Source organism: Echeneis naucrates, chromosome 10 (genome assembly GCF_900963305.1).
Source record: "Echeneis naucrates chromosome 10, fEcheNa1.1, whole genome shotgun sequence".
Classification (NCBI taxonomy): domain Eukaryota; kingdom Metazoa; phylum Chordata; class Actinopteri; order Carangiformes; family Echeneidae; genus Echeneis; species Echeneis naucrates.
Genome location: NC_042520.1, coordinates 17,076,487 through 17,148,575, shown reverse-complemented (window position 1 = coordinate 17,148,575; position 72,089 = coordinate 17,076,487). Strand labels below are relative to the sequence as shown.

The 72,089-nt window shown below is 39.7% G+C and overlaps 3 protein-coding genes across 3 annotated transcripts; all 3 read left to right on the top strand.

The window, feature by feature from the left end:
• The first annotated feature begins 58,601 nt into the window (after positions 1 to 58,601).
• tmsb2 (thymosin beta 2) lies at positions 58,602 to 60,607 on the top strand. The gene is made up of 3 exons (XM_029512723.1): positions 58,602 to 58,725; positions 59,809 to 59,913; positions 60,162 to 60,607. Exons 2-3 carry the CDS (start codon positions 59,814 to 59,816, stop codon positions 60,197 to 60,199), a joined length of 138 nt encoding a protein of 45 aa, XP_029368583.1. The 5' UTR covers positions 58,602 to 58,725; positions 59,809 to 59,813; the 3' UTR covers positions 60,200 to 60,607.
• Positions 60,608 to 63,727: 3,120 nt separating this feature from the next.
• LOC115050481 (protein Wnt-8a-like) lies at positions 63,728 to 65,418 on the top strand. Its single transcript, XM_029513315.1, has 5 exons — positions 63,728 to 63,754; positions 63,932 to 64,070; positions 64,384 to 64,509; positions 64,597 to 64,739; positions 64,852 to 65,418. Exons 1-5 carry the CDS (start codon positions 63,740 to 63,742, stop codon positions 65,416 to 65,418), a joined length of 990 nt encoding a protein of 329 aa, XP_029369175.1. The 5' UTR covers positions 63,728 to 63,739.
• A 618-nt stretch (positions 65,419 to 66,036) lies between these two features.
• On the top strand, positions 66,037 to 67,800 carry LOC115050480 (protein Wnt-8-like). Its single transcript, XM_029513314.1, has 6 exons — positions 66,037 to 66,077; positions 66,166 to 66,199; positions 66,290 to 66,419; positions 66,772 to 66,897; positions 67,018 to 67,160; positions 67,243 to 67,800. The coding sequence occupies exons 1-6, from the start codon at positions 66,058 to 66,060 to the stop codon at positions 67,798 to 67,800; spliced, it is 1,011 nt and encodes a 336-aa protein (XP_029369174.1). The 5' UTR covers positions 66,037 to 66,057.
• Positions 67,801 to 72,089: the final 4,289 nt, after the last annotated feature.

Genomic DNA, 72,089 nt, shown 5'->3' with positions numbered 1-72,089 from the left:
AATGTGTAATTCTCCCCCAACAGACCGGCCCCCCCTTAAATACAACTCCAGATCCATCTAAGCCTGGTAGACATAAACAGCAAGGACAAATATACGCTTGCATAAATTGCAAACCACATGCCAGAGAGGCAAATGGAGCAAGGAGATACTGATATTAATTTGGTCCACAGAGTATGGTTGACTAATAGATTCATTTGTATTTTGGAGAACCATGAAATAAAGTCCGACAAGCTCCTTCAAGTTTCACCTTCACCTGCAACAAGGTCAGCTTTTACAATGAGGGTTTACTTCGACATTAATATCATAACTGTTGATGAACTAATCGTGTCTGTTGAAAGTTTTGTTTTTTTTTTTTAACCTAGCTTAATACAATACAGACATATGTAGTATTCATGAGGGAAGAAAGTGTTTCAGTTCTCAGGAAGAACACCTCATCTTCCCTGAAGCCCTGGGACAAAACAAGGACAAAGAACAAGTTTGTCCTAATCCCCTTCCCCATAAACTTTTGTTTTCCATTATCTAAAATGATTATAGTCTGGCCTTACAGTAATGGTTGGGCTATTTGAAACTGAGTTTTTTTGAGGTACTTACCTATAGCCAGTGTATTACCTGCAAGAGATTCAGATCAGTGTGCTGCCAGCTCAGAGAAGCAGCCAATGGCTCTGGCACAGGGTTAGGAACACCGTTAATGGAGCGGGACAGCTAAAACTTGGAGCTAATATCAGTGAAAGTCCAAACTTTAATTTCAATCATTTTTTCGACTATGACACTGTCAAAAGGTCCTTTCCTTTGGAAATACATTTTCAAAACCTGAACTTCCACATTCCCATGCACAAGTGTACCTCAAAGTAGCGCAGTCTAATTTAAACTGCTGATTTGTGTAGTAATATGGTTTGCTCGTGCATAATAATGGTAGCATTTCAATGGGTCACAAAATATAGTTCAGTGGAAAAGACTGTTTGACAGAAAGCTATAGAAATGAAAATATTTAAACGTCCAATATTTACCCTCCAAGGACTTTAAGGAAAGTATGTTTGTTCACCCTCTTTGTGTTGGATGAAAAAAACAGACATGAAAGGCTCCAAATGGATCCTTTAACTTCATTATCAACAGTTGCCAGAATGATTCAATGGGTCAAAGATCTTGAAGATTTTGGAGAGAAAAATAGAAAAAAATAAAAATCAATGATAAATAGGAGAGTGTTAGCCAACAACAAAATATCAGGTTGTAAGATGCCTTCATCCGTGTGTTTTCTAGCCACGGTGTACGACTGCTGTCATTTGTGATTTATGATCCTTTTTGCCTCAACAAATCACTATCAATCAATGTCAGCAAAATTACTGGCCACAGGTTTGTATGGCATGTGGCTTTTTCCCTTCAGGTCAAATCTATTTCAAATCTGTGCTTATTTCTTTAAAGTAATTTGTATACTATTCCTGGCAAATGAACATGAATGATTGCCACTGTGTGTTTCAAAAATGGCAGAATCTATGCAAAAATTAGTTTTTAGATATTTAAATTGCCCTGTGAGCCAGCACTGTATTCCAAAAGATTACCTACTATCCTGTTGTTTCTCCTGCTGTCAGGAGAAGCCAAGGCTCCTTTTGTTAAATGCTTCAGTGTTGACAAGTATTATGACCGTGAGCAAAACTGAAAAGCTAGACAAATTTCATTCAGCACACACAGATGACTTACTGCCTCAGTGACATGCATTCTGATGCTGTCCACCGAACAGAGTTCAAAGCCGCTGCAAATATAACTAAAGCACTGCTTCTACATATTAAATACATCTTCAAATGTGTGGGACAAAATAGCAGGGGGCTTCAGATAATGGTAAAAAGTGAGCAATACCTTAATAAAGCTGGAATCACCCTCTTGTGGCTGTATGCTCCCAAAGGCCAGGCAAGTTGTTCTTAAATGCATAAGTGTCCAGAAGAAAAACACTAGAAGACTTTGAAGGCATGTGGTGTAGGCCACATTTGATTCATTATTCAGCATGTACATATCAAAGAGATTGGAGTTGATTCTGTTGTTGTCCTCCTATATGTCTACTAGTGTGTAAATTAATAGAAACCAAGTGCAAGTCATAACAATAAAACAAAGCTTCTGATGTGGGTGTTGCAGCATCTTCAACTTGGCAGCATAGATTGATACAGATTGATATTTTCACCACAGTTTTATGGTGGGCTCCCAATTTTAGTTTCATCAATTCAGTATCTGACCAGCGGTGAAGTTGACAACTCCCCATCTTTTATCATCACCATTATACAACCACTACACTATTCATATTACCTTCCAGGATTTTTTCCAGGACCAAGAACCTCCCATACACACATTTAACTTCTAAGAGGTATTGAACCAAGTAATGTATGGGTATAATTAGTGTGATATATTACACCTAACAAGAAATGTTGATAAGGTCATCAATGCAACCATTGGATTAATTAACAAACTGTTTAATGACTTCGAACAGCACAACAGGTGAGTTCTATTAACTTAAACTCTGTACTGTAAAAAGCTGAAACTCATTAAAGAAAAAAACTATTTTCCACTCATTAAAATGCATATTTATTCATCAAAGTGCTACAGAATGAGATCATGCAGTCAGGAGTGGGCTATAAAGTATGCTTGAGTTAACATTCAAAAGAATGCGGCAACGGGCACAAAAACAGAAGTAGCAAGCTGTAACCTCAGAGGCAGAGACATGAAGCCAACGTGGAAGTGCCAAATAACTTCTTGAGGGTGGCTTCAAATGTGAGTCAATCCCCATCGACTGTAAATGGGTGACAACAACTCCAACCCCTAACAAGAGTCTGAGAGTCGTCTGAGGCACTGTGAACATTAAGTTAATCATCAGTATGACAACACGCTGACAAATGACAACTTTAACGTACTAATAATGTCTGTGATTAATGTATTAAGTGGGTCTTTATGGAAATGTGTGGCCCCCCAACAGCCACATATCCCCTCCACACATACGCAAGCCCTGACACGATGTCTTCACAATGCCAGCCTGAGCTCAGTCCTCCTTCCTAATGCATCACATGCCCTCCTCAATGCCACTGATCACAGCTCCCTGAATGGTTTGGATTAATGCCCTGCCAAAAACCTTATGATAAAATTGAACACACCACTTGGTACCAAGAAATGACCCTGCATCAATATGGCCACCAATTGCACACCATCTTAACTCCCAAGCTGAAAAGGAGATGGAGCTTAAGATGGAGGAGGAAAAACAGGGTGTGGGCTAACATAGTGAGGATAAAGGTAGGATGAATAGATGCTGCTGCCAAGACCTGTCAGTGGTGATAAATGGATGTTGCAAAGTTGAAGCAAGTAAGACATTAGAGAACAGTGATGTGGTGTATCACTGGTATGAGAATGTGTGTGTGTAAATGCACACGTGTGTATGTGTGTAGTTTTTCTGTGCCTGTGCTTTAGGGACTCCGTGGGTGAATATAAATGAAAGTGTGTGTGTTTGTGTATAGGTGTGTCCCAAGTTGCAAGGTGCCAACCCTGACAGCGGCCCTCCAACATGGGAGAGTGCTGGGAAATTGATTTAGGTGGTGTCTAAGGGCGACAGAGATGAATCTGTGTGGCTGATTACAGGAGGAAAATAGCAAACACCATGAGATAGAAATGGCAGATCAAAGAATACCAAGAAGAGCAGTGAAAAGCAAAGCCAGAGTTGTCGAAAGAAAGAAAGAGAAACAAAGAATTACTGTGTGACGTGTGCAGTATATGATTAATTTTTTTCCCCAGTGACAAATAGTGGGCGCAGACTGATTTATTCTCAACATTAGGGGTTAAAATGGTCCTATCATGGATAAATACAGCGTAGGTTTTGATTTATAGTTTTAACATCATGCTTCGCCCACTGATTGCGCCTCCACAGCCCCAGATGGATGCATCTGTTCAACTTTCTTAATGATGTCTTTATTAGTAAAAATCTCTAGTGGTATTAGTAGAAGCATTATATCGCTCTGATCAGTGTGCATTAGCCTTTACAGTGGCTAATACGATGCAATTTCTGATTTGATTTGAATAACTTCCAAAAGGAATGTACACAAAAGTAGCTATATTAACAGTGACCCGCAACCAACATTTCAGACAAAGATCTCAAAAATATTATTAAAGCAGTCAGTAATATATGTACCCTGATGCAATGGCTGCAGTGTGTACAAAAGGTTACAAATGGCTACACTTTAGCTGTTGCTTGCTGTTGCCTGTTGTGGAGCTGTGCTTACCATATCTCACAGGTAAACAGCTGTCGTTGCACAAGAAGACTGGTCACACAGGACAAACTATTTGAAACTTACTGAAGGAGACTGGTAAAGGCATACATTAAAATTGTGTGTTTGAATTTTATGAATCAATATAATTTTAATCAAACAAAAATGGGTTTGATGCATTTTTCAACAGCACCTTAGAAAATTCTAATCACTACATCAGACTCTAATTTGAAATCAGCCATTCATTGCATTTCTGTCAAGTAACTCTCCAAACACCGAAAATCATCTCATGGTCATACATGTCCCACGCATGGTTAATTTGTCTTTCTTCCCCAACTTCTTTTCAGTTTGAAACTTCACTGATTATTTATCAAAGCCTCATTTTCTGTCTGGCATCTTCATTGTTGAGCCAGAGAGTCAGCAGATGCTCGGTGCTTTTCCCCACACATATAAATAAATGGTTCTTTCCAGAAAAGCACACTTGTGTAAATATTAATAAAATTCCACCATGGAATAAGCCTCCTAACAAGAGGCCTGTTTGTGTGTTTGTGTGAATACCAACATGCATTAAAATGATTTATTCCATAACTTTGGGTGCTAAGGGAGGTAAAAGATACATGCCTTATTGTTATTACACTGTTAGTTCTGACAGACCATATTAGCCATCTGAGTATGCCTTTATTGTGATGTCCTGTTTGGTTAGTCAATATTCTCCTCATCCCCTTTCATCCTGTACTCTACTCATCAATTACAGTCAGTTACAGTGTTCCTCTTTCTTTCTATAGTCTCATACCTTTTAAGTTGGAGTTAACCAATTATCCCCTTGTAAAGTCACAATTTACTGAAAATCATATCTGGCTTGAGATGGATTTCTGGAATAGCACCAGTTTTTTTTTTTTTGTTTTTTTTTTTTGTCTAAAGACATTGTGTTTGTTTAATAGGCAACTCTAAATTGTCTGTCCCTGTGTGTTGGCCCTGTTATGGACTGGTGACCTGTCCAGGGTCTTTTACTCATTTTTACACCCTATACAACATCCATTCCTTTTCTGACTAAGAACAGTACCCAAACTAAAACACATACTTTATCATGAATCAAACTTACTTCCAGACAAGCCTCCATCAACCAATAATGCAGTTAATCATATTTTCATTCTCATTTCCTTTATTCTTTCCTCCTGGGGGAAGGGGTGTCGCTGCCTCACTTATCATGTTCATCACATAAACTTGATGAATCTCCTTGCTGGATTCTGCAGTCCACCTAGCCAAGGTTACATTTCTTCCCTTCCCCAGCCTCAGGCACCCCATCTGGGGGACACTTCTGTTGGCCCCAGGCTCTGTTTGGATCAGCCAGGGTTTCTCCAGCACGCACATACAAACAGAGTAGACCAGGGTGAGCAAATAACATGTCCTTATATCATATGCATTGCATGATCCTTACACATATGGGAAGTGGGAACCATCATCCCAGATTTAGCTAGTTTTGATTTTCCGTATGTATAGTGGTCAATTTATATGTCAACATTAAAAAACACCCATTTAAGGACACTATAGCACTATAGCAGTTTAATCCTGTTTGAACAAACACTTGATGTTTGTCAGGTTTCAGCTCTTATTTTCATGGGGGCTAAAACATGGGAATGAGGCTTAGAAGCGTGACATAATTTGTTTTCAGTACAGAAAGGCTCCGCAAGGCCGTGACCTTTATCGACCTTTAAATCTGTTTGCAGTTTGAGATCAAAGCTGTAGGCTGATCTGAGCAGAGCCAGCTGTTTAATGCCAGTAACACTTTCACAAAGTCACATTCACCTCCCAAGATGAGCAAAGAAACAAGTTATCATGTGAACTGAGCTGCGATGGCTGCAAGGCCGCTTCGTGATTATATCTTATGCTTGTTTATACTTGTCTCCCTATCACTAATAATACAGCTTTGACAGCTATGAAAATATATTAAAAGTTTAATTTACCACACAATACTAAATCCATGGATGGGGCCCTTGGTCATTAGTTCATATCAAGAACTCAAGTATCAGCAACTTGTGTAAAGGCCAGCACATCATAGCAAAGGTTGTAGCATCCCTCAATACATATATGATGTATATGACTCAAAAAAAATAAAAAAAGAAGCAAGAAGTTGTTACCAGCTTTTCATTAATATGAATATGGACACTGAGCAGTCCATTTGTGTTTGTTCATCTCAGAAATTAGTCTTATAAGAGTCAGAGTATGACTGTGCATCTGATTATTTTTAAGGACCTGCAGCTAGGAAAAAGATCACCTCAATCAGAAAAATAGGAGTAAAGACATTTGACTTTAAGTGAGGTTTAAAGTCATTCTAAAAAGTTTTTGCATTAAGATGTGCAGCCTGCCAAACCACAAAACACTTATTGCTGCCACACTGCTACAACGCACACATGTAGATGTGTGTTAACGTGCTCACTTCAGGTGTGATCACATGAAGCACAGGGAGGAATAAAGGAATAGAGTCAGTTACAGGCAGGAGTTTGTCTGTAACTGTGAAAGAGTGAATTTGGTGACATAGCTAAGCAATAAATGCAGTGCTCCAAAGGCCAAATTGACATTTAGGTGGTGATTTATTTCAGAGCATGGCTCTGGTCTGAGATTTTCCCCACAATTCACAGGCAGAGCTGACCTCAAACACTACCTCCTCCAAAATCGTTGGGAAGTGCTGTGTGCTTTTTTCACTCTGACAATGAAGCAGCCAAGGAGGGGTTGAAATGATGCACTAGACTATGCAATAATTCTAACTGTCACGATGACGGCAATCCTGATGACGATATTTGACCATACTTGCAAACGGAACCCTGCTGGTCACATTTATTTTCTAGCAAAGACTATGGCAGGTGACTAATACAAATAGCTCCTAGTTGGCTGAAAACATGAGCAACTGCAACAAATTAAAAACCCGTACAGGAAAAAGAGTCAACTATATAGATGAAATGGATGAAGGATGTCAACTATGACCATTATATACTTTTAGTTGTTTCGAGTCCTAAATGCATTATGTAAGAAAGGAGCTACACTGTTTTTCTAATGCACTCACTATTGACAGTATGAACAGAGTGATGTTTAGCAGGTAATGTTTATTGTTTTAATTCATTTTACTAGAATGCTAACATTTGCTAATTGATGCCAAACTGAAAATAGATCTGACGCTGCATCACCACTGGTTTTAGTCAGTGTGACTTATTGAGATTTTGACTTGATGATGGCACTGCATGAAAGAGACAAGTTCCTCAGAGTAATTATAATTCATGAATTCACAAAATTTTCATGCCAGGACATCCTGAAACCCATGCTGCTAGCATGACTAAAAAGACTTAGCGAAAGTAAGTACATCCTCCTGTATTTTTTCAACATGTACTCAGTATTAGTCCAGCCAGCCTCACTTTTCCAATGAGCTGTAAATAAAGGAAATTCATTACATGGTTCAGTAATTTAATTCTGTAACCCCTCTCAGGTGCTATGACCAAATTGTCATGAGGGATTTCTACAATGGCTATATTTGCAGTGCCGTTTCTATGTCTTGCATTCTTTATTCGCATATCTGAGTGGCTGGAGGCTCTACCTCGAGCCACAACTGCTGTGGCTCACACAGTCTCTTGTCTTGCCTCTCTCTCTGGCTTATCTTCGCTATGCTGCCAACAAGCATATGGCTTTGTGCTGACATAGTAATTATATAAATTTCCACCCCCATCTTTTATTTTCACTCTCAGCTTTTTTTTCTATGTGATGTTGTGTACGTAGTACAGCATGAAGAGTATTCATGCTGTATTACAAACATTTAGCTTTTTTGCTCACTTTCGGACAAATGACTTGAGTAATTGTTGTGGTCATTTTAATCTACTAAGTCTAGTTTTCACCTTTTGCTAATTTAAAGACAGCTGCATAAACTGGTAATTTGATAGTTATTTTGTTTTTTGCTAGTGTCAATGTCATAGTCACTGGGGTTAACATTTACATAACATAGATTTGGGATGGTCAAGGTTAATATTGCACTTCTTTTTTTTGCTCATTTATTTCTTAAATGTCATTGGCATATGACATTTATTCACTGTCTAGTGTGGAGACTTTTTTCTGTGGAGGAATAACAATATGCAATTCTTTTTCTTCTGCTATATCTTGACACCAGTGCATCAAATTAGCAGCGATTTGGTTGCAGCTGATCCAACCAGAAGGCAGTAAATTATTCACTGTTGTGTTGGCAGGAGGCCAGGGATGCCAGGCCTGGATGAAAGACCTGGCACACGCACCAGGAGGGCCAAGGGGTGGGAAGGGGAAAACAGCTTGCAGTACCTGCCTTCCTCCACTTCCAAGAGCCGAGCTAGCTTAGCATAGTAAGTGGTCTAACAGCAGTTTGTTTATTAACAGCCCCCATGCTGGGTGACAAGATCCAGTCAGTGTCAATTAGGCTGTAGCAGTTGAACAGGTTGGACAGTGTCTGCTGGGAGGAGGAGAGTCATTAGGGCGAAAGATGAATGCCAGAAAGTACAGTGGCACATCTGAGGATAGTGACTGTGATGACCTTCCATTTTAATTGATAGCAACTGTCTTCCTGTGAAATCTTATCATATTGTTTGTTTGTTTTGGCATTGGGCTCTTAATACTATGAGCTATAACTGAAGTTTTTATGCAAAAAAAAAATAATAAAAGAAGCAAAATTAGACAAAACCGTGATAGAAAATTTAGTGATTTTACATCTTGTTTCCCATTTTCTCAAAAGTGAAACATTTACCTCTCACTCCTCATGAGAAGCACATGTAACAGTATTTTATGTTCCTTGACTGGTTGGTGGAAAATTCATCTCAGGGAAATTTAGAAAACGTCACCTGGTATGGTTTATTTTCACAAGGCTTCTACTTCACATTTTTTGTAAATCAAAGAAAGCCCATATGTTCTAAACACTTTGTAATCTTTTCCAAACCTACCCACAAAGTGCTGTAATTGCCAGTGACATAACAATTTAATTTAACTCTGGTGAGCCATTCTAGCTCTTGCTGTCAAGGAGATATATAGATATTAACCTTTAAAGTTGTTCGTTACAAAAACAGTCACAATTCCCTCTGTAACTAACGAGGTGTAAAAACACCAGTAATCAATCAGTTAGCCTCATTTTTACCTGCATTGTGTTGGTAGGTTTGCTCACCAGGTTGCTAGATTTAGATATCACTTAAGTTGAGCTGATAATTTTAGACATGTAAACAAAAAGTGTCACCTATATGAGATTTCACTGTCATTGTCATATATCATTGAATCTCTCAGGCATGATAGTGTGAATGCAGGAAAGATCATCAGTGGGTGTAAAAAAAAAGAAAAAAAAAAAAGAAGAATTTCCATTATCACTCAAAGGAGCCTGTGCTATTTACATTGTCTTTTGATAATGGCTTAAAGAAAAACAAACAAACATATATATGTACATATATATATATACATATATACACTTTATGTGCAGACTTCTAAAGAGCACCCTGTACATGCCACAGAAATAAGCTTCATGATGAGAGGAGTTCATTTGCCGGGAAATAGCAACACCTGGATAAAAAAAAGTGTCTATTAGTGCGGACAGCTGTTTCTTGCTAATGACAAAAAGTGGCAAGTGCATCCAAACAGTTTGCCTGTTTACTTTTATATTATATACAATCATCTCCACATCTGTGTGAGACGAGTCGAGTGAACAGCTCCAGTGAAGTGTGAGCAAGAAAAGTTTTTTCTGATTTTTAGTTTTATCTTTTTTTTAGCATTTTATGTATTTTTTCTACCTTCTCTGTCTTTTGAACTTAGAACTTTTCAGCCTGTGAGCTTGAAAAGTTTCCTTTTAAAGGGAGAATGTTTTCAAACCACAAACTACTATCTAATGCTTCTGGAGTACGATGACAAAAACGTGGAGGCTGTTAAATTAGTTTAATATATTGTTTAAAATAATTTTTAATAAGTTTTTGGTGTAAATGTGACAAATATGTATTTTTGTGAATTCTGTGAAGATCACATAATTTCAAACTTTGGTGAGTGTGGAGTTTTTCAGTGAAAAGATATTAATTAACTTTTTTTTTTTTTTTTTATTAAATGGCGAGACTTAAGTCTAGGTCACAAATTTCTAGGTCTCAAACTTAAACGCAAAGGTAAACATGCATCCAACAACACGTTGGCCACACAAGTATCCAACAACGCGTTGGTGACACAAGCATCCATTCACACTTTCACACTTACACTGACACACCATCGAGGCTATAACCCCTACAGAGAATCTAATCGTCACCAGTTGAAACATCTAGTTCGCCTCCTTTGGGTAAGAGACAACCTCCCTAAATAAGAATGTCTCCATAATGAGATTTTTCTGATGGGTCTTCAACGTTGAAACTGACCTTGTTCAGCACCTTAGCCTCATTTAAAGCACAAATTCATCTGCACGATCAAAATGGAAGACTTTTAATTAAATGTGTGGTCGCAAAATTGGAAAACTTATCTTAGTATTTTTTCATTTTCTCCTTTGAGCTGAAATTCCATTATCTTTGCCTCAAGAACGACAACGCATCAAGATTTCACCTCATGCGACAGCACTTTAATACTCTCTTTAGAGATGCTGAGTGCTGCTCAGGTTCGGAAATTAAATGCTCAAACTGTCTTGCTGTAATCCCAAAAGTGTATTGAGTCTAATAAACTGAACCTTTGTGCCTGCAAATAAGCACTGTTTTGTTTTGGGGTTGTTTTATGACTTAAACAGAAACAAGACTGAGTATGACATTTTCTACATCGTTAACAAGCTGGGCTACATCTCATTGCCTTTGGCGGTAAATCTCCTTTGTGTTTACAGAATGCTGTCCAAATCCCATGTACATCAGCTCATAATATGACCTTAATTCAGTGCCAGAGGGGGCTAATGTTTCTGATGTCTGCATGATAATCAGCGTTTCACTCACATAAAGGAGGATTGTTTTACTTTTATGTACTGGAAATGGAGATAATGTTTAAAGTAAGTATCGCGCTCTTTGGTTAAATATGCTAAATTGAATCCCATGGTGTGCCAACTGTGTAAAGATTCAGTTAATATGTTACATACACCGGTCAGCCATAACATATGTGGCTGGTTCTTGTATTATTTCCTTATACATTTACATTATTCAGTAGTAAGCGATGATGAACAATGCTGGGCCTCCTCATGATTCATCCACCGGTTTCACCCCCATTCTCCACATCCTCTACAGACACTCGCTGCCCTTCGGAGCATGTAAATCTCACCAGTAAATATTTCATCAGGAACGTACCCCGCCCCATACTGCAAGGTTAATAGAAATCAGAGCATGTCTTCGTCATCACGATCTGTCTCATTAAAAAAGGGGAGGAATGCTTGCCGTATACGCTAGGTATACACATTTACCCACTGGCACACTTTCTAAAGATCCTGGAGGAAAGGACAAAGTGGAGCTGACATGATAATTCATCCAAAACCACTCTCTAAATGGATTTACAGCCATTTTGTCCATGAGCGGATCACTAAATTAAAGTGGCAACTAATAGCTTAAAGAAGTCATTTGGACAACAGTGTCCTTTCTTTTGTCAGTGTGTCCGAACCTATAAAACAGCTGTACTGAGGTTTGGGTACAATGGATGGCCCAAAAGGCACTCATCACTTTCACTGAGACTTTGAGAGAGAATGCTGAACTACATGTGAAAGTGCTGGGTGATAAAACAGGTTTAATCCAGCTTTGATGTAGATGTACAAGCTATTGCATAGTTCCAGAGCATAAGGACGAAGTCAGTTTTCTCAGGTAATCCCATTGATCTGTCCCAAAAATGTTCATACAAAGGTATGGCAAAGTCTGACAAAAAAAAAAAACAAAACACAGGGGCTTAGGACTGTATCCAGCAAACCACCCAGGGTTTGGTCATCTGATCACAAGGCTACTGCAAGTCAGGCAAATCTTGGGGGAACAATGAAGCTGCTTTATATTAGAAGGAATAATCCAAGAGAGACTGTTTTAATTTCCAAATTCCCCACAGCAGTGACCCAAAATAAATTGTTCCTCTTGCTACAGAAAAAAACCCCTGAGACAGACAGTGGAACATAGAAAAAAATAAATAAAATCTTGGGTAATTACACAAGGGTATAGCACCTTTCTGTGGTGTGGGAATCTTTGCAGCCATGGATTATGTTTAAATTAGTGGAAGATAGAGCTGACCGGGGGCTGAGGAGGAGAGAGTTGGAGTGTTGACATGTGAGACTACCGAGGCACAGAGTGTGCATCCAGTCACATCAAACATTAAATAGAGAACATTAGGTCAAGAAATACTTAAGTAGGCACAATGTTAAGATGGAAAGTACTGGTGCTGTTTTACATATTTCCATGAGCTAGAGGGTCAGATATACAACAAAAGGGTTTAGTTTCATAACAAGGCTCAGTTGCAACACTATCCTTAGATCTCAACCACATTGCAACTATGTAAAACTGCATTTCTAATGTAGGTGCCTGGCAGCGATATCAACCAAAACTACTCAAAAGGCTCACTGCAGGAAGTTTTCTGAGAGCCCAGGAACCATTTTAGGATCTCAGGATCTTTACCAAGTTTTTAGTGGAAAAAGTTGCATATATATTTAGATCATCAGCCTCAGCTTTTGGTGCCACAATGGTACAGACATACTGTAAACAGGAGGGAAAAAAAAATGAATAAACACTCAGGGGGCCATCACTACTTCAGACTCACACTCTCTGGAGTTTTCAGTTTCCCTTTCCATCCCTGCATGTCTCCTTTGCATGTGCTCATTACATATATACAAACATTCGAGTTGTACTACAGCAAACAACAAAGAACAACTCACATGATGCTGGTGTTGTTTCCCTGGTTGTTCAAAACTGCATTTAAAACAATGCTGTTTTACATAAATCTGGTGCTCCTAATCTTTACAGTTCCTCAGATAGGGTAGAAATAAAAACAAGGATTCAAACAGACTTTAATCCAGTTCAGTTCAGTTCCTCAGATTCTGGAACTTATTGGTCATAAAGGATGTTTAATTTCAAGAACACACATAACTCTAACAAGTAAAGAGTTCTTCATACTGTTTTGGGATCCTGGCATTCAGGTATTGCATGCAGGTATTTAAGCGTTATGCTGCTACTGATTGTGTCTTCGTGCTTTACTAGACAAAGCATTTCATAGTTGTGTAGATTTTAGAACCATGGACACTGGGTAGTCTCAGATTTTACAGCATTGATGTCTTTGTCTCATCTGAGTTGGACCAGACTGATGAGTATATAAAAGACAAAACACACAGTGTGTTATTCCCATACAGGTGAGGACAAATAGTTCATTAGTACAGTGTAGTTCATTTGCCAAGTTAATGAGAGTAACTAAATGTTTGTCCTAATCTGTACAGGGATCATTGGCTTCATCATGTGGGACTGATTCTGTTGATATTCTTGCCTATCTTAAAGTATGAAAAACTGCATATTGACTAACTCTATAGCAAACGTGCCGCAAGTAGTAGAGGAGCAATTGTTACATCTGATGTAAATGCAAAAATGTAAGAAGAGAAATCTTGGTAAAGTAACTACTTCCTTAACTACTTGTCTGATTATAAGATAATTCTTTAAAACGCATTAAAGTGATAAATTCAAAAGCATTCAAAAAGAGGAAGATAAGTACACTGAGACCTCATAGCTCTGAGAAGCATTAACTACTTGACTAATCAGTTATATGTGATATGAAGTGGAGACTTTACTGCATTTATTTCAGACAATTGCTGCCATTTCTCTTCAAAATACTCCAAAGATCATGCGTGAAGCTGAACTAGTACATAGGATTAATCTTCTCTTCCTCTTATTGCCCCAGTAATAAAATTCCCTATCACTGAAATAACAGATCACCTCCATTTCGCATAGGCACACAACCTACTTCATCTGATTTACTGGGCCAGTAGCCTCCACAGTCAGCTACTGTGGCACCATCAAGGAATGATTTTCTGCATGTTTGTGTATGTGTGTGTGTGTGTGCGTGTGCGCTAGTGCATGCATGAATGTTTGTGCGAGCCGTTTAGAGTCGACTAGGGACCCAGTGCTTACTGCCTTTGAGTATTACTCTTTTTTAGGATGCCTCCTGGAGGCTTCAACGCACTATTGATTTGTTAAGCTAATATATTCCTTCTCTTTTCTCATCTTTTTCATTTGAAGATGCTGCCACATGCCAGCCCTCTCCATGTGGAGCCACACCTGGGAGCAACCGAAACCTCTCTGACAACAAAGACATGAAACATTGGTGTAAAAAAATAAATAAATCAAGGTGCAATCTGATGAGCAGTTTTGCACTCATGGAGAATTTTGGCAGCACAGAAAAAAAAAAAAGAGACACCTTCCAACACTGAAAAATCAACTCTCAAGAAATACCATGTCACATTCCCCAAGTCTCCAGTGAGCTGTTGAAGAGAAGGAGATGGTGTTACAAGCTCACCTATCATGCCTTAGCTTCAGGCTTTTTGGGGCTTTTATTGTTATCTTCTATAAAAATCTGAGATGGAGAACATGAATCCAGAGCCGTCACCACAGCAAAATGAAACACACCCCATTCAACCTCTCTCCCCCGAGGTGAAGTGATGCTACGAAAAGGTCAAGTCTGTGTTAATAACCAACAAATCTGTCTCAAAACCTTGAAGTGAAATAAAGTCGATTAGTAAGTGTAAGAAGGGTTATGTGGAGTCTCTCTGGATTTCTTCCATGAGTTCTTTGGGGTTCTTTTCTAGGTCAGAATACGACAAAGTTGGAGAGAATAGAGTGGACACCGCCCACTTTAACAGTGATCCTCAAATTACAAGTAAGTAGTAGTGACACACCATTAATCCAATGAGAACTCCTTACTGCAGATATCTCCATTTGTATCTGCATTACACCAGTGATGAGAACAAAGCAATTCTGCCATATCCAAACCACTGCAAACGAATTAAGATCATCTGATTAGACTAAAGCGTGCGGAAATCTAAACAGTCAGCATTCCAATGAAATGAATACCGAGTAATAGCAAAGCTGTATCAGCAACAGCTCCATAATCCTGCAGTGACTATATTAGAGAGATGGTGCCCTACCAGTAGACAATACACAACGTGAAAAAAGACTATGCGGACAGGGCCCATGACAATGAATGCTCTATTATTATTTCTTTTCATCATCAAGTTTAATTGGTAAATAACATTTTCAGTGGGATTATAATCAAATAAATTTAAATTTAGTGAACTACGCTTGCCACCATTTTTTCAATGTAAACAAGTACTTTGGTGCTAATCGATTCACTCAGCTGAGACCTGGCACGTCAATGTAGTGCTCATTATTTTATTGAACTTTGAATGTGAGCCTGAAGAGCATAAAATGTGTAACTGTCTAAATACTTGGAGCCTGGACTGCATTATAAATGAGAAGTGGGTTTAGAAAATGTCCAAATTGCAAGGCTTGAAAAGGCTTACATCCGGAAGCATATAATGATTTAAAATTTTCATCCTTTTTCTTCCATTTGAGTTTTGGAATTTACTTAATTGACCCTGTGCAATTGCCATGCAATGCACAGGGTCACTGCCATGCAATGTCCTCCAAATCAAATTAACTCAAACCAAATGTTATTCATATAGCACCAAATCATAATGTTTACATATAGAGCAGGCATAGACAATCTCTTATAGAATTATTAAAATGGCCTGTCCTCAAATAATTTTAATCTGACCAGTTGCAATATTATGTTTTATTAATTCTGATTCAGTAATAGCCCTTAATTTCAGAAATGCATTTGAGTGACTTTTCACAATGTCAGTGGATGAATTTAAGGCTGTGACAATGCACCAATGCAATGTCACAGAGGAAAAATATGAGACTAAATTCATGTCAAATGATATAAGCGCATTAGTTGAATAAAGGCAATGACTGATAGGGAGGAGTTCAACAAGTTACTCTAGATAAAAACGTGCCATGAGCATAGACAATGTCAGATTAGAGTTTTACTTATTTTCCAGTACCATATTGGACCACATTTTTTGAATCAGAGAGATTTTTATTTGTACGCATGGTTCTTGTGCATAGCTCAGCACCCTCTTTAATAAATTGTAGATTTACTATGGAATAGATTTTACTACAGAATCACAGCTTAGATCTCACTCATAGTGTTTCTATCTCTAAAAGTTAAAAGTTAATAATTAACACTAAACTTCTGCTTCCGATGACTTTATACTTTTTTTTTACCATTGTGTGATATATACAGATGGGCACATTTTCCACTTTTAGATTTCGCTGTATTTTTTATTTTTAATTAACCTTCAAAAATCCAACTAAAAGATGTTTTTAGTCATTAAAACTGGGGCTGTACAATAGAACATCTCTGCTCTCAATAACTTCAAACTAAAGAAATATAAAATGAATGAATGTCATGGAGCCTTCAAAGAGGCCTCTCTGTGGGGTTGAGATGGAGTGAAGAAGGGTATCAGGTGTGTGAGAGCCCAGTGGAAGCAGCAGCAAGTATGGAGTGGCCATCTGACCTTTATTAACGTCTCAGCATGTTATGCCAAACAATGTGGTGGATAATATTGCCTGTTTGCCCGCACAGGGGGTGGGGATGGGGGGGGCAATCGAATTGAAGAAAAGGAGACAAGATAAGGTTGTTATTGGAGCTGTGAGGAGCAAAAGTGGGGAAACAAAGAGAAAAACAATAAAAGTAAAAACAAGATTAAACCCAAATTTAGGAAAACATTTCATAGAAAGAAAAAGTGACAGTGAAGAAGATGCTTTCTCATGCTTTTAATGGCATATTTGTGGATGTAACAGACCTCAATGAGAAAACAGCCTTAATTTGCTGCATTGCCAAATCTATCACTGGTAGAAGGAAACATGCAAAAGTGCCTGAAAAAGTGTGCCAATTTGCTTCTACCCTGAAAACGGCCTAAAAGCAATGCCGTTTGGGCAAAGATCAAACTTCATTACATCCACAGGCGGTGAGCCCTGAGACAAGGCATATAGGCAGTACAACAGAGTAGAATGGAGTAGTATAGAACGGGGGTAAACTGCTGAAAATCTATTCTTTTCAAAAATCATTCTTTGTTATTAAACCTGTAAAACTTCGGATTGATGATAATTACACTTTGACAATGAGCTCATCCTCAACTACTTATTCTTATCTCCACTGATGAGCGTTTTCATGTGCTTCACTGCTTGCAATCTTCTAATTAAATTCTGTCTGTCTTGTCTTACATACTATAGGCATCTGTGAATTCTCGTGTCACTTGTATTGCTTGAAAGCTTTAATTTGTTTTTTACCCCTTGCTTCCTACTTCACAGTTAATGGAGCTATAAAATCCAAATTTAGTTGAAAATGGTGGTGCCCGGTCAGTGCCCTGGCTTTAAGGCATATGCACCTCCTTTAATCCATTGAAGTGTCTTTCAGAAAAAGGAGTTGGGTCCATGAAATTGAAAAACACAAATACTGTGACTTTACATTAGAAGGAAGTGGCTTTCTCAAGACTCACTTTCTGGTGCAGTCTTGGACTCACAGCATCTATTGCTCACTACGGAAATTGCAGCTTCATGGTTCATGTCTGAGTTGACGGATGCAAGGCCGACACATTTATACTTGAAAAACACACAGGGCTAATACTTACCCACAATCAACATGCTTATCAAAAAAATTACTTTTGCACATACAATGAATTGAGTTGTTCAGCTTCATCTACTTTTTCTCTCTCTATGGGGGCATCTGTATTCAGCCATTCTGGCAAGAGCTTGAACCAAAAGCATTATATATAATGTTTATTCATCCATCTATGAATGCAGAATCTCAATAAGGTCCTTAGAGTATTTCTTCTCACTTGACACAAACATTTGCTTAGACTCTTCTCTTAGATGGGTGTGGTGATCTTGGCTGTATGCATCACACACTACTTCAGTAAATTTTGGAGTCACTGACAGGGTCTATAACATCTGTCTCTCATAATAACAAATACATTAGCAAATAAAAATTACAGAAAATCCTCAAGATGAAAAGGGTACACCAGTGGCTAATACATACAGTGAGACATCACCTGAAAGGTGTCACACAAGCCATGGCTGTGAATGACCTGTGTAAATGTTAGTGTGCAAGTGTGTTTGTGCATACAGTGCATTGTACATATGCATATGGAGCTGTAGAAGGCCTTCTCCCTGGGTAAGTGTCAAAGAGACAGGGCCATTTTCCCAGCCAACACAAGCTTTCTGATGGAACATTGCCCTCAGCCTTTCTGCCAGCACTCTGGTTTCTGCTAGAACACAGATTGTGAGAACAGTAACAACGAGATGTCTTCCACCGATTGCAGGTGCAACACTTTTTCTTTTCATACTCAACTCTCAACTAAGGTAGATTCCTTTGGGCATTAAATCTAATAAAGCAATCTCTGTTCATGACTCACAAGAATCTTACTCTCTTGACTTTGAACAAGTCACATGTGTCTTTACTTTTTAATACATACTGTACAAGTGGTGTGGTATTCTGACAAACAGCCTCATTTGCACATGTAGGGGAACACGTTTGATTTCACTTCCTAGCTGCCATTGATCTGTCAAAGGAGCCAGCATCCCATGTTAAGTATCCCTCCCCATTAAGAAATCATGAACCATCTGCCAGCTCGGCTGAAACTGTACATGATGCGAGGGATGCCCATCATGTTATGCGTAATTAATGAGGCATTGTATGCTTGCCAAGAATCTCACCACCACAAATAGATATTATTCAAATGTTCTCCTTTTCTGTGAAATGGGAACTTTAGGGCTGTTGAGAGCACCACTTCTGTTGCACAGGGTCATATTTGAGATGAAATGTTGATTTGGCAGAGCAGAAATACTATTGGTCTTCTGTGTAGATATTCCATAGAAATGTCAGTTTGACTGATGATAGACATAAATGGTGACAGTGAATGACATGGTAATTCAGCAAAAGACCTGCGAGGCTCTGTGCTTCGGCCTCCGTCAGGCCAGAGAAATTTGTCTGAATGGAAACTGTGGAGTCATTCAAACGTAAGCCATATGAGGAAGAGATTGATGGGGTTCAGTAGTTCCAGCCTTTGGTACTAACAGGATATTTGAACTGTTGACTAAACAGATCTAGGCTGTTTGCAACCTGCATATTTTTCTAACCACTGGTTCTGATGACAAGGTCTGTTTTTGCAAGCCACTTTCCATTTAGTTCAACACCAGATTAATTCAGATCAAAATAGTATTGAAGCGGCCTTACAGGCTGTAAACAAGCTAAAAGTTTGGCTGGAATAGCTAAACACAAAGAGGTAAACCAAAAGTAAGCAAACTTAACACCAAAGCCTGTAACTCCACAGGGAAATGAAGTACAAGGTTAACAAAATAAGTACTTTTATTTTCTCTCAACAGTAATTCTGACTTGCGTGGATGTTTGTTTACAGCCTGTCTTTCTGATTGCTTGTGTTTATAACTTTTTAGTCTTTTGGTGCATTTGGAGATCAACAATTATTTGTGAAGAAAACAGAATGAAACTGCCTGGCTTGAATTTGTTGCTAATGCCCCAAGCTGTGCTATAGGACACAAATAAAACTACAAAACAATGATAAATCTACAAAAAAATTGGTACATTTTCTCACTCAAAGTACATATAATTGAACAAGACTTGGAGTCTACAGCTAAGTCAGCAACACTCTGAAACGAGCATAGCAAGCTAACATGGCCAAATTTAAAATATGATGCCTATGTGCAGTAGTGGTTTAACATTAGGTAAAACAAGTTAGTTAAGACAGGAGGTCAAGATAATGGCACAAGTTCAAATCCACCACTGTCCCTGGCATCAAACTCAGAAAAATATTTTCTTCATACAAAATAATCAATATCACAGGAGACAGATTCAGCAAAGTGGGGATGTTTAGCATTTTGCATTTTACATTTTACTGCTCTCCGAAAAGAAAGTGGTATAACAAAGTTTGGAGGGCAACAGTAATAAACAAGTTCAAGGAAACAACTTCTTTTCTCTTGTGCCCGCAGCACATGCAGAGAATACACTGACAATAACAACAATCACATTTCCTCCTCCCTCCACACACACACACACACACACACACACACACACATCAGGTTAATGCAGGCTGCAATGAGCCTCTCAGGAAAGAAATAGTCAGCTCAGTGAGAAGCGATTATAGCTCCCTTTGGTCGCCATGGTGTTAGGGTTAGGGTGATTGATGTGATTAATAAAGCTGTTGTCATGGCGCCCTCTATGCTACTGAATGCAAGCCAAAAGACACAGAGGCAGAGGAATCGGTAGAGACAGAGACCGTAAAGGCACTCATGTATCTAAACACTGTGATTTATCTTTTCTCAGCACTGGGACAAACTGCACTCATCAGATTATTATTTTACACAAGACATCATCCCATCAAACAGCACTAAGATACAGCTGTCCTCACAGTGAAGCTGAGCAACACTATCACTGATGACTCCGCGGAATCAAGTCAAGCAATTTGGTTAATCAATTTATTCATTGGATATTTTGTCAAGTAATTAATTTGGAGTTCTTTAGCCTTGGGCCACAAGGATTTCCCAGGACACCACATCAATGTTCTTCACTTTTCTTCTACATAATGTCTAAGAAGCCAGGCAGTTCAGCATAACCTCACTTGAAGTTTAAGTAACACTTCACTTTGGTTTGCACTAATGCATGTCTGAGTGCAAGAAATAGGATAATGAGTTTGGTCAGGATTCCCGTTTAGGCTTGCATTAATTTTTACAGCATTTTTTCTTTTAGCCAGTGCTGGTTCTTTAAATGTTCATTTCTGTTGCACTTAGGCTAGAATATTATAAAAAGTGTTACAATAAAGACCGAAGCTGTGTTCTCACCTTAGGGGTAGGAACTGTTTTATCAAATGCTGCAAATCCGGACACTTCATATACTTGTTATGACTATATAATGTTAGGACTTTAAATATTATTATGTAAAATAAATATTTTGAACAGACTCTAGATTTTAAAATATTAAAGCCTTTAAATCAACTTGGCCAGAAATGTTATCATTACACAAATTAGATATGACTTTAAGCATATTCAAGTTCATGGGAAATAAATAAATTCTGATTTCTTTTGTTGGGTTAGATTTCTTCACTTTAATTTTCTGTACTTATGTTTGTTTAAATATTGTGGAGGATGGTTGCAGATTTTGTTTTATAATTTTAATTTTAAGTTTTTATATGCACTGGTTTTGAACCGCAACATATAATTTTAATGACTGCTTTACTAATCAATGCTAATCAAGGTACTGGTGTTGGAAATTAGCTAGTTTTTTTCGCCCACATAAGCAGTACATCAGATGCTTCTGTAACTTTCAATGTTTTCTTTACTGACAAATAAACCAAATTAACAAAGCTAAATCATAAAATTCAGCTCCATAAAGACAAACAGTACAAAGTCCCATTATATACCAGGAGGTGATTCACTGCTGATATAAAAATATGGATTCAAAGCTTCAAACAATGTTACATTTTCAGCATACAAAAAACTGAAGCTTCAATAATGTACGATGGAATGGCTAAAAAATGATTGCTGTTGCTCTGCCTGTGTGTGTGTGTGTGTGTGTGCGTGTGTGTGTGTGAGTGTGTGTGTGAAATGTGCTGACAGCTTTATTGGAAAGAGGAAGGCTTAATGCAAACAAAAGTGGCAGGAAAAAAGCAATGAGTAACACCCAGGCTGTAGCCAGGATGCCTGGCAACAATACATACATAGATAATTCCATAATATAATTTTTTCTCGTGCAGATTAAACTATGCATGTGATATCACTTTTCTCATTTAACTCTTACAGCAGTAACAACAGGGAAATGTCTATTGCACCTAAATACAAAGGCCTAAAGTTAATGGTAAAAGGTGTTTATTGAGAGCGACCAGTAACAGAAAAAAGAAGAATCTCTGTTGCTCATGTTGCACCATGTTGTTTGCTATGCATTGTGGAAGGTTGCTACCTGAAAATGATTAGGTGAATTTCAATCATCTTTTCTTAGTTGTGGAATCTAACCTGTAAGATTAAATGTCATTTCATCTAGATTAATGCTGTGTGAGATCAGGGCAATTGTTACACATATATATATATATATATGCACCAGTTTGCAAAATACATTGATTAGGATATTGCCTCTGCAATACCTCTGGGGATCTTTTGTTGCAGTTATTGTTAAATGGAGTAAATGATACAATCCTTTAATCGAGAAAAAACAAGTCTAAGAGCAAATGGAAAGATTTACTTGACTGAGCAGGGTGAATGAAAAGGGTTTTCAATTTTGTTCATATGTTCTTTGACATTTCCAAAGGTGAGAAACCTTCTTCTTTAATACATTCATAAATATATACAAAAAAAAGAAGAAAAAAAAAATATAGATTTTTTTCTGTCTAGTGCATTTTCAGCAGCTGTAAGGATCATATCCTGATAACTCTTTTCTTAGCATCCCACTGCTAAAAGAAATTAACACTTGGCTTGATTGATGTAAGTTTGCCTTCATGTCTCAACAGCCCAGAGCCAAGGGAGATAACGTCATTATGCTTCATAAATGGCGGCATGCAGTGTAATTAAGTAGGAAATTACCCAGAAGTAAGCTCACACCTGGTGGAGCTGAATGGCTGAGATAACGACAGAATTGTTTTAGCTTTGATTTCAGCTGACTGTTCATTGTGCTCCGTCGATGTGATTTTTGGTTGAACACTGAGCAGAGCCAACTACATCTTGCTTTGGCTTAGGTCCAAATTCAAACTTGCTTTTTGGATTCACTGAGCCAAAATCTTCCCTGTGGTTTACCTGTGACCTGTCAGTTTTTTCAAGGTTCATTAGTGATCACTCTACAGACAATGGTTTATGTTACGCACAGCTGAGAGAACATATGCTCTCTCTTATTTGTTAACACTTGAAAACCAAGGGTTTTCTTACTCCTGCCACAATGCCCAGAGGACAGCCAAAAGGCTGTCAGCTTAATTTTACAACTCAACGGCCTACAATTAGCCACCTTTCCTTTGTAAATGCAGCCAATACAATATCAGAATGTGGTGGACCACCATTACCGCCCGAATACTCAGATCAGGGAGAGGGGTATGCTTGAATACAGCCTGGAAGCTTCTAAAGGCGTCTTTTTTGTGTTTTGTGGCATAACAGTAGAGAAAGACTTCTAATGCAGGGACAAATTCATTTGAAACCACAGCGGGGATGATGACTAGTTAGGCCGAGAAATGAACAGAGCTGTGCTCTTCTACTGCTATAGACAGTGGGTGGATATGTTGTGTCTCTCTCTCGCCTACCTACCTACAGAGTATCATATCAAATGAAAAATATCCTCTACAATGTGCAACAGCATGGAAAGACTCAAATTGTAGAAATATTATATCTACACAGTTTGTTAAATCAGACCTGGAGAAAAGTGCTTTATGCATTATAAACTCAAATTACATTGATAGCGGTACTGGATGTTTTAACTGTATTGCCATGGGGTGCGAGGAGGACATAGATATTGTAGCTGGTGCATGTGTAACAACAACAAAATCAGACACAGCCCTGGAGTTAGAGGCGGGAAAACCCGGGGTCCACATTGCTATGAATTTAGGCCACTGGGTGAAAAGGAGGGGTGTGCCCTCCCTCTTCCCCATGCTAGAAGTAATCCTAACCATTGGTGATTATTACAGGCAGTGTGATGTGCTGCAGTCCTCTGCTCCGTCATGGTAATATTACATGAAATTGTTAGGGATGACAATGAGCCTGGGGCGAGAGGGAGGCAAATGCACAGGCGTTTTTTTCCCTTATGCAAGCTTCCCCTGGTCTTTTTGCCCCTACATCCAACCCAGTCCCTTTAAATAACTCTTGGCCTCATTATCCAAATATGGCAAAGCACACAGTAGCATATAATTAACTAGATTTTAGTGTAATTACTTCAGATTTTGCTTTGTTGCTATACAGAGATCAAAATCAGCAGAGCAGCAGCTCAGCACATTTTTGTACATGGTGTTCCTAAAGTGTGCCTGAGAAATGTATAGTGTAGTGAAACAACATTTTGACCAGATTGAGTTTCTCCTTAAATGGCAGAAAAAATTATAGAAATCCCTAAATCTTTCTTCTTTCTGTTCCAGGGGAGGAACAGGAGATCATTTGTCATTAAAAGATGTTTTATAGTCTGTTTAAAACTGTAAAGCTGCGCTTTTCAAACTGTGAGTCAAGTTAGGGGATTGGGGGTAAGCAGAGACCTGAGGCAACAATATGAGTTGAGGTTAAAGAGACAGGTTCACACTAGTTCACAAAGTTTTTGTGGCATTTCCTGCTACTTTGGCTGCCTCATCCACTTACTCAGCAGTTAGTGCTGCAGTTGTGACCCAAGGCCTATTGTTTTTGATTATCAAGATTGAAGGTTTTGAAGGATCAAACTCCTTTTGATCTTGATACCTGAAATATGCATAAAATCACACTTTGTCTCTGAGTTGAAGGAAGCTGAAGGGAAAAGCCTATAAATCTACAGAGATATCACATCAGATGCTCTGTACATCACCAGAACTTGCCTGAGAATCATCCTATTTAGCCAGAACCAAAGCAATGCAGAGACAGTTGGCTTAAAATCCATCTGTACAGTATAAACAGAACCTACCTAATTTTGTATACTTTTTGTCTGTTTGTCAGTTTCTTGATTGATCCTTCCAAATACACTTCTACCAAGTCATTACGTAGCATCTTCCCAAAGGCATAAATATGAAGTGAAGATTCCCAAACACAAAGGCTCCAAAACATGTTTGATTAAGAAATTGAATTGACTGTGTTTTCTCTCTTGTAGCCTGTGCGCCTGCTCCATTACATTGCAAACATGTTTCACAGTCAAATCCACATCTGCCACTTTCTCCAAGTTGTCCACCTGAGATGCCCTGAACCTCTCAGCCATTCCTGCAAAGCCCGCTGATGATTTGGGGAGAAACCAGACAGCATGAGGAAGGTGACTTGTGACAGTGACACAAAAGCACCAGTGTTTAGTGAAAGAGGTTGTATCATACATTAGGCTGTTGCTGCATCAGCCTGCCACTGAGCTGAGGTAACCATGGCAACAGGATACTGGGAGACAGTGAAGCGAGAGTCAGCAGGTTGGAGTCAGTGGGCCTTCTGCATTTGAACACCAAGAGAGATTAACTCAGATCAAAACCCTAAACCTTTTACTACATGCAGCTCTGTGATGGGTATTGATGTTGGAGGAAGACGAAAGTGAATACAAAGTTTTCTTAGGCAAAGATCCTGCAAAATAGTTGACATCAAGGCACTTGTGAGTGTATCCTCCTCAAGCCAGAAGCAATATGAAATGTAAAAAATATACAGAAAGCATTGAGCAGCTGAGAACATGGATAGCGCAGGGAAGCAGATAATATATCCAGTGATATGTCAGCAATCAGTGTAAATTGCATCATTTTTGGGCAGTGAATCAATCCCAGAGATATTAAGGATACTGTTAGAAGATGTGAAACTCATTGCCATGATGTCTCTTGCAGATTGCCATGGCAATAGAAAACAATGAGTGCAAGGGAGATAATCAGACGAGAGCAATGCTTATGTAACAAACCAAGGGCAAGGCATGAGGGGGCTTGATGAGCTACAGAGAGGAGAAGCACAAGAGTGAGAGGGCTGGAGCAACAAGGAGAAATAAATCGATAAGAAGAAATCTGGGCATGGGGTAGGAAAAGGAGAGGAGATGAAGACAGATATCAGAAGTATGCAGAAGTAAAAACAAGCCAGAGCCTTATTGATATCTAATCTTCAGAGAGCTTTTAGCCTAGATTTGGAGGTCAGGCATAAAATATTATGAGATCTTTAGAACAGACACACAAGACAGCGCAGGCAGGATGTTGCAATAGTAAATACTGAAGAATAGATCATTTACCTAAGAATCGTGCCATAAAGTAAACATGAGGGATCATGAAACGGGTCTCTTTACTCTCCTCCTTAATCCACCTACTCAAATAGGACATGAAATTCTCGCTCCCCTTCTCCCACCTCTCTCACTTCATACAACATATAGTATGTAGAAGCTCAGGTTATGTCCACACTAATGATGGTAAATCTGAACACAAAGAAAGATTTTCAAGCCACAGTTGGCATTTTGAAGGTATTTTCTAAAAGAAACCTCCAAGAAACAAAACTCAAAAGAAACATATTTGAAAATGTTCTTTACTTGTCTTGAACTTCATTCCTCTTGGCAAATAAATAAATGCTACATCACCATCCCAATTTGGTATCAATTCATTTTACTCTTGTAGCTTGAGAAAGATTTTTAATCCAATGTGGCAAGCTATTCCTCTGGCGTTTTTCAACAGGAACATTTCCAATATTCATCCTGCTGAACTTCATTAGCTCTCTCACAGGTGGTGAGAATTCAAAGGGTCATATTGTTATTTTTCTGTTAAAAAAATAATGTAATAAAACAGGAATAGATTTTTACAGCTGTGCTTGGCTGGGCCTCCTTGGCTGAGACTGGCATGTCTCAACAACTACTGGATGGATGGTCTTTAAATTTTATACACACAATCATGCCCCACTAAGGACACAGAAATAACAATAAACATGATTGACATCAAATGTTACATCTTAAATTCAAATAAAAAGGTGTCTTTTTTACAGCTATCAAGCTGTAAAAAAAGACAATGACTCAACTTTGTTGAACTTTTTGTTGGTACTGTGGAACAACTTGTTGTTAAAAATAAATGTGCTGTGATCTAATGTACAGTCAGTAATGTGGAAATTATTTGTGCACCAACAGCTGATATGTTTATGATTGTGTGTGAAAGATGATGGTGTTTTTGCCTTTTCCACAAACAAATGGCTGCAGATTGCAGTGCAGCGCACACACAGCCATAGCATGAAGATGGCTTTGATTATTGTAAACATGTCGCTGCACACACACACACTCTCACTCAGAGCACCTTTGAGGATTGCTCCAACGGGGATGCCAGAGGCTTTACCTACAGGCATGAGAGCTGAAGTAAGGCAGACTGAGTCAATAGCCCCAAGCTGTTTCCAATATTCCATCACACGGATCATTCCAGTGTTACCTGCTCTTCCCAAGCTAATACAGAGTGTGAAAATGATCATTATCACTCCAAGTGATAACTATACCCGAAGCCAAGACCTCTTTCCACCAGGTAATTACTTTTTCTAAATTCTTCACTGCTTTCCAAAGTATTGATTGTTTCATCCATAATTGGCCTTAGTAATGGCCATTCTTTCCTCCTTATGTACTGTCCTGATCTCGTTGAGCCATTATTTAATTGCAAAGTTTTTACAAACTCCACTATTGCTTGGCCCCAAAGGAGCTCTACTTCCCTCTCCCCGAATTTCAACCACTTGAATGAGATTGTCCCATTAAAAGAGCCTTAACGGGCCTAATCACCCAGGCGGAAGATGAACAGCGAATCAATTAAAGAGATTTGTGTCAGAAGAGACACCCGTGTGACGTCACATTTCATACATGAAGACTTTTAAAGGTGACTGACTGACTGAGTGTTTATTAGTGTTTATTGTAAAGGTGTGTGGTTAGATTGGATGTCTCAGTCTGATGGATGGTAATAATATGGGGACAGATGATCTAACGTTGTGAGTACGGGTTTGATCATAAACCATGTGAGAGCATTATTTTACAAACCAAACATGCATAAATATCTTCAGCCGAGCTTGCCTGTGCGGCAACAGAGCTAATGATGAGATCTTTCTCACTCCCTCTCTGCCTTTACCTGTCATATTTTACAATCTAAAGGCCTTCACTGACCCCTGATGTCCCACAATTAACCTCACTCATTGCACTGAGCTGCTACCAGTCACAATAGCATTACACTTGTTAGGATACATGCAAACTGGTCAAGACATACATGGTTGTAGTGACTGTCTTGTTTTGGGGCCTGTAGTTTGATCGACTTCTAATGACTTTTCTTAATACCTTCATTTAATTTGACTGACAGTGTTGTAGATGAAGATGTAGGGAATATGATTAGTTAAAAAAACATCACAGAAATGTGAAAATCAGCGAGGTTCTCCAACAAAATATCAGGTTTACACACTTCACGGGAGATTTTTTTATGTCCTTTTACCTAAACACTGTGAATAATTACATGGGGACGGGGCATCTCAGTGAAGAAGAGATCCCTGATGCTTAAGCACTGCATGGCTGCCTGTGTAGTTTTCTGCTCAACCATGGGTGGGAAGGAGGACAGATAAACAGGGGGAGTGGAGACAGCTGCTGCATATTTCATCAAGTTATTGTGGACACTGCATGATGTTGGCAGAGGAGGTGAGGGAAAGGTGGATGGTGCTTTGGCCACACAGTAGTGCTTTTTTTTTTCTTTTCCAGTAACTATGGACACATTGTGTGCTGCATTTATTTTGTTCCCAAATCTAATACATGTTCAGTGCTGGAACACATTTGCTTTACTTGCTCCTATAGCGAAACACAAGGTTATAATGGCTTATGTCAAACACACCACCAGAACCATGCCCAATCCTCCAACCTCAAACAGGATTATGAATTACAGATTACTCATCTAGTCACCTGGTGAATGCAGCGATGGAGCCAACAAAATACAACAGCCACAAACACTATGAGTAGCAATCCACATATTACACAGTGAAGACTAGTTATGTTAGTTAATTAAACAACAAATGTAACCGGTTAGGTTACCACTTGCAACTCCATTGTTAACATAGTGTGTGGTGGACCACACTCTCAAAATTAATATCAGACTAGTTTGCATTCTCTTTATTTGTAATCAGCAGTAAGACTGTCATGTCATCGCAGGAGGCACTTTCTTGGCAGGTAAGGATTAAGCACTTAACACGAAACAATGTGAAGGTAACATCTTTCTTCCATTAAAGCAGTTTGCTTGCGTGGATTCGATCCGGTTCCTTCCACAGACCAAAGACATCATGTTTGGGTTAAGTGTGAGTGTAAGTGGTTGTCTGTCTCTGTGTGTTGGCCCTGTGACGGACTGTTACCTGTCTAGGGTGTACCCCGCCCTCACCCAGTGTAAGCTGAGAGTGGCACCAGCACCCCCACAACCCGGAAACGGATAAGCGATTGAGTATGAATGAATGAATGAATGAATGAATAAACCAGGCTGTGCAACAACAGTCGGGAATTTTTTAATTCAAAACTTGTTCCCATTTGCACAACAACACTCAACTATGAACATATACACAACTTTTAAAATATACAGTATTTAAATACAGCCTAATTCCCAAAATAGCCGTTTCCTTTTACATATGTTTCAGCTAATGGACAATGGAAGAGAGAGCAAGAGAGAGCGAGAGAGAGAGAGAGAGGACGGTTGCTGTTTGATGTGCTCATTCTATATTTCTTGTTATTTTATCAGATGAAGCTACTCCTCATCCACCACTTGAGATATAGTATAATATCATGTGATCTGACTAAAATAAAATGATTAAAAAAGTGAAGCGGACCACATTGCATACATGAAACGAACCAAACTGTGTCCATTTGTAAGGACCTTTTAACAGAAACAGTCTTCACCAATTCATTTTGAGAGCGCAACAGGCAATGGGCAATCTCAGACTCAGCAAGATGGCCATTACCTGAACAAAACATTTGAATTATGGAGTTATAGCTTTGCTGTTTATGGCTCGGCCACAAGAGAGAGTTCAAACCCAGCTTACTTTCTCATAACTAGGGAATTTGCTCAATGAAGCGGACATGCTTGTTGGACTGAAGAAAGTCTCCAGCTTTTTGTTGCAAAAGTTTGAGGTTGCTGACACTGACTGATGATCGACAAGGTTCTTGCAGGCTTGGGCGCCTGACAGTTAGTTACTCTCAGTCGGGTTTGTGACTTGCTTATTTTAACCTCAGCACCCTCGGATAATGATGCCAAACAGTAAACAAAACACCCAAGCTTCAAAACTCAGAATCCTATAAGGGGGCATTGAGATGCTACATGCAGCGTTATCCACACTCTACGGTCTGTGCACATGCCTTAATTCTATTTACCACTTAAGTAGCCCTTGTATTTGCTGGGCAAAGGACTTTTATGTAAGCGAACCTTTGGCATTTCTCAGCAAAGTACAAGGATGGCTACATCTCAGCACCACTGAGCAGCAGAAAGCTTCTGTTCTGGTTCACTTGCTCTGTCCTTTGCTCCTCAGGGGGATTATGATCGCTCTGTGAGATGTCAACTGGAGTTAATGAATATCTCCTTTCACAAACCCTGGCTAATCCTGCCAAAGGATTGCCCCCCCTCTCTAATTGATAAGATCTGCCATACTACCAGGATGGGGACCAACGGCATTCAGCACTCAACCACGAACAGATTTTTCATCCTTCAATGCCTAAGCTGCACTCGTTTATTTCTTTATTTCACAGAAGTCTGATGTAATTGGGTGCAGTTATTATTTGGGGATTTCTTGGTAGTGGTGGCACTGGCAATGAAACAGTCTACCTCTTGCTTAATCTACTTCTTTTGTTTCATTCTATCAGTTCTCCTTCCCTTCCTTCTCGTCTCTCCCTCTGTGTGTGTATATATATATATATATCATATATATATCACTTGTTCTCCACCCTTCTCCCCCTTCGGTCCCTCTCTCCTTTAAGGTGGAAAAAAGAAATGGGCCCATCTCCTTCACATAATCTTTTCGTGGTGTAAAAGTTCCCCCTCTCTCTCATATTATAGAATTTGCATTTTAAAACTTTGCTCAAACTTCCCAAAATTTTGAAAGACCACAGTCTTTCATAATTTTCCTCCACCTCTGCCCACAGGCTCACATCAGCAAGACCTCTGTGTTGGCACTAAGCATGAGATTCATGCATAGTCTTAACCTCAACTCAATATCTTTTCAACGTCCAGCTTTTTGATGATTATGGGTGTTATATACACTGCCACCATGTGAAAAGAATTACCAAGTGGAGAATATAAATCATCATAATCAAACCAGTTGTTATATGATATGTAATGAAAGCATATAATTAAGCATTAACTGTGCAAACTGCTTTTCTACTGCAATTAACACCTCAGGCAGACCCAACGTTAATATAAAACTAAGTACCAGCTTCTGAGAGTAAATTAACAAAGGCCCAGATAAATATTAAGGCAATATTAAGACACTGATGAATCTGCTTTGACCGTTTTTTTGTCTTTTTTTCCAGTTGTCAGATGTTATGGGAGCTGTTGTTGCCACTGAATTCTAGAAAAACCTAGTCGGCCAACAAAAAAAAATTCACATCACTATCTGAGTTTTCACACTTTGCAAATGTAAACCAGATCGATTTACAAAAAAACTGGGATAATTATTATTATTGTTACGTAGTTTTTACAAACTGGGCACAACCCAACTTGAACCATTTGTAATAGTTTTTGCTTGGCTTTTTTTTCCCCTTCATATTTTCAGGATATGTTTGTCATTTACTTCCATAAATGAGGAATTCATTGTTGCTTCTCCAGAATATTGATCTTAGTCATTACAATGTCCTTCATCAATTAAATCATTGAATAACCGTAAACTAAAGTCCACTACACTGGATCAATTATAGTCACTGACATTTCGTATCAGTACTCTAAAGGTTGTTGAATAATACATTTTAAGCAGTTTTTAGTCACTCCTGAGGTGTCCAATAGTTTATTGGAGACAAATTGAGGTGTGAGAGATGTAATTATTCCATATTCCTTTGGAAACATAACCACAGGTTTAGACTAGAATCACATTGTCACAGAGTGGCATGCACCCAGTCAACACAATTGTGTATGATTAAATTACATGCAATGTAAGACAGTGGCATGAATTTGAGAGAGATGTTTTGTTTGTCAGATTAGTGCCAGATGTTTGAAAATAACGGCATGTCTAATTTCCACGATGACTAATTTGATAATGTCTCCAGATTGAAGGATGTGTTATTGAACATAATTCAATTGCGTTGCTTTGACTAAAAGATGCATGGCCATTCACTGATTTTAGCACCAATCAGTAATGTGTAATTAGTATAATCAATATTAGTGAAAGAAATCCACCTCATCGTCTGCCTGCGGGCTCCCTGTGCTATAACAAGGTTTGAAAAACAAGACGCTGAACCATTTCCACGCTGCTGTTAATGGAAAACAACATTCGCAGATGTGCTATAGTTCAAAAGAGTTCAGTATTAGTCCTCTTTATTTTTCAGCAAATCAGCTGTCTGTATCTTAATTGTTTGTGCACAATTTACATTCTGCTATCCTGCGTGCTTTCATCTTATCCTAAATAGGACAAAAGCTTGTTATATTTAAAAGCGGTTGTCATAATGCTGTGCTTTCTGTCATCTCTGGCTGATGCCACAGTGGGAGTGATCTGAGTTGAGTATTGTCTGATCTGGCGTGGGCTGCTTTCCATCTGTCAGTAATCGTGAGAGATCAGAGATCCTTCCTCTCCTCTCACATCTAGCAGTGATTCATTGGCAATTTGATGCTAAACATCTCTGTACAAATTGTTTTCTCACTTGTAGTTAAGATGCCCTTGGAATTTCCTTGGTAACAGAAAAGTAGATGTTCCCTGCTCTGCATGTTTTGTGTCTTATTAACCTTGTTTGCTTGTGTTGCATAAAGTGCTGGGATTATGTGAAGAGACACCTCTGAGTAAGGTGCAATAGGAATGGCTTGGTATTTCTCAGTGGATTTAATGTTACTGTGGTTTTTGAAAGACAATTCTGGTGTAACGGTAATCAAAATGAAAGGAAAATCACAAACTGTATGTAAGAGAAGACAGTGCTAAGTGGGACAAGGCAAACGAGAATTGGACAAGTACCAGTAACACATTTATGGAGGTGTTGAGTGTGCTTGGCAAACACACACCCTCAAAAGCTCCCCTTGTCACACCCTCACTGACAACTGCAGATGTAACTGTCTCCTGTTCATGTTCCTTATGTAACAAGAAGTGTTGCTGTTCCCAATGCACTGGCAGCCAAGAGAAGCTGAAGCAATCTGAGCAAAGGCATGTTATACCCTTATCTGTCAGCATGGGCCAGAGACAGGTGACACCTTTCTAACACGAAACCAACTGATTAGAACAACTCTTTATTTCCCACAGCCCCTAAAATCACAGACGTACAGAAAACAGACCCGGACCTCCCCCAACCCCCCAGGCACAACCCAAACACCCAGGTTGGATTTTGATGTATTTATTCCTGTGCCTTAGGAGACAGCAACAATGATTCATTCCATGCATTAATTTCAGATATGTGGGAGGTTGACACTCAGTAGTTATAGAAGAGGGAAGTCCAGATGCGCACAGCGACAAATGCACGTTCGAGGGTTTTGGCACGTTCTCAAAGTCAAACTAAAAACACTGGACTGAAATGGAGAACATCACAGCCCCATGGAGCTCTACAAACACTGATGCATGATGCTTTCCCCTTTTTCAACAAGCATTGACTATTAGTTGCTGGCATCAAAAAGTGGAAGCTGGAATGATATCTTAACTAGATTATGCTGAAAGAACAAAAGCTCACTTGCTAGTGTTAGTACTGATTTCCACTAGATTTTACTGTACAGTCATTTATATGTCTAGCTGGTGTTAGCATCACTCTCACTGGTCAAACTGGGATTGTTAAAGCTGAAATGAGTGCATGTCTTGTTCACAAAACAACTCAACCAAAGCTCTTTTTTTTTTTTTCTTTTTTTTTTTAATGTGATTGTCTTTCTTCCCACCCACATACATTTCAGTTAAAGGCTCTTAAAGAAAACTCACTGCCATTCATTCCCATATATGGAACTCCTCACACAGCTGATGAGGTTTAAACTTGCCTTGAAGAGAAATATTGCCCAGAGATAGTCCTGACATTTATTAGGCATGTTAATTAAACCTCACAAAATTTCATTGAATTATTGTTTTAAAGGCAAATCGTATAAACTTGCGTCCTACAGAGGAAAAGTTATAACTATTAAAGTAAATCAAAGCCTGTATTTCCAGTGTACTTTAGGAGAGCTAAAACTGGATCTAATTCTGTTTTTTCCTCAGGTGGATGTGTTGACATGAAGCGTTACTTTCTTGAGCGTGAGAAGCATGCAGGCATCTGGACAAAAAGCTGTGACATCTATCACCATATTTCATTAGTAGCTGACTGTGTTTATATAACCCAGAGCTAAATGCAAGCAGAGGAGTCAACAGTGAAAACAAACTCTGCACAGATGGCCAAGATAGAGGAAGGGAAAGCTGTTTTCAGGATGTTGCTGACAGAGCAGACAAAATTCATTAATATATATTGTATTCTCTCTCCTTGCCTTTCTTTGTGTGTGTGTTACTCAAAATTTTGTGCAGCAATAAAAACAAAACACCACAGCATTTTTCTCTGGACTTGATGATCAATTAATCCAAACAATACAATACCGCTTCATGAAGAATAAAATGCAGGCCAGAGTACTTTATTTGGATTCCTCTCTGTGTAATATGTAAAAAAGCTCTTTAGCTTGGTTTCATTGTTGCTGAATAAAAAAAATCCATTTGTTCAGTTTAGTCCACTGCATGACTGATACTATGAATTTCCAAACAGCATTTATGTTTTTAGTGTTACCTTGTTTAATGTTCAAGTGGTGATTCCAGAGCAGGGGTCCTTAATCTGGGAACTGTTCTACAAAACCAGGGGTAACAGAGATTACTGTATCTCCCCTGGTAAAGATATGATTCAATTGAAAAAATAAATAAATAAATAAAATCCATGATATTGAACAAGTGAGCTCAATGGCTTGTGATTGGGACTGGATAAAAATAGTTTGCAAGCAAGCAGAGCAGTCTGACCAGTTAATGAACAAATAGTTGAAATAGCACAAAGTCATGGGAACTAGTTGTTAGTTTTCTCTACTGCCAAACTTTCCCACCCTCCCAGGAGCAGGTGGTGGTTGTTATCTGACAAGACCTTTTGGCTTCAAAATACAAGACATTGTGATAAAGATACCAAGGAAAAACTTCAGCTGTTCAGGTCAGCAGCTGTCAATGATAAAGCTGAATATGTTGCAACAGTGGAAAATACACAAGCTCCTATAAAGCATAAATGGTATAAAACCCAAAAGTACTGGATTACAGTGTGTTAAGTGTTGTTAAAGTGGAAATTGGGTGGTGTGGTTTGCTTCAGCCCTTAAACTCATTTGACAGGGTTTGTACTTCAAACTCCTAAGTTTGGGAAACAACAATAATAACCTGTTTATGATATCAAAAGGAAAAAATACTGCAAAGCTGCAGCACGTCAGTGTTTTTCATTGTATGAAATATGTGATCATTGGCAGTACGTCTATCATTTGGTAGCACTTCACTTTTCAGTTGCACTCAAACACAGACTCCAGTGTGATGCACATGGACTGTGTCAGCATTAGTGTCAAGGCTGCATGCATTTACTAGGTTACACTTTTTGTATGGGTGGTCTCTGTCCACATCAGCAGCTTCAGTTTCTTATCTTTCTGGTCCACAACGTCGGTCTACCCTCCACTGCTTTTTATTCCCCATTTAGTGATTTAGGATTCACCAAACTCAAGGTTTTTATTATCCACAGACACTCATGTTTTCCGTATTCTCAAATTCCTTCTGCTCCATCACCTGTCTCTCTGCCTGTTCCACCTCTGCTCTCTAGCTTTTACTTTTTGTCACTCCATCTCAGTCTCTGCTTCCCTTCCCTCCATCTGTATGAAGCTGTTCCAGTATGTGATCAAAGCACAGAGTGCTTGAGTTCTTTCCTCCCTCTATCAGAAGCAAAGAGACAAGGGAAACAAAGGCCCCACAGTAGTCTGCCACAAATAACATCTTCACAGCACAACACTCACACACAAACACATACATAGCAACTCAGCCTATGGCAGTGGTAGGAAAGGTGACTAAGGCAGATCAGTTTAAATACTGACTGTATACTGACACTTGTTGGGTCTCTATAGTGATCCTCAGCGTAAGAGGATGCAGCTTTTAATTATCTCCCATTCACACCAAACTGACACCACATGAAAAGAATGACTTGACTGATGGGGGAGTCGGCTGCCTCCTTTGTAGTGCAGAGTAGGAATTTAAAATCTGTCGCAGTCTAAATAATAGCACAAGCTGCAAGGAAGCCAAAACCAGAACGCAAGGAAATGTGGTTACATTCAGATTGGAAAGTAGGAAGTCAACTGAGATAAAACAAGCTATTATCATTGTTATTTGAATTTTTTTCTGTTGTTCGATAATCTGTTCTGTGTTTTTAGAAAGCCATTCAGGGGATCCAATTTCCACTGGAGACAGCTCCCACTGAGCCTGTGGATAAGTTCTTTGAAGCTTCACTAGAACAGATCTATTGTGCACTTGTTTCTGTTGTGGGCCCCTTTTCTCCTTCTCCATCTGCTCTCCACTTGCCCTCCATGAACTACTCCAAACTACCTTTCATACTGCAGACAGCCTACATTATGCAATGTTTATTTCATAGACAGCCAAGTTCTGTTTTTCTATTGAAATTAACTCTGCAGGTCCAGCAAACATTTTGACTAATGTTTAATCTAAACAGAGGAAAGCAAAAGAGACTACAGGCTTTGCATCTGTATTACTGGCTCCAATCTGGCCTCCAGCGACAATGGAGCCTAATGAGAAATGTCTGTTGTTCTGTGTAGATGTTCGTAAACATAAGGTCTGTTTTATTATTGCTGCTGTCTTCAGCAGAAAAAGCCGAGCGTTCAACTCGTCCCGCTTTTAAAAAGTCAAAGTCCAAGAGGTGCAAGTCAAGTGTATGGAAGGAGAGACATCACAAACTAGCAATTTATAAATGATGAAACTCACTTCTAGGCATCCATTTTTTACCCTTTCACTTTTGCTCTTGCCACGTTGGTAGTTAGTCTGGGACTGCGGCACTGTGACTTTGTGGTTACCCAGCCCCTGCTCAATGTCCGCTAGGCAGTGGGGAAATTGTGTGTCTCATTATCCTCCATTAGGGGTTTTGGCTGAATCAGTGTAGAGGCAGCTCTGGGCTGTATAATGAGCATGGCTGAAATCACAGAGGACGGACTGAAGCTAATAGCCTCACAGAACAGGTGCCACTCAAACACAAACCACCCTGCATCCCCACCTGCACTGCAGCATACAGTGATGCTGACGTACACATACATTTCTACAGCGTGCCCACTCAGGCAAAGAAAAGAAACCTTATACCTATACTTAAATCAATAGTGTCATCCCAAAAGGAAGAAAAGCACCGAGAACTTCTTTTGACAGTAATGAACAGAGCTCGGCTGAATGCTGTGATGAAGCTGATACTACCTGACATATGCTGTGAGGACTGTCTTCTTGAGCTTTTCTCTTTTCTTTCAGAAAACATTGCAGTCACAGAGATCTCACTTACCCCGACTAAACACTTCTGTCACATTATAAACTTATCCCAAAGCTTTCTCTTCTACCAAGGGCATCAGTTCATCTGTCCTGATTTTTGTCTCTTTCTCCGTCTTTCTGCTGCACTTGAAAATGTTGCACTCAAGACTATTCTTGAGGGCCACTCTGGTACATCCGTGCCAATTACATGCTTCCTGTATATTTGAGTAGCTTGGAAATAAATGTAAAATCTGTTTTATCTCTGTCCCTCTCATTCTGTTTATCTCCCTCTGCTCACATCAACAAATGGACCTTTGTCTTGGTTCCAAATGTACATTTTGCCAGAATGACAGTAGCAAAGAGTTCTATCGCACATTATCACACCTTCAACACTGGAGATTAAGCCTCATTAACCCTCTCTGATTTTTAAATGTTATCAGTAAATTGTTTCCATGCTGTGGATTAATCTCCTGTTTTGTTCATAATTGGTGTCATCTTGCCCGTTTCTGTTTGAACAGCTATTTGGAAGCATGGATGCAGTTTGTGCAGTGGCTCTTTACTTGGATGATACACTGCTGTTACAGTGTTTGAACTATAAACACCATTGACTGGGGAACATGAAACTGACAAAACTTTCTCCACAGTGATGAACAGTGACTGTCTGATCATAGCTGAGAAACACCCCCCAAGTACCAAAGGTCTGCCGGACTCTGGCCTTTAATGTTTTTGTCCTGGATTTATCAAGATGTATATCGGAGATCAGCCAACATGAGTAAATCTCCTTTTTAGATTCCAGCTACCAAGCCAATCTCATGAGCTATGTTATAGTCACTAGACACATTGTTAGTCCTCATCTTTAAGTGTATTATGTTGTCTGATCTTAACCTTTGTTCGTACTCCAAAAAGTACAACTCTATACTGCAACTTAACATGTGAATTGTCAGCTGGAGAAGTGTCGGACTTTTTGTTTGGAACAGATTTAGTGATGATGATAGTGATCATTAAAAAAAAAAAAAATCATGCTTAAGGGATTTTTGTGACAGAACTTCCTTGCTTCAAAGGGTCACAGTTTTATTTCCAGAAACAGCAGAGCAGTCCCAGCTCCTCACCTAAACAAAACTTGCCCAGGAGCTCAAGCTGGTATCTCTTTTGTTTGTGCACTCATAACACACACAAAGACTCAGCATGATCACAAAAACAAGACATTTACTGCAACAATAGCTAAAATAACCATAATAATACTGGCTCACTGGAAGATCACCACTCAAAATCGAATCTGCTACTGCACCCTCAGAGTGGGCACAACTTCCGCTTCTTCTTAGGTAATATGATGCGACTTTAGAAAAAAAGTCGCTTCTCGCAAATGTAAATTGTGTGTGTAATTTATGCCCACTGCCATTGTAAACTGCATATGTGCTTTGTTCAAACAGTAGACTTGACCGTTGTAGCAATAGTCATCAAGCAGGTAGTTTTTAGGACTTTTCAACACTACTGCTGCAAGCAAATGCCACAAAGCAAAGCCGTATGGTTCACATGATACAGTGCATTTCATGACAGCTGACATTACATCCTCTTGGCAACAGTAGCTGCTACAGCAGGTTGCCACACAACTCCTTCACTGTGGCGGAAAACTGATCATCCATCGAAATACCTCCCTCTCTTTGTTGGCTGCAGGCTTACATACTGAAGCAAAGACTGGGGCACTCTGTTTAGAGCTTAGACTGAGATCTTCTCACTAGCTCAGCCATCTAAGCGCTACAAATGACCCACAATATGCTGGAGTGCCCACAGGGGAAATAAAGCTTCCAGACATGAGACTCCATCACTACTGCGCTCAAGTATGGGAAATGGAGGGGCAGAGAGCGATTAACCATGCTTGCTTCACTGGCCTCCTGCGTCTTGTTAAAAGCCTATGGCCACTTATGACAAAAGAGATAGCCAAGATGATGAAATGTAATGGGCCAAAAGGAAAAGGGGCTTGGCTGGAGAGGTCTGGGAAGTGAGGGGGATCTAAGAGCAGATGGGAGATTTGAATGGTCTTAATAGAAAGATGGGGAAATTATACTCTACCTACATCGCTTGTGTGTGTATATGTGTGTGTAAAAGTGGCGCCTTAAGGGCTTAGCTATGAGGATGGAAGGGGAAAAAAAACCCACACAGTTCTGTTTGTTTCAATCAGGACACTGACTTTGTCTCTATTATGTCCACTTTGTACAAAAAAAAACCAAAACTATTTATTCATCAGCAGCTTCTTCATGTTTCTTGTTGTGGGAAATAAATCCTCTTTCTGAGTAGGTCTGCCAACAATATAAAGTTGTAGAGGAAAAGCCCTAGACGGAAAGTGTCAGTGCTCCAATGTACAGTTCATTCATTCATCTTCAACCACTTATCTGTTCCCAGGTTGCAGAGGTGCTGGAACCGATCTCAGCTAATACTGGGCAAGGGTGGGGTCACCCTGGACAGGTCACCAATCCGTCGCAGGGCCAACACACAGACACAGACAGAGACCAACAACCACTCACACTGAGACCTAGAGACAGTTTAGAGTTTAACCCAAACATGATGTCTTTGGACGGTGTGAGGAAACCCACACAGGCACAGGGAGAACATGCAAACTGCAGAGAAAGGCCCCAGACCCAAGAACTGAACTCATGACCTTCTTGTTGTGGGGCAAGAGTGCCAACCACTATACCACCATGCTTCCTCCAATGCACAGCATAAGAGCGACTTGTGCACCACAAATACTGTTACTCTTGTCAGTATGAGTTCATATTTGTATGAAATAACTTGTCACAGTAAAAAAAAAAAAAAAAAAAGCACATTAACAATGGCATGGTTCTACTCAAGAGTCCAAACTGTAATTATGTTTATTACTGACACTTGTGCTTTCCCTGTTGTGAATTCAAATGTGTCAAAAGGCTTGCAGAAGCCCCTAACCCTAACCTCCTCTAGAACCAGTTCCTGCCAGGTAGCTACCATTGGTGACAGGATGATTTACAAATGGTGTCTTGCAAGCCAAAGAAATGTCAGGTACAAAGTGCCTTCCACAAGAATGTGAGGAGAAATTAATTTGCTGCAGTTTTGTTCTTTTAGTACAGCAGTGAAAATCCTCAGTTTTGACCAGGTATGAAATAGGTAAGTGACCTATCTGTGGGGGTGACAGGAGCGGGCAATTTTAAACAACCCAAAAATGTTTGCGATACAATCAATCACCCTCTGATCTGACCACTGTTTCTGCAGCAAGAGCAAAATTACAGTTGTGAAATGGGAGAAATCTTCAAGCAAAATATTTGGCCAACCAATGGTTTTCTGAGAATTTTTTCTCAGAGAGATGAGATGAGCCCTTTCACTGTATTCCTCAACTGTAAAGTTTGCTGGATATGTCTAGGATTAGGATGATTTTTTTATTTTTATTTTTTTTAAGCGCCACAATCCTCCCTCTGACTTATTCAGAAGACAGATTTCTGTAACTACATCTAAATGTAAAAGATCTGAGGTTATAAGTAACAACTGTTCATTTAACGTGTTGCTTATTATTGTGAAAATAACAACAATCAGGCAGACAATTTCCTGGTCTGAGGCCATTACCTCTTAAAGTCTTCTGTAAATTATCATGGAAATCTGAGTTCTGTGCTAAAAAATAACAACTCAACATCAAAACCCATCAAGAAGCAGTTGCTAAAACTGTAAAATTTTACTTTGATGCTGTAATATTGTGTTTAGGCCCTATCTGGTAATCAGTCTGAATGTGAGAAAAGTGCCCCAGGCAAATTAAAACCTATTCCTAATAAAAACTGATGTGAAATCATCCTTCTGTGGTCTGGACATTCAGCAAGTGTTAACCAGGGAACAATTTCAAGATGAGATAAGAGTAGACAGCTTACTGGAAGAATAAGGTTTGACACGTTACAGGGCAAAGAAGCTCTCCATAACTGAATGCATGTTCATATGTCAAATTGGCTTTTGGGATAGTAAATAACTGAAATCAGAGCATGCATCACAATTGTTAACTTATTTTTTTATCAGATGGATGATGTATGTGCTCAGGAAAAGCCATCAGTCTGTCTTCATGAAGCGATTATTGAACCCAGTGAAGGTATATTTTTCTAAATATGAGTCTGAAAATGACACTTGAGTCTCACTCATGGCTGAATTTTATGACTTAACTTGAACACAATCACAACATCTCAACTCAGATTCAACCAAACCGAGCCTTGGGTGACTTTGCTACAGCACTGCTTCAAGAACTTCATTGTTTCCAATGAGCAACCCTGATGTTAATGTTGATGCAGCTCAGACTCTACAATGACAAATCCACAGGACTGTTTCAGTGCTGTGGCTTAAATATTTTTTATGTTTGCCATTGCCTCCACCACTGTTACTTGTGCCAGCACCACCTCCTACTGGTTACCCCTCAAGGGGATTTCTGCCATCTTTCTGTATGAGGAGAGAGCTCAGGGAATCATAATCTGTGTTCAGCTGTCAAAATGATTTATCCAGCCGGCTGCAAACATATGGACTTGGGTGTGTGTGTGTGTGTGTGTGTGCGTGTGCATATGAGCTGGAGCAAGTATTGCATGTGTACATCTTTGCAGTTAAGTGCAGAATGTTCATTCCTTTCAGTGTATGTCAGTGCAAAAAAGCCGCACAGAAAAAAGAAACTGATGCTGGTGAATGCGTTCATCCAAAATATTTTCACTTCACATGAGCATGATTATAATTTCAAGCCTCTCTGGGAGTTATCATGTGGCACATTGACTGGGGGAAGATAACTGGCTGAAGCAAACATACATATCCATGTTTTATTGTATCTACCCTTATATCTTGCTGCTCCATTTATGTGTGTTTGTGTGTTGTGTTTGCATGTACATGGAGCACAAAACAAAGGCTAATGTGAAAAGAAGAGCTTATGGCTGTGAATGTTTTATGCATTGCACATAATGACACAGTGTCATATCTCTTTCCCCTAGTGGATACCTGCTGTCACATCTTCAGCATGTGTGTGCTCAGATATCTGCCGTTCACACAGCAAAGCCCACTAAGCCAGGTGCCCTCGCTCCCAAAGATAAAACCCCTAAAGCCTGAATGACAAGTTGAGCACTTTAGGTCCACACTCACAAACTCCTACATGCACATGAACATGCATGCACACAGACACAAACACACACACACACCCTTGTTCACTCTTTTTGCTTTTCTTTTTTCAGTCTCTCTCTCTTTATCCCTGTATGACCCTTTCTCTCTCTGCACTCAGTTTGGTCACTTATAATTCATTTAATGCAGCAGAACCACAGATGTCATTATGTCAAAGTATTTGTATGCATATTTTTGCCATATTCATAACTAAAAGCAGGCATCTTCCCCCTCACAAGTGAATCCTTTGAAAATCCTGCGCTGTCTGAAAACTGATAACATGAATGCTGATGGGATCATCAAAGTTTTTTTCTTTTTCATTATACAGGTTTTTGCAAACTGGTAAGGCTGTGAGATGTATTTCCAGGTCTATAAATGGTGCACGGAAAAGTAATGCCCTCATGTTGTAAAAAACAGCTTTACAGTATTTTTATAAAAAGAAATGAAAACAATGTTGTATGGAGGCTATTAGAATAAACTGGCATATAACTGGTTGACCATTGCAGTGCACGATCCACCTAGCACAGGAATATGAATATTATGCTGCAACGAAAGAAAGCCACTGGGTGCTAGTATTGCTAATGTTAGCCACTCTCAGCAAACCTGAATGTTTTCTTAGTTTAGACAAGATTGGTAGTTTGAATTTAAATTTCTATTAGATTGGCATGGATAGCTGTCATTCTTTCTTCCAGTGTGAGTTGTTTTCCCTCGTGAATAACAGCAGCAGTGCCCACAGCTAAGAAAACAGTTGATTGACAGCTGGGCAGTAGCACAGCAGAGATAACCAAATCTTCAATGTGTTATCAGGGGAGACATTAAATTGGGCACGTTAAAGGGACTCGAGTTTCCCGATGAATTTTGAGTGATGCACTTAAGTGAGCTTGCAATTAACAAACAGTGGTGCTTATCCATAGACACATTATATCATATAACACTTCAAAATGGGCATTTGTTATTTAATACACTGTCATGATTTTTAATATTTACCCTCTCACATATTGTAAGTTTTGTTGCTATTTACAATATTAATTTAGTCAAATTATTAATCTTTTCCTGCACGCTTTAAATCATAAAATAATCCACTTTAAATTAGCTTCTTTGTGGAGAATCTGGGATAGCAGAGAAAACAGAGGTAAGCAATAACAGGTATGTCATCACAGATACCAGCAAGGCAATACTTAGAATTATACCCACGATGCACATCAGTGGGGTCAAGGAAAAAATTTTGTTTTAACAAAAACAGAAGACTAAGTTAGAAAATAAACAGTTGGCTCTCAGATGTGGGAAACAGAAGTAAACATCAGCTGGTTGATGAGATCAGGACAGATCAATGTGGGAGTTAAACAAAATTCCAATCAACAGCAGCTCCTGGGCTACATCAGAATGACAAAATTGCAGAGAATACTCGCTGTTGTCCTTCTCTCAAGTAGCTTGTAGGACCATGTGATTTGCATACTCTGATTGCTAGGACTAAGCAGCTATTCAAAGAAGAACAACGTGCCGTAGTCAAAATGAGTGCCATTGCTGCAGTTGTAGCAGGCCAAGATAATGCTCTTCTGACATCTTTATACTAGTGGTTTCACAACAATTCACACCTCCATTCATGTGGATCTGATGACTCTGTTACATGACTCCCACGTGAGCTCAATAAGTCTCATGTGACACTGAGCATCAAATCACTCAGGAGGTTTATATGATCACCCACTAGTCAATACAAATGCAGAATGAGTCACAATGCTTGATACTTAAAATATATACAGTAACTGCATCTATATTCAAACATATTGAATTGATAACGACACATGGCAAAGAAAAGCAGGAAATCTTGTCAGGCGATATCATGCCTTTTAACATCCACATTGCCACATTATCTACCATGCATTTGACAAGCCACTGCCTTAACTGTGTGTTGCACAACATCAATCATTGTCAAAGGCAACATTTCTTTTTGGAGGTGGTGGAGGGGGCCTGAACACAAAGTCCTAAACGCTCTGCCTGAGTGCCTTATTGTGCAAAGCAATAATCTAATTCAAATGAAATAAGCAGACCGCACAGGGTCTTCACATGAAAACTGCATTAGTGAATGTAAATAGAAAATGTGCTATCCTAAAACTGTATTGTGATATCCGAAGGCCTCTGTGAGTGAGCCAGACATCAGGAAAAAGGGATGGAGGACACCTGAAGGGGTGGAGAGGTGACCCATGCCATGGGTCAAGTATGGACTCTCACCCTGTAGCACTGGCTAGAGGAAACAGCACTAATCTGATCCGAGTAGGTCAGGTCAAATATACGCACACTCTCAGCAAAGCACACTGCAACAGCTACATGTACATGTACACACACGTATATACACACACACGCACACACATGTATACAGACACAGACACAGACACACACACACACACACACACACACACACACACACACACAGCTTACTCATAGCTTTGGCAAAGGTGCACAGGGTGCTCACAGCATTAGCAAGATGACATATTCAAAGGCGTGAAAGAGAGAGAAAGATGAGTGGGGGGTATTCAACGGCTCATTTGGAAACATCTGGGTCCACAATCAGTATCTCCCTCCCTCTAATTAACTTTCCCTGCATCCTCATTTTTCCTCTCCATCCTGTCCTTTCCATTCTGTGTCTTGTCCCCAAAAGAAAATCTGCTCTCCACTACCTCATCCTCCTCCTCTACACGTCCTCACAGCTCCTTTTCATTTACTGCACCAACAGGCCCTGTAATTCTCCAGGTTGGTTCTAATAGAGGCAAATGCACAAGCAATTTTGCACAAACACAAGAAGACACAAATACACACGCAGTAGTTTGATGTGAGGTTAGTTTCTAATGCCAACATCGTCATGGTAACACTCCCGCGCTCCTTTGCTCACACAAACGAACACAGCGCACATCCCAGGAATCTGTGTGGATTCTTATGTAACAACACAAACCCCACGCACGTATCAAGAGACGGAAAGAAAGACAGACAGATAGATAGATGGGAGTGAGTCAGTGCAAGACCACGTAGTGAGAGGAACTGTCGTCAACGTTATACCTTTCACTGTGACAAGAACAGTATGTACCCCTGTGTTAATTCAGCCTCATTATAAGACACACTCAAGCACACATAGATGTGCGCACACCCACATACACACATCAGAGGCTTCTTCACTACATGGTGAGAGATGGAAATCACTGTTTAACACGTTATGACAACACCACTGGCTGATGTATCGACATACTGATTGCTACTTTTGCTACCTAAAGTTTATGTACATGGAAATGGTGCTGGGTATGTGCGGAGATGAGGGCCAGGGAAAATGACAGTGAAAATGTGTTCAAGCCTATTTATATGCAGTGTTTCGGCTTAATTCTAAAGGAATAAGTGAGGTGCAAGTGTGAAAGTACATGAGCGCACCTGAAAATTGAGGAAAAGAGACAGTTTCAGGTCTGTTCTTATCTTCCTCTTCCTCCTTGGCTGCTTGTTTTTATTAGCAGGCACAAAGCATTTCATCTGCTCTTTTTCATTGGCCTTGGTGCTACAATGACACATTTGGATGTGTGGTTAGTGATCCATTGTCCAGTGTGTGATTTATAGGACGATTAAAACAGGATGTCAAATAGGTGAATAGGTCCAGATGGCTATGATTCATCCCTTGTGATAATAAAGCAGCTGAGTTTGCACCAGGTTGACAAAAAGGCCAAAGTCAACAGTTTTTACTGAGCTATCTTTTAAATTCAGACACTCTTTTGTACTGAAGAGGTTAATTCCCTCTAAAGTTCCCTTCTGCCGGCCAAAAGATTTTCCACAAGGGGGAGTGGTTCAGTCATTATTGAAGAGCCTCAGTCTACAAAGTCGGCAGAGATATTGCTTAGGGAAAGCACTCTGATTGGTTGTTGTGAAATGCAGCAGGATTTTCCTCATAAATTTGAGAGTGAATGCAACAGAAAAGTGTAAAAAAAAAAAAAAAGAAAAAAAAAAAAGGGGTGCAGTATTTCCTCTCTTTTCACTACTGCTAAGACATTGTAAGCACAACTGCACAAAATACACTTGGCACTGAAAAAGAGAATGAGCACAGTCCTCTTCCTCTCACTTCCTGTGGGTTATAGGCTGTAAATAAGGCCTGATAATTCCTGATTGTCATGCAATACATCTGCTTATTGTTTAGGGCTATTAACAGGAGTAATTCAACTCTATAACTATATACTATATATTACAAAATTAAAAAAAATTACAGCAAGAGTGTTACATGCTGATTTTCTCTCTGGATTTCTTTTACCTGTTGGTAGTGACACCAACAATTTTAATTTATGTACATTCTGTTTTCCTTGATCCTCTTCACAGATAATTCTGTCAAACTATATGCACAGGAGTGTGAATTATTCAAACAGAAATACAATTCACCTTGTGCTTGTTATACAACAAAAATACTGGGTGTTTAAATAAGTCGTACAACCGATTTTCCATGCTTTTTTACTAAAATGAATACATTTGTATATCCAAACTACTGCTGCTATTTCATGCTATTAGGTGTCATACAGGTAATGTCAATAAAATAATCCCCTCTCTCTTTGCTTCTCTCCACTAGTTTTTTTCGACAGCCTATGATGGATCCATCATTTGAATATTGTGCAACTTAAAGGTATAAATACTTTTATAACCAAAACCAAAGCGGTATTTTTTTTTTTACAAATTTTTGTACAAACCAACTGCTGGGTCGTTATTTTTTATTCAAACTTTGAACTATAGATAACTATAGAATATAGTCTATAATGAGGTACCAGATTTTAAATAAATAAATAAATAAAAATCATTGTGTAAGTGCAGCAGGCTGTGCCTTGTACTCCAGTGGGGGCCTGTCTGGAAAATGCGGTGTGAAACATTTCATGCCCTGCTGCCCTATCTGAAAATTAGGAAACTTGTTCATGTCTAAAGAACCTGCGTGCCATGCTGAATAAATAATTGTGAACCCACGCTAAGTGAGAAAGCATGGAAGCATTTTGGTTTAAACAACAAAGAACAAAGGCAGAATGACAATTTCTGCATCAGCGTTTGGATTGTTTTACCTGCGTTGCATTCACACTGAATGTGTAGCTTGTTAGTTTAAATCATCGTACAAAACTATGACCTTTCTTGTGTGTGAATGTGAGCTAAAATGTCACAAGGCACACATTTGTGCCAGTGCATAATCACAATTAGACTGTTTTGGTGCGTATCTGGAACAGGTACCAGGGGAGTCATTGTGACTAAATGTAGTACTTCTCCACTGGATTAGTCCATGTCACCCCTGCACTGTCATCATCAGGAAACAGTCTGTTTGGCCATCCCTCCAGGCCAAATATGAAGTGGCCTATGGCAAATCATTTAAAACTACAAAATGAGGAGGGAGAAGAGGACACTAATGGGGTGAAAAGGGCAGAGAAGAGGTCCCAACACCAGTTTCATTATCACAACCAATGTTGAGTGGAGACTTTAGCCAAAGAGTGACTGGTCCTGTTTCAACCACAATGGCTTAAGAAACACCTATGTTCATAGTACTGGTCCACTGCAATAATCTCTAAACTTATTTTAGCCACTTCTGAAGTTTCAAAAATAAAAATTGGAAACAGAAATCCAGCAAGGACCAATTTATCATCTTCCCTTTCCCTCCCCATCTCTTTTCAACAGTGAGATGAGAATAATTGCTTAAACAGAAATGAAATGGCTATCATGCTCAACACTGCCTGTACAGAGTGATAGGGAATTCAGCAAAAATAAATAATTTGTGTGCTCCCATTGGAAAATTTTGTTAATGTAGGATTAGTATCATAAGTATTAAACCCAAAATATTGTGTACATCCTAAAAAAAAATCTGTTAAATCTTGTCAAGGTGTTTCTCATTAAAATAATAAGGTACAAACAGACGAGCAGTTTAATCTCTGTTACTTTGTTTCAAGTTTCCTTGAGGAGTTAAAATTCTAATCAGTAGCCATAGACTTACTCACAACGGGCTCTTCAAAATCACGTTTGTGAAGGCTTGCTGGTCGAGCCCTGGGCCAATCATCTCTTCTACTCCAAGAGAAAGTGTGCACAGCCTGTGGTGCATGAAATCTGACTGTCAGGGTCTGCTGACACACCTGCTGGCAGACACACATGGATGCATTCATATGCCAAAGCTAGTAATTGGGCTCATGAAGCTGAAGAACAAGGCCAGCAAAATCTCACTTTCTGTCTTTGTATAAGTGTGTGTGTTTAGTGAGCAAGTAGTTTTTTTTTGTGGTTCAGTTCAAATGTCCCTGGCATACTCTTGTCCTTCTAAAACCATGCAATTTCCTGTGAAGCCACCGGAGTGTGACAGCAGCAGGTGCCTAATGGGCAAAGCTTAGGAAACGGGGCATTACCAAAATCCAGCAAACTCAATTGTATTAATCCTCGGGATTAACAGCTTTAATTCTCAACACGTTTCTAGTTTAAAAACTCTTATTTCCTTGCTGAAAATGGGAGCAGCATGTGAGGCGAATATTAACTACACACCTGATACCAGCGTTGCAGTGGTTTTCGTCCTTGTTTTACTTGGTAAAATGTTGTTTAAACTTTGCCCTTTCTCCTGAAAGAAAGAGCGTGACTGTAAATCTGGGATTTAGAAATCAGCATGAACCTTCAAATCTATGGTTCACCTGTCAGTTTGATGATAAGCACAACTCTTGATAATTAACCCTGCAATCAATCTCTTGCTAAAACTTTAGACTCTTTTGTCTTTAACCCACTCAGCCCTACGTCCCTTAAGACCACTGAAAACTGTCAGTTTTAATCTCCTTGCCATCATCCTCTGGTCCCTCTTACAGTCACACAGACACACACAGCTTTCAAATAAGGGAATTAGATTACAGTGAACATAGTTAGCTTCATGATGATGAAGTGTGTGTACTCTGAGGGTGAGCCTTATTGGAATTCATATGATGTTTGTTGACTCCCTTCATATAAACAGGTGGCTGTGTGGAGATAACGTTAGCACATAGTGCCGACTATGATGCACCCACACACACACATAGACATCCAACGTTGTGAATGTTTTTTTAAACCCTAAAGCAGTCACAGGGACATTTATTAATCTCTATATTTCAGAAGAGAGAGCCCCAAAGCCTTTCAGCTGTATGAGCAGGGATTCCTGAACAGATGTCACCTCATATCCACCCAGTGTGAAGCTGCAACAACAAAGCAAAACCAGTTCTGCTTTGTTGCCGTTGTAGCAAAAAGGTGAATATTAAAAGGCTCAGTCTTTGTACTCCCGATCTCCTGCTCTTTGAATCTTCCAAGAAATTCTTCCACTTTATTATTGTGGTTGCATCTTAACAATTTGTAGGACAGCTTAAGGTCATCTGAGTGGATTAGATGTGTCTGATTAAAAAGATGGATTTTTCTATTTATTTCAATATAAAAGAACAAAGAGCGAACAGTGTATGCTACTAAACTAAAGCACTGGTGAACACACACAGGCAGACCCACACACTCCCTTTATTTAACTTGTCATTGTCAAGGTAACAAGAACTCCAACTATCTTAGAGATCCACAGCTCCACTGAATTGAGGATAAGAACAAGACCGAAGCAAAGAGTATATACGTGTTTATGTTTCTGCTAAAAGTGTGAATCTTTGTGCTTTACTTTTTTACATCAAAAAGACAGATTGTGCTAGAATTATTTCCAAAATGTGTCAAAGGCGCTTTAAATAAGAGTTAATTTTAACTAGTACAACAGTATAGTGCATAACATCCTAAAATATTTCCTCTCCACAATATAAAAATACCAGTCCTCCAATTATACTGCTTCCTAGTTCTTTTTTTCTGTCTTTATTTGCCCTCATAGTTTAACACCACAAGGAATGTGAACTTCTTATGAGAGTGATGCACTTTTTGTCTTGTAGCTAAACATTTTATTATTTCTGTGTATGTATGTGACCATCACCAGCCCTCCCTGGAGCTAGTTTGTCAATTGTTATTGAGGGAAATGACCTTTGTGAGACAGGAAGGGCAAGAGCTACGCCACTGTTAATCCAAGGAGAAACAAAGGACAGCCGGAAAAGACAAGACTGTACAGTGTAGTGAGGTTTCCTGTGTTTTTCCTGACACCCACCACAAAATAATTAATTTTGATAATTTGTGGGTTGATCCTTGGAGAAGTGTCAACCCAGAAAAACAGAGATTACAGTAGGAATAGACAGTGTTTAGAGACCAACTCAGCCCATTTTGGCAGAAATCACTTCTCTGACCTGACAGGAGCTGGTGGGTGAAGGTAGACATGTGCGTGGGTGTTCACTGAACATGGATGTGCTTTCCCAGTTCCATTTCTGTCCACTGAATTGCCACGGTAAGCTTTCACTACGGCTGAGACATGGAGATGCTGGATGTCTTGGTCACCAGTAGATGTTTTGACAGTAAGCTATAAATGACTCGATGCTCCCATAACAAATAATCCTTGCTTTGAGAAGGCAGTATGACTCACTCAGCCCACACAACATTTATGCAAGTGCTACAGTAAACTACTAATAGCCCTCTTACTGTACAAGGTCACAAAGGACTACATCATTGTTGGCTATTGACAATGGAAGCCTCCGTCCTACAGCAGGGAAGTACAAAATGTCTTATTTGATTTTTGGGGAGTAAAAAATAAAAAAAATAATTAATTGCTTTTAGCATTACTATAATGAAAAGAAAATGCATTAAAACAAAACGATGAAAGGATATTTTGGGAAATGCACTATGATGCAGAGCCACTTTGGGAATACCTGCATTTTATCCATTTAGCTCTCTAACGCATCATGTAATTTTCTGGTCTGACTGCCAAAAAAGATGAGTTTCTTGTTAGTTTCAAATTCAGAACTTTTAGATTAATGTCTGACTTCAAAGCAGGGGCTGAGCTTCTGTCTGCGTCACCACAACTGTCAGTATGGGAAAATAACCAGTTAGGAAGCCAACCAATGCCTGTTGCTTTGCAGAGACTGTGAGACCTGACTCACACTCGTCCTCAGAGACAGGACAGGAACCTTAAAGATGACAGGGACATTTTGAGTGTGTTTGTGTTTGTGAGTGTGTCATCTGTGATTCATTTGTGTGCCAAGTTTTACAGTGGCTGCAATAAAATGATATCCACTAATGTTTTCCTCCAGCAAAGTCCTATAAAGCCCTACCTTAACATTGGCTTAGCTCATACACAACCCCAGCAGGAGAGTACAAATATACTCACATTCACTTCAACAACTGGCTTGTGCTAATTTTGTTTTAAGCTTTGTTGGGAATTTTGGTAAAAGTAAAACTTTTTTAGATACTGAAGCCATATGGCCAAAATAAATAATGTAAAATAAAATAAAATGCAAGACTGACATCACGTAGTATTGAAGTTCATTGAGGATATCAGGTGAAAAACAGGATAAAACATTTTCGAGGTGAGATGGTGTGTTAAAAGATTTTGTCGGCCAATACTTCCTTCTGGCTAGTTGATCCGATAGCACTATTCAATTATCCCAAAGGACATATCTTTGTTTACACAAGCTACAAATCCATACTGAATCTTTTGGTTTTTCTTCCAATTGCATACACTACCTGGTATATTTTGACCACTACAGCTGTTTAAAAAGAGACAAGTGGACTGCACACCGTTACTGCCGTTGTACTTTATGTCTGCCCTTGCCCAAAGAGTGGAGATAGGAGACAAATTAAGGATTGTAAAAAGCTCTTAAGTGGAGTGGCTGGCTGACAACTGGTGATATGCACTCAGTCCTCCAGAGCCAGAAGCCACTGAAGAGGTGTTTGATTGATGTGGTGTATATGCCAGGACAATTGATGCATCCTTTAGTAATGCACTCAGCAAAAGATTAGCCCATCCTCCTCCCTTTGCACAAGGAGTAGTCTATTACTGTGCATCATAAGCAGTAGTGCATGTATGTTGCCATACAGCAATCAATCCTGGTTGGATTGAATTAAAGTAATTTCTTCCAGTGGTTACCCATATTTCACATACTTATGCCATTTTTTGGGGGGTTTTCATCCTCCTTCTTTCATCTTCTCCATTAACTTGTTTATACTGATGCCCAGTGCTTGTATGGTATGCCATTCTTCTCTATTCTCTGTGCTTGTGTTGGTGTTGAATTAAAATCATTCCAACCAACCTACCAACCTTTTGTTTGCATGTCCTTGTGCCTTTGTATTTATTATGCACTTGTTATGCATGTCATAGGGCTGTAAATGCCAAAGGATTAAATGTACACTTTCCATTCTGTCCATACAATTAGCCATATGGGACAAGCATCCTATGGAAGAACTGTATAAATATCTTTAGAAATAAACATAAAAAGCATTATCCAAGACAGGCAATGTTGAGCCAACATCTGTGAGTGTTCAAACAATATAGATATGCATTTCTATGTTTAATATATATAAAAAGAAAAATGCTGACATTTTGGAAATATTTAAATACATTTAAACAGAAATCTTTCTCCTGCTATCAGAGCAACGTCAAAATAAATCACTCTACAAACACTAGAGGCACATCTAGAATTTTGAGTAACAGTCTGGCAGACTATCTTTTCACATTGCGAGATCAAAGTAGAGACAGAACCTGAAAAGATGACTGAGTACCCACAATGTGGCCATTCAGGCACTCCCTCAAACATACACAAACTCTCATGAAGGAAATGTTCCATCAATGCAGAGAAAATATGAAAATGTAGTTTTAAGCTTGAATTAAATCAGAAGGAAAGATTTGAGTTGTACTTGCATCAAATTTGGCCGCTGTGCAATATGCAACCAGCTGTCAGAAGGAGAAAAACAGCGCATTAAGAACACCACACTGAATGTTGACGTTAATAGTCTTTTAATCTGAGTCTTCCAATAGTTGTGCTGTTTTTTTGTTTTAATTTGAGGAATTGTCTTGCTTTAATCCCATTTGTCTAAGGCAGAACTGCATATTTTTTCCTTTCATTTATTTAATATTCAGAATTCCCTCTATAAATAAAAGAAAATGGAGATCCAGATTGTTTAACTCCTTCCTTCCTCTCTGAACTGAATGTGAATTGACTACTGGGAAAACGGTATTTTAAAAGATGGAGTGAAAATAACAGTGGCACACTACTGGAGTTTAAGGCAGTACAAAGTGATGTTCCTGTACCACAAGAGCCATCACAGCAGACAACAGCAATACTCTTTCAAGCACTTAGAGAAGGTGGATCTTGGATTCAGGAACACCGAACTTTCACGTTGTTACTAAAGTCTGTTCTTGCAACTAGTAAAACAATTGTCACATCACATTTATTTTCAAGACTCAGCTTTGACACAATAATCCTTCTGATAACTGCATCACTACAGAAACATTGAGCAACTAATTGTTATTTTATTCACCAGTGACAAAATACCTTTGTGACACACTCAATTTAGCATTCCTTAGGGCTAGAGATCATTCTTTCAATAGTCTTCCTGCATTTAGTTTGAACAAATTAGCAAATTTGTATTTCTTGTCACTCATTTGTTCATTTAATTTAAGGACTCATGGATAGGATTGATCATTTACTTAATCCATTCAACCTCTCAGTTTTGTGCATGCTTAATATATTGCAATCTATCCTGGAGAGAAAGCAAAGGAAACACCAGAGGAGGAGATGAGGGAGAATTGTTGAAAGATAGAAGATGCATGGAGGATATTCTCTTTGATGCGTTAAGCTCTGCAAACACAGCTTAAGCTTACCCTAAAAGTCTAGATATTTCAGGCAGAGTGATGTCATAGACCCACACAACACCACATGCAAATGCAGGCCATTGTGGACATCACATTGAAAGATTGCTGTTACTCTTTGTATTTGATAAGAGATATTACCAGTGTGGTCTGCATTTATAGTAGTGCTCTAATCTTCCATCTATATTTTTTATTTCTTCACCTCTGTCTCCACCACCCCCCTTTCCACCCTTTTCCTCCCTCTCTTTTCATCTCTGTCGCCATTCTCCAGCTGGATAGTTGAGATAACTCCTCCACACCGAGATACTCCCAACTCATTGGCCAGATGATGGAACGCAGAGCACCAATCAAACACTGCATCATTAGTCGTGCAGTTCATGAACCGAGGAAATGTGCTTATCTGTTTTTCCTGATTGTGCGCTGTCCTAGCCCATCGTACGCATACCATAACTCTCCTCGAGACATTCTGGTTTGTCTGCACAATGACTCCATTTTGTTAAACGAATTTGTCTAAGTATGTAATAATCAGAATCGTCTCTGAGATAATGCTGCAATCTTACAATGGCGGACAGAGTAAAAAGATAATTTTTCGAAGGCTTTTGCATATCTGAGTTAGACTTCTTCCATTCTGTTGGTTTAAAGCTGATAAAAAGTGCCAAGCAGGATTTAACGTGTGTGAATGTGGCTGGTAATTACACTTCAGCCAGAGTTCTACTTGTTGAATAACAATATCTCTTCTCCTTTATTCATAGATGTAAAATGCCCACCCCATTGCACTTAAATTTATCTCCTATCAGCTTGAATGATGGGAAATAATTTATCTACTGTCTTGTGTGTAAGTGTGTGCATTGTTTTTTTTTTTTTTTTTTTTTTGTTTTAAGAGTATGGCCACGTTTCTATACCCAAGTTCCAGCACCAGGTATAGCTGCAGTTAGATGAGCTGTGATAAAAATAACCAGGATGGAGAAAATAACAGGAAAACAAGAATCTATGCTTTAAAAAAAGTGTTGGGTTTAATGGTGTTCTTGCCTAAAGTCAAATGAAAAGGTTGATATTGTTCTCTCACCTGCATGCTGTGAATTTGTGGCCAGTAGCTAGTCAGCTTAGCTTGGCTTGGAAACAGAGAGAAACAGCTGGCTTGGGTCTGCTTAAAGGTATCAAAATCATCTCTAAGACTTAATCAACATGTTATATCCTGTTGGTTTAATTCATACATGAGTATACAACAAATTGTACTTTCTATAGTCAAAATATAACTGAATGCTTCTTGGCTAAGAGTCTGATATTCTTTGCGTTCTCAAACATAGCAAGCTCTTTCACAGCCTAAATCTGTGCTGTCCATGGACATTAGTATACACAAGACTAATGCCATCAAAATGATATGTCATAATAAACAGCGCAAACTCTGGCAGTTGTATATACACGACAGCAGCACTGCATCGTCTCTACTAAGTCTCAGGCTGTAGGCATCTTATTTCTGTAAAAATACTACTTGAAAAAACATGACCACAGTGTGACAGTGTGTGTGACAGTACACACATGGTGGTTAGCTTCTCTAACTTGCTTGTTTTTCTTTGATCAACCTTTAACTAATAGGCTTCAACATGAATGAAAAGCCTGCTTTGAATTAATCCTAATCAAATTAATCACAGATAGGCAGCATATATTACAGCATGTTTGTTGATTTTCCTCACTAATGGCAGTATACATTACTTTACTTGAGCTGATGAATATTTAACTGAGCTTCCTTTTCCAGTTATTTGACTGGCTGTTGTCTCATAATGATCTTTTGGGCAAATTCTCTTGTAATTAACACTTTCAATTGGAAGAAATTCTGTTTCTAAAGGTGTAAGGAGTTGTTTGTTTTGTTTTTTAAGTCACATTATTGACATTAGATTCTTGTTGTAGTGGGCTGTCATGCCTGTTATGTGCTGAGGGATGAGTGCACCCTGGTGGTCCCTTATAGATTATTCACCATAATGCAGCTCACAACCTGCAAACTTTACACAGTGCAGCGCTGCCGTCCTGTGCTTTAAACCATATTTGAGCAGGTTCTTTTACCATGACTAAAAAAGCCTTACTGGTTGTTTTGAGTATTGTTAAGTCCCATAGAATAAAGTGTTATGAATATAATAATCTATCTATCTGTAAGCGCTTTCAGAAATACTTCAAACTGACTGGTGCTGCCATCTTGTGGATGTGGCTGGAGATGACCTCACCTGAAGTTACTGCTCTTCACTGACATCATCATTCATCCATCAAACAACACAGTGACAGACTTGATCCTAGAAAAGGTTTAGTGGTCTATTACCATCAACCAACAAGCAATGGGTTGTCAGATTTCTCTGACAGGTCATTTGGTTGCTAAGTCTGACCTTTTGTCAGCGTGTATCCTGTCTGCAAGCTTCAGAAATGGCAACATTTCCAAAAGAAAGGTTAATAGGAGGCATCAGGCAAATTTAAAGAAGGTCAGATATATTTTCCCTCTCCCCTACAATATTGCAAAGGAACAAACAACTGAATGAGAACACCCATCTGAAAGGCTGAGTCCATAAGTGATTTAGTGAGCAGTGAAATATAATTAGCTCCACAGGGCCATCACATAGGTTAGTCTGGATGATTAGGTAGTGTGTTTAGCATTCAGTGAACCTTGTGTCAAGCGAGCTTGTGTCAAACGAGCTCACTCTTTATTTTTTGTTTTGTGAAGCCCACATGCACAACGAAGCTGTGCTGCGATGTTTCAGACTTCAAGCAGCAGATGGTGCTGCAGCTTTCTTGCAGAGATCTCAGAAATATTTATGACCTCATTATGACCTGGATGTAAACCAGGAAAACCCTAAGTCATCCAGGAATAAGAAATCATACATGGACATAGGACTTACTGCCTGTATCATTTCACAGGTTGAAGTCATGGTGACTCATCATCCCTTTGCTATTCTGAGTCTGCTCTGAGATAGATGGCTGTCCTCATCAGCTGGTATTAGTGCACCGTAACTGTATCTCTGAGAAGATTAAGGAGCAAAGACCAGCAGGTTTCATGATGTCAGGACCACAAGCTCTTCACCTCAGCTTTATTAGAGCCTGACGTAATCAACAACTGCTTGCTCAGTCACAAAACAGAAGATGTGACAAATTAATATACCAAATATGATGCACACTACCACCACCTTAAAATGCTGCTAAATGTGGGATACAATTCCAGACTATATATATAAAAGAATTGCAGACTGATTAAAGACCAAAGGCTGTGGCTAAAACTGCAACTAGTAATTATTTTCACTGACTGACTGGCAATTTTGATTGATTGCTCCACTTTGCTTCACACCATCTTTGCTTAAAAAAATTACTTAAACAAGGTTCATGTTGAACAATTTTGTGATATTTTATTTCATTTAATATTTTTTACGCAGATATGTGCAAGCAGGCCCTTGTAAGGGTATGCACTGCAAACTAGCTTGGGCTATACATGCTGTGGAATCTGGCATGGGTCCATGCTACATACCTATCCTGTTAAAAATATAAATAAGTTTCCTGCAGTGCTATAATTTACAAAAAGGATTCCACCACACCCTATGAGCCCATAAATGCAAAGAGCTTTAACACATTTTCAGTATGTGAGAACTACTAGTGAGGTAGACTAGAGCAGTGCAGTTGTATATAATGGAAATAAAAGATTATTAACATTTTTTGACACTGTATCCTGCAATTGCTTGCATGTAGTTTTGTTTGCATTTGCTTTTTGTGTGGCACTGCAAACTCACTTTGATTAGCTATAGTATGTGGCACTGACCCATGCCATGTACTCACCCTGTTAAAAATAAACATTAGCTATAAACGGGGTTTCCTGCAAAGCTATTTTTGTGTCATTCTAGAGATGATTATAGCACTATATTATTACACACTGTAACACAAAGACCAGACTGCCATGACTATGTGAATTGTGATAGAGATCTTTAAGATTAGATGTAGGCTAAATCCTCTTTCCACAATGTTATGCAGTATGCCTGTGACTTAATCAACAAAATGCTGTATAAGAATAATGAATCTATTAACTGAATTATTAACATCCTGTATTTGAGATTGTGGACACAGCACAGCTGTTTCCTACCAAGGGTTGTTTTCTAATCTTTTTCCTGGAGAAAATTAATATTGATGACAAGGAGGAAGGCTGACTCAGGTCTCAGTCATTCTCTCTCTACCATATTGCTCTCTCTCCATCCCCCACCCTCCTTCTTATACCCACACCCTGATGCAGGCAGGCGTGCGCACACTGGCAGATTCATTCTGTACCACTCTCCCTTCTACAGCTCGGTGCCTCTATCCCTCCCTGCTCTCTCCTCCGGTGGATTTCATCCCACTGCTCTGTGGAACACCGGTAAGAAAGACTTATCTATCCTTCAGCTTGTTCTTCATCTGTCTATGTGCATTTGTTTCTCTGGATTCAGTTTTACCATGAAACAGACAAAGGATTGGGGTGTGGCTGGATGAGGAGAGACTGAGTGTTGATGGCAGCGGTTAAAATGATGTGAAAGACCGATTTTGGGATGACAATGATGCTAATGATAAAAGAACAATAGAGCAGATGTTTGGATGATTAGGTTTACGGTCGATTTGAGAAAGGTAAAATTATAACTGCAGTTTTTATGTCAAGACTTAGGAGAGGTGGACATAGGCTGCTCGGGATAATATAGCATCAACTTAGTACATCTCTCTTTGAGAAACTATAATCTTACATTTCAAGCCACTGACCTCACATATTTCTATGCCATACAAATTCTATTAAAACTAAACTGATGAGAATGATTTCATACTAGCTTAGTTTGCAAATGGTTGACTGTAGGCCAGTGGGCTTGTTACACTTCCACAGCACCCTCTTGTAGAGCAGAGGTTCAAACAAGCGTGACTGGGCCAGACTGTGCAAAGACGGATTAGTCAGACCTGAGGCTAGGTCAGGATTTTGACTGCAGTGGAGCCTGTGGAGCATTGCCTCAATCCAGGAGGTTGCAGGGGTGGATGCAGAGGGAGAGGAAAAAAAAGGGGGGGGAAGAGAGGATGCAGAGGAAAAGAACAAAGACCTTAGCCTCTGAGAAGGAAATGCTCAGACAAAGGAATTAACAGACAGCTTGGTAAAAATAGGCACATGTTAGCTGCATAGCCATTTTGTCGGTTAATATCAAGACAGAGCATGTGTGGGAGGCAGCCACCACTCACAGGCGTCCATGTGGATGTGTCTGAACTGCACATGTCATAGCCACTCCCTTTATGTGCTGTAAATGCTAATCAGAACCTTCCAGATATCTGACAGCTGATGTGATCATGTTTCAATCATTGTCCCCAGACACTACATATATCTCTTATGTAGTTAATGTGCCATGTTATGTTTTATGTTCCATTATTAATGTGAAAGCCAACAGGAAAGGTCACACCAGTGTTCAGGTAGCAATCTCCTCTTTCACAGCCAAAATGTCTGACAAGCCTGACATGACCGAGATTGCCCGTTTTGACAAGACAAAGCTGAAGAAGACAGAGACGAAAGAAAAAAACCCTCTGCCCACCAAAGAGAGTGAGTGTACCTTGTGCGTGTCTACATGTGTGTTCATGAACAATGTTGAGACGTTGATCGCTTGCAACAATTTTCCTGTCAGTAGCTACTTATCCCTCCCAATGCTGCCAAAAGACAACATGCTCAAAAAAAAATGCTGCAGGATCAGCTCCTCGCTGGTATACAGCAAATCGAAAAGCAGCATTCTCTCGCATATTCATTTAGCAGTTGCCTGCTGACCAACAGCCTCTGCTTCTCTTCTTTTCCAGCCATTGAACAAGAGAGGAAAGGCGATGCCACACCTTGACTTCTGAGCACATGAAGAAAAGAAGCTGAGATGCCACAGCAAAAAGCACTTTCTTTTGATTATCACAGTATTTTAATCTTTTATTTTGTCTCACAAAAGGGTGCTCTTGAGCTCCCAAGGGTGCTGTAAAGGTATATGGCATCCTGCTATGGGGGTTCTCCTACCACTTCGGTGAAAAAAAAAAAAATGCCTGGGTGTCTGTCTTGAACTGTTAGCCTATCTAACATGACTCCAATATTGCCAAACTTGGGAGTGGTGTAGTGATGTAGCACAGATAGAGAGGCAGACATCCAGGCTCAGGTGTGGGTGGGGGTGTCTACATATATAGGAGCAATCGCAGTCTTATCATGTGGGATGTTTTCTTAATAAACTTTTTACTTTTCTTTATGAAATAAATATGAAGAAGTGGAACCAGTCAGTGAGTGTTTTACTGTCTCTTTGATGTCTATATCTATGTTTCAGACTAATGACATCATACAATCATGAGGCATGGACTGACCATGCACCACCAGGGAATAAATCCGAAAAAAGTAATGTGCAAGTCCCACCTTCTATATGCACACGCTATTAATGCATTAATAATAATAATAATAATAACAATAATAATAATGCAGTTATTTAATCAATCAAAGTCAATGTTGTGTTATAAGATCCCTTTTAACTGCCCCAAAAGACTTTAGCTGATCTTTAACACACTGAACTATCTTTATACTACACAATACAATAAAAAATGAACAACTGTTGTTATCAGTTTTGGATCTAATTCTAAGCTGTTTCGGTTTGTTAAATGTGAATAATGTCTGCCTTTGTAATATCAGAGTAATAAATAGCTTCATATTTAAAATATTCACCTTCACCATGTAAAAAATTCCCATTGGGCTCTGGAAAACTGATGTGGATTTTTCATTATTTCCAAAATTGTGTGCAATTATTAGTCAATTACGTGGCAGCATGTTCACCAAGTATGACAACAGTAAATGTCCTGGTGCTCATCATCATTAAACATTAAATAAATATTAATAGTTGTAACAGCATAATTCCAAATAGGATACTGTGACAGTGATCTGGGTCTGTCCAATAGCCTAGGGAGGCTACTGGCTGATTGGGGGGGGGGGGGGGGGGGGGCAAGTATATTATGAAAAGTTTTATTCAAATATGAAAAAAAAGGATACTGCCAAACGTAAAATTATGAAACAAATTTGGAAAATAGACTTTGGCTCTCAAAGTATAGTGTTTGTTATTCTAAGATCACATTTTATGACGGAGCAATTAGTTGAGGTATTTTGCATGACTGAAAATGTAAGTTTTTATCCAGCCTTTTGTGTATTCATTATTTGCATGCTGTAATAATACCATATCGGCCATTTAAAGGCCAGGCAGGTCAATGGGGTCCCTCCGTGGTGCTGCTGGCTGGCGTCACCAGTCCTGCCACCCTCCCTGGGTGTGGCAAATCCGTCACCTCCTCAGCCTTTACTGCTCTACTTCTCTCACTTCACATCGCTGTAAAACACCGAATCTACTCACCCTGGATAACCTCATGTTAATTAACCTGCTTTTTTTGGCACCATATTATTTTAAGCAGCGTAACCTTAAAGATTGCGGAATACACATTATTTAAAACTTGCGTAAAAACAGAATTCCTGATGTCTAGTAATAATTCTCATCATGATCATATGATCATTACGAATAGGCCTATCTGTGAATAGATTGGATAAGTGGGCCAGAATTTCAAATTCCCTCCAGAAATGAATCATTAAGAATGATGAGGTGATTTGTCCTTGAGAGTTTCGACGTTCAGGCTTTACCTATCACCCCCTGTAGAAACACGCCCCTCTCGCACAGTCTGCCATTGTTTGCGTGTTATTAACCCGTTAAAATCGTTAAAAGGAGCCCCTCACTCAGGGACAAGTTATGAAGCATCCTAGATTGATTTTGAATCGCCCTGTCTTATTTCCCAGCCAGTTGTGGAGGGGTTCTGGGTTTCAGTCATATTGCTGAATGAATGGGTGATGTCTAATTAGTGGGGGATTATCCTCACCTACACCTCACCCAGCCCGGCCTCTATTGTCCGCCGAGCTGAGTGAATTGTTGTTTTAAGGGATTTTGAGTGGTTTAAAGGGGATTTGGCAAGTGGAAGACACTTAATTAAAAAAAACTGTAATGTTAATCACTAACTCGGGAACTTCTCTCGCATCAAATCACGGTATGCGTATGAAACGACAGAAACTGACATGGTGACTGTTGATCGGAGTGATTATGAGACCTATAATCTAAATCAAGGGGAGATAAACAGCAGAATTAAAATTGTTGGGACTACACGCTGGATAATCCAGGATTTTCATTAACCACGAGCAATCACTTTCAGATTTGGTCGAATCGAACCCAAACAAATGTAGACAAAATGACAATAAACTGGTTTAAACGTTAAAAGCTCTTATGTTTTCATGCTCTTGTAAATTCCAGACTGTTTTCACACCGAGTTGTTTCCCAGGGAAACATCTATTATCCTATTATCACGCCGATGCCAATGTCGCCGATGTGTGAGGCAATATTTACATGACTATGTACTGTCAGTGTCTGAAAGACTTTATAGCTTTGTAGTCACTGTCTTTCCCCCTGGGACACCGGTGCCATTTCCCAGGCGATTTCAACTACACACAAGGCCTCAGGGCGACCTTCAGTGCTGTATTATGGGGTAAGGAACCCTGTTTAATGCGTTTAGGAGAAGAGCAGTGTTGTTAAGGGCATATGCTCGGCCTCTGTGCAGCAGCTGATCCCTATTCACATTCATTAACACATAATAATTGTTCGATACATATAGGCCATTATAGCGGCCAGTGCTCAGAAATAGCCTTACAAACAGACATCAATGTTTGGCCACTTGTCTCCTCCCATTATTCCAAGATACTAAACTTTCTTAATATGTTTATAAACCTTAAATTAAATACGACTACATTATAATCGAATAATATAATCAGTGACATTTCTCTGAGATGATATGTCACTATTTCAATTCGTGGTTAGAGTGTAAAAGAGTTAAAGTGTGGGAATGACAGGTGAATGAATGGGGGGCATTGTAAGTGTTTGAATCATTTCTTTGAAGTGCACTTATGCACCGACGGCTCCTATTTGTCTATGGGATGCGGCAATCAGTGTGGCTGTTGACGCATTTTCACAGTGAAATGTTACCTGCAGGACAAATCTGTCAATCAAAGGAGCAAGCCCATATAAATATCATCCGCACGGAGTCTGGGCCACATCCTCAGTCGCCTCCTTCTCTCTTGGTATACTAACATCTGGGAATAGGAGCAAGCAGACCTTCGCTTGGAATACAACTGCTATGGGACAGCTACAGCTCCTTACAGCCGTGGTTCTGTCCATGTGCCGTCACTTTCAGCCCGTGTCAGCTTGGTAGGTCGCTTACTTTCGGATTCATCCATTTAAAAACATAATATCATGTGTGTTAACCGCTGGTAAAGATGATCTTAGATTAACGTGGCTGTCCTCATTTCAATCTGCAGGACCGTGAATAACTTCCTCATGACGGGACCCAAGGTAAATATATTTTTGTCTTATCTATTCGAGCAATTTTTTGCATAATTCCTCATCTGGAACATCATTATTAAATTTGATATGTTATTAATATGATATAATTTCTTTATTGCTCGGCTTTGATATTGATATAATTTAAATGCTGTGGCATCTAACACTTTCTCTGCTTTCTCACGCAAGGCTTTTCTGACCTACGCCAGCAGCATGCAAGTGGGCGCACAAAGCGGAATCCAGGAGTGCAAATATCAGTTCGCACTGGAGAGGTGGAACTGCCCGGAGAGCACGCTCCAGTTATCCACACACAACGGCCTCCGAAGTGGTAAGACATTTGTACCCTCCCATTTGCATCTTATGCGGCAGGTCGGTCAGCAGGCTGGTACGGTGACGAGTTCAATTCCAGCAGCTGTCATGGTGTAATGCGTTTATTCCTCAGTGCAGAGTCTGTGCTGTCTGACCTCTTTGCAAAAGGCGCACACATCAACTTAGATTATTTTCTGACCTAAAAAACAAAAAATATTACAAAATGGCAATAGAATTAATCACCAGTGATTTCTTAACGCACGCAATGTGCGGGCCTTTTACGCGCACTGTTTTACGCATTCACGATCTGTTTTCTTTGTCACTATTTCCAGCAACAAGAGAGTCGTCTTTTGTCCATGCTATCAGCGCGGCCGGAGTGATGTACACGCTCACCAAGAACTGCAGCATGGGAGACTTTGACAACTGCGGCTGTGATGACTCCAGAATTGGACAGACAGGTATGTCTCTACTGTACGAGTTATCTCGGAGCAAACTGACTTTAAAACTGGCTGGGCTGAGTAACAGTGCGTTATCTTCCTCTCCAGGTGGCAGAGGATGGATTTGGGGAGGCTGCAGTGACAATGTGGCCTTTGGAGAGAAGATTTCCAAACAGTTTGTGGACGCGCTGGAAGATGGACACGACTCGCGCGCAGCTGTCAATCTGCATAACAACGAGGCAGGAAGATTGGTGAGATTATATTTTTTTAACTGCTATTAGAGTCACCAAGTTAAATTCTAATCAATAACCCCAAACAGGGAGGAGACAGTAATATCTCTAACAACACTCACTGTCTTGGCAGGCCATCAAAGCGACCATGAGGAGAGCCTGTAAGTGTCACGGAGTGTCCGGGAGTTGCAGCATCCAAACGTGCTGGATGCAGCTGGCGGACTTCAGGGAGGTGGGGAACTACTTAAAGGTGAAGCACGCACACGCAAAGAAACTGGAGCTGGACAAGAAACCAGCGAGGGCCGGGAACAGCGCGGACAACAGGGGAGCCATAGCGCAGGCTTTTCGCGGCATCGCCCGCACGGAGCTCATCTACCTGGAGGATTCTCCGGATTACTGCGTCAGGAACCAGAGCATGGGCTTCCCGGGCACCGAGGGACGGGAGTGTCTGAAGGGAGGCAAGAACATGTCCCAGTGGGAGAGGAAGAGCTGTCGCAGGCTGTGCTACGAATGCGGCCTCAGGGTGGTGGAAAAGCGAGTCGAGGTTGTCAGCAGCTGCAACTGCAAGTTTCACTGGTGCTGCACGGTGAAGTGTGACAAGTGCACACAAGTAGTGACCAGATATTACTGTGAGCACAGAGAAGTCGGGGCCAAACCGCAAAATAAAACCAAACGCAAGCACCGTGCGCGCCGGCACTGACTAGAAGTCGTTACAGACTATTGAAGCAATAATATAAACATCAGTGTTAAGGACACCGGCAGGCATTGTACAGTTTTACCAGGATGCCATCTAAAACTGTCACATTACTTTGAAACCTTTTAATGCACTTTATCTTATTATATTGATTCTATATAGCATTCATATTATCTTTGGAATCTCTCCATGCATGCTCACTCGTTTATGTTGGTGCTTCGGGGATAATATGGGATTGAGTTTGTCACCTATGATGTGTAAAAATCTGCTTAATATTTTATAATGGATTTCCAATTTGTTGAACAATAAATATTTTTATAATATCCATGAGTCCGTCTGATTTGTCGATGTGAAAATGTGGATTCTGTTACTTGGGTATCAGTGTCCTGGCGTCATGAACCCCAGGGGTAAAAAATAAACTGTCACCTACTGCCACTCTTTGAAGTGCGGGTATGGGCGTTTCCTGAAGTCGCCAGCCAATCAGCTTTCTCTGGCCTAGGGGACAAAGAACTAGAGTCCCATTTGTTCTTCATTCAAATAAAAGAGAAAGTTGAAGCGTACCGGGTTGAAATAACTGGACCTCTCCGCTTAGCCAAAATGAAAACCTTGCATGGACTATTTTGGCTTCTGGCTCTTTTACACAATATGTGTCCGGGGCGTGCCTGGTAAGATATTCCCACTGTTCGCCTGTTTCTTTTTATGCATTATGTGAAATGGATTGATCTCATCCTCTATTCTCCATCTTCCTCTCAGGGTGGCGAGTAACCTCCTTATGACGGGACCAAAGGTAAATTGTTGACTTCATTAGTTTGATTACTTAACCCGTTCAAACTGATGTGATCGGACAGAGAACTGATTTCCACCGCCTCCCCTGCAGGCCTACCTCACCTATGCCAGAAGCGTGCAGGTGGGCACACAGAGTGGGATTGAGGAGTGCAAGCAGCAGTTTGCGTGGGACAGATGGAACTGTCCCGATAGTGCAACACAGCTCAAAGGACTAAGACGAGGTAGGCCGAGAAACTAAATACATTTCTATTGCGTGTTGTGGTTTATGAACTTCCAGATGCAACTATACGAAAACACTAACACCTGGTTATGTAGGGTCTACTGTTAAGTATAAATATCGGCGTAATAGTGGTAATAATCTGCGTCAAATTCATTGTTATGTTCCCTTGTAATGCCTGGATTGAATTCCATTTTAAAGGTGTGCAATTATAAGACACAAACTAAGTTTTTTGGTCAGTATTTGCCTAATATAATAGTATTACCAGTAATCCATTTTAAATATAATGCGATCCAGTTAATGTCTGTCATTTCCGTGCTCCACGTGATAAATGAAACGCGATTCCCCATTTCCAGCCACCAGGGAGACTTCCTTCGTCCACGCCATCAGTGCAGCGGGGGTCATGTACACTCTGACCAGGAACTGCAGTCTGGGAGACCTCGAAAACTGTGGCTGTGATGTCTCAAAAAACGGAAAAATTGGTGAGAATTACAAGAAAGTACTGGTTTATATGTAACAGTCTAGTGTGATTTAATTGATTTAAAAGATATTTTATAGGGTTAAAGAGAGTGAGCGGCTTTTCAGTAATAATATGTATGCAGGTGGTCGAGGCTGGTTGTGGGGGGGCTGCAGTGATAATGTGGACTTCGGGGAGAGGATTTCCAAACAGTACGTGGACGCACAGGAGACAGGTCAGGACTCCAGGGCTGCTGTCAATCTGCACAACAATGAGGCCGGACGGCTGGTAAGTCACAAGCTCGACATTTATCTGACATCAGTATTTCAAAGTAATTAGCAGTAATTTAACTAGCCCGATTTCCCACCAGGCCGTGAAGGCAACAATGAAGCGCATCTGCAGATGCCATGGCATGTCCGAGAGCTGCAGCGTGCAAACCTGCTGGACCCAGCTGTCAGATTTCAGAGAAATCGGCAACTACTTGAAGATGAAGCACAGTCAAGCTCAAAAACTGGACATCGACAAAAAGCGCTTGAGGGCAGGAAACAGCGCGGACAGCCGAGGCGCCATCGTGGACGCGTTCGGTGGCATCGCCCAGACGGAGCTGGTCTACCTGGAGGACTCTCCGGACTACTGCCGGAGGAACGTCAGCCTGGGACTGTACGGCACCGAGGGCCGGGAGTGCGTGCAGCACGGAGAGGGGCTGAACCAGTGGGAGAGGAGGAGCTGCCGCAGGCTGTGTCAAGAATGCGGCCTGAGGGTGGAGGAGAGGCGCACTGAGGTGGTGAGCAGCTGCAACTGCAAATTCCAATGGTGCTGCAAGGTGCACTGCGAGGACTGCTCCCAGGTCATAGTCAAACATGTGTGCGCCAGGAGGGAGGCAGGGGCTGGACAGGGCCTGAGGAGGAGGCAACGAGGACCCAAATAAAAATGGTTTTACCAGAATGCGTTTCTGGTACGGAGAGCCTATTAAATGTCTATTTGCACTTCTCATCTGCTTTTCATGTACGGTTGTATAAATATTCACGTCTCTATTTATGAATCACATTTGTTTAAAAAAATAAATAAGTGAAATTTTGAAAAATAAAAAGTATCATCGGTGTAGCATTTTATTCCAAACAGCTAAAGAACATTTTACTTAATTCAAAGAAGCCAACAACTTGTGTCTATTAGAATAAGAATGGGCTGAATACACTTCAGGGAGGATTACATGGATAACATGGTGCATTTCACACCCAACCCAAGTGTTGATCCACTATCACTTTGATGTCAGCTTGTATTGATTTCATTCAAAGAGTGCTGAGCCTTTCAAAGACAAATCAGGGAAGTATTTCCACCTCCAAAAATTTGGAAGGGTATTTGACCTGATAATCCTGAGACGCCACTGCCTGTTCTTAGCCTTTGTCACATCCCACAAGTAATGCAAATGTATTAGGACACATCAAAGCCTTAGGAGGAAACATGGGGGCAAAAGGTGACTGAGATATTTATCTGCTAAATTTAAATCAACTGTTTCTGAGTGAAATGTGCCATACTGGCGTCCAGTCATTCCACTCGAAATCCAGAGAGGAGAAACGTGAAAATAAGTTCAGCTCAGATTCCACCTTGAATGCAGGTTAATGTTCTATTTTTACAATTTGCAAGTAATTAGGTCTAAGGGAGCCCCATCTCCACCCAATGGCCTGTGCTTAAAAGAGCCATTCATTTTCCTCCTTCTTTTCCACTACCCCCTGTATCTGAGAAATCTTCCTCTCAGCTGGATGTCTCATAAATCTGTCACTGCTTCAGCTAAATGACTGATGGCATGGGTATTAGCTCTGTCAGGGGGTCCATGCCTTGCGGGAGAGAGGTTACAAGGTTACAAGGCCGTTTAGCTGTCTTTACAGAACAGTTAACGTTGAAGCACAAAACAACAACCTAAGTGAGAAATTACTACTTGACTCATCATGACATCAAAGATCAGCTGCATGGTGACACTATATTGCTGAGAATTGAAGTGCTATTCTGGTCTATAAAGTCCCAATTCGGTCAACACTGTGTACTAGTTTATGTTACACAAGATTCCCCAGCTTGTCAGTTGGGGTTAGAAAAACATGCAAACTTGTATTAGTAGCACACCCAGTACGTGTTGAAGGTATGGGGCACTGGAACTGGCCATGTGTGACTAAAAAGGACAGAACAATTGAGAATGCACCATTACAGACACTTAGAAATGTAAAAGGCCAGTAGGAGTAACCCTCATAGACCAAAAGTTTCCCTCCCATCCTTTCCCATTTGTCTGTTTGTGTCTGGTGACATCCTGCATTTCCCATGCTATCCTGCTGTGTGTTAATGAAGGTTTTGCCCCAATGGAGGCCCTCACCACTTCCCCCTCATCTCTGCTCTCCACCAGGCACATTATTACTACCATGTCAGGAACCAGGCCTGGTACGGTGCACTTGGTTGGGTGTCCTCCCTAAGTACAATGACCAGAACTGTTCATTCATGTCTGCTGCAAAAGGGAAATGCAGTCTTCAATGTCCATTTCAGTTTTGGAAAATGAGGATTCAATGAAAAGCAATTATTCTTTCTAAAATTATCGTACTATAATTTTGTGGTACATTAGTTACTTTCTGTTTATACTTTACTTCATGTTGCCTCTACAGTGGCATGATTGTGTCTTCCTGTCAGGACTAAGGAGGAAAACTGAGGGGGGGTGTCTTCCAAAAAAGACCCCCCAGGAGGATTCATGTATTCACCCAGACATGCCTGGGGGTCTGAGGAGATCTGAGTGTGATTGATCATCCCTTCCTCCCCTCTCCCCTCCTCTCTCACCTTAGTGTGAGATGCCAAGAGGCCTGACATGGGGCCGAAAGCAACTGGGATACGAATTCTGACACATCCTTCATGCTATGAATTAGAATAAAAACCAAGAACAAGATTGCAACAAAACTCAAATACACAATTTAAACCAGACTAAGCACAACCCCCATAGTTTCAGGCCTATGGCTGTATGTGTGAAAGGAAGTCAGCAGGCTCTATGTTGAAAGATACACATGCTGCTCACTCTATTAATGTCTGGTAAGTCCCTTATAAGCACTGAAACTTTCTACTTTTGTCCCTTACACATAAGAAGCGCAAGCAGATTTCACACAACATATGCTTGTTTAAAGACAAGATGTCCCTAATAACATGTTTTAGAGCCCATGTTTGACCTCTGGCAAAAGTCTAACCCTAACCATACAATGAAGTGCAAAGTCACAATACTGTTAAATTAGCCCTTTTGTTCAGGTGTGTGTCATAACTGACTCGCAATTAAGTGTAGCAGTTCTGAGTAGTAACACTAACATAACAACACTGAATTTATCTAGCTAACATTCAGGGCTTGTGTCTTTGCAGGATATCACCAAGATCCAAAGTGAAATTAACAAAGGTTAAAATGGCATCTGACTGTAGCTAAGATCACTAATCATATTTTATCGCTTCCCATATCTAATTGAGCAATGCATAACTTTGTATTTCTTTTTTTGCAGACCAACACACAAATGAATTCAAAACAACATAAAGAAAACTTGTGTGCCTATACCACAGACATTGTAAAGAGATCTTTTATTGTGGTTAATGCTATTTTTCCTGAACAGTATTTCCACAGAAAGAGGCAGTTTGGGATTCTGGCAAGTTTGTAAGTGAAAAGATTTGTACTTTTATGAATCAACAGTAGGGCTGAACGATTTTGGAAAATAATCTAATTGTGATTTTTCTCTCCAATATTGTGACTGCGATTTTTAAAAATAATTTTCCTTTTTTTTTTCTCCCAACAAAACTTCATGAATTACACTACTCACAATAATTTAGGGATATTGTAATTTACATGAGTACTTTTCCTATTTGGTCTGAATTTTAATGAAATAAGTAAAAGTTCCCTACTAATAATGAATGAGAAGAAACACCATATTCATTTATTTAATATTTATTACCCCAAAAATTTAGACAATAAGAAGGATAGCCCCAAATAACAAAAATTGCCAATGTCAGTAGCGGGTGTCAGCATCTTCATTTTTAAAGGTAAAATAATTCCACACCGCTGATGTGCTATTCGTCATGGAGACTAAAGTCTCAATTGAGTAAGTTTCTGACAGTTCCATCGAACCAGAGGCCATTGCACAGCATAAAAAGTTGATGCAATCAAGTGGTCTGCTCTCTCCCTCTGTCTCTTGTGAGCATGAGTCACATGACCACCTTTTTTACTTGGCCACATTGTAATCGCACACATTGCGATTACAAAATTGCGTTTTATCATATTGCAATATTATCGCAAATGCAATTATCATTCAGCCCTAATCAAAAGTATGACAATTATTAGAATTAAATTGCAATGTAACTAAATATGCAACATAGAATTGAAGAATAGTTTCTAACAACAACCATACATACTATTACTTGTGTTACCTGTCCGCACTGTGGTCTGGACAATAGAAGATCTTGAATGTGGGGTTCCAGGTAAGGCGAAACATGGAAACTACATCTCTGCTCTAACTGAGCAACAGACAGCTGAGCAAGAAAGCAAAGGCAAATTCTGTAAAGCCAACTACAAGCAGCCTGCCTTTACGGACTTTGGAATGCCAACTCGTCACCAAACAGACTGAATTTTTGGAGTCTTACTTTAGAAGTTACAGTTACAGTGTGTAATCGTTATAATGGGATTGTGCACAAAGAAACACAGTCATATGGAAAGTAACACGTAATACATGCTTTCCACTTTGGATAATATTAATATTTCTAAACAGCCAACGCTCAGAAAGGACTTCTCAAATCAAATGTGTTGCTTATTATGTCGTGTTAGGGACAGTTTAATAGCAAAATGTTGTTGTTGCCTGAATTTACAAAATTTCGCACACTACCCATAATGTCCACAAGAGGGCAGCATCAACGCCTCTGGCTGATTTACCAATAAGCTCCTTCAACCAAACAACCACTGAGCCACAAATTCATCTCCCTGATGCAACAATCTCAATAACTTCTTACAAGAGTCTTGCAAGAATTTCATTTTCAGAAATGCTGTTATTAAACTTTTTTAAAAATGTTCAGTTTCATCTCTTCCGTCACATGGCAAGCAGACTTATTTCCCTCCTCCAGTGCCAACACAACTTGTACCAGATAACAATTATACACCAGGATGAAAACAGGTATGACTCAAAAGTTTATTTCTACATAGACTGTTGAACTGGAGAGCATTGA

What these genes read in the sequence shown, in the direction of transcription:
- tmsb2 (XM_029512723.1), top strand. Translation starts at nt 59,814, where the DNA reads ATGTCTGACAAGCCTGACATGACCGAGATTGCCCGTTTTGACAAGACA. An exon ending in CCCTCTGCCCACCAAAGAGA is followed by an intron (nt 59,914 to 60,161) that starts GTGAGTGTACCT and finishes CTTCTTTTCCAG; the next exon opens with CCATTGAACAAGAGAGGAAA.
- LOC115050481 (XM_029513315.1), top strand. An exon ending in CTCCAGAATTGGACAGACAG is followed by an intron (nt 64,510 to 64,596) that starts GTATGTCTCTAC and finishes CTTCCTCTCCAG; the next exon opens with GTGGCAGAGGATGGATTTGG. An exon ending in ACAACGAGGCAGGAAGATTG is followed by an intron (nt 64,740 to 64,851) that starts GTGAGATTATAT and finishes CTGTCTTGGCAG; the next exon opens with GCCATCAAAGCGACCATGAG.
- LOC115050480 (XM_029513314.1), top strand. Translation starts at nt 66,058, where the DNA reads ATGTGTCCGGGGCGTGCCTG. An exon ending in TCCTTATGACGGGACCAAAG is followed by an intron (nt 66,200 to 66,289) that starts GTAAATTGTTGA and finishes CCTCCCCTGCAG; the next exon opens with GCCTACCTCACCTATGCCAG. An exon ending in GCTCAAAGGACTAAGACGAG is followed by an intron (nt 66,420 to 66,771) that starts GTAGGCCGAGAA and finishes CCCCATTTCCAG; the next exon opens with CCACCAGGGAGACTTCCTTC.